Source organism: Stegastes partitus, unplaced genomic scaffold (assembly GCF_000690725.1).
Source record: "Stegastes partitus isolate 25-593 unplaced genomic scaffold, Stegastes_partitus-1.0.2 Scaffold892, whole genome shotgun sequence".
Classification (NCBI taxonomy): domain Eukaryota; kingdom Metazoa; phylum Chordata; class Actinopteri; family Pomacentridae; genus Stegastes; species Stegastes partitus.
This window is the reverse complement of record NW_007578623.1, coordinates 68,304-130,168: the sequence shown is the minus strand read 5'-3', so window position 1 is coordinate 130,168 and position 61,865 is coordinate 68,304. Positions and strand designations below refer to the sequence as shown.

The 61,865-nt window shown below is 41.8% G+C and overlaps 3 protein-coding genes across 4 annotated transcripts; 2 read left to right on the top strand and 1 right to left on the bottom strand.

The window, feature by feature from the left end:
* Positions 1-8,052: 8,052 nt before the first annotated feature.
* bmper (BMP binding endothelial regulator) lies at positions 8,053-42,679 on the top strand. Its single transcript, XM_008293533.1, has 16 exons — positions 8,053-8,768; positions 13,649-13,734; positions 25,617-25,716; positions 29,765-29,847; positions 30,232-30,322; positions 31,693-31,775; positions 32,363-32,462; positions 32,960-33,069; positions 33,205-33,339; positions 33,785-33,889; positions 37,755-37,800; positions 38,564-38,733; positions 39,380-39,581; positions 40,196-40,538; positions 40,639-40,769; positions 41,170-42,679. The coding sequence occupies exons 1-16, from the start codon at positions 8,663-8,665 to the stop codon at positions 41,349-41,351; spliced, it is 2,073 nt and encodes a 690-aa protein (XP_008291755.1). The 5' UTR covers positions 8,053-8,662; the 3' UTR covers positions 41,352-42,679.
* Positions 42,605-50,586, bottom strand: eaf1 (ELL associated factor 1). The gene is made up of 6 exons (XM_008293534.1): positions 50,370-50,586; positions 49,487-49,581; positions 49,091-49,227; positions 48,675-48,847; positions 47,984-48,205; positions 42,605-47,389 (listed from the first exon to the last, which is right to left on the bottom strand). The coding sequence occupies exons 1-6, from the start codon at positions 50,470-50,472 to the stop codon at positions 47,340-47,342; spliced, it is 780 nt and encodes a 259-aa protein (XP_008291756.1). The 5' UTR covers positions 50,473-50,586; the 3' UTR covers positions 42,605-47,339.
* Positions 50,587-50,916: 330 nt separating this feature from the next.
* On the top strand, positions 50,917-54,436 carry mettl6 (methyltransferase 6, methylcytidine). Of its 2 annotated transcripts, XM_008293532.1 has the most exons (6): positions 50,917-50,935; positions 51,099-51,342; positions 51,822-51,956; positions 52,446-52,616; positions 52,945-53,086; positions 53,625-54,436. In XM_008293532.1, exons 2-6 carry the CDS (start codon positions 51,112-51,114, stop codon positions 53,777-53,779), a joined length of 834 nt encoding a protein of 277 aa, XP_008291754.1. In that variant the 5' UTR covers positions 50,917-50,935; positions 51,099-51,111; the 3' UTR covers positions 53,780-54,436. The 2 variants fall into 2 exon arrangements, with proteins under 2 accessions (XP_008291754.1, XP_008291753.1); XM_008293531.1 differs by lacking the exon at positions 50,917-50,935 and having other exon boundaries at positions 50,951-51,342.
* The last annotated feature ends 7,429 nt before the right edge of the window (positions 54,437-61,865 follow it).

Below are 61,865 nucleotides of genomic sequence, written 5' to 3'. Positions count from 1 at the left end.
TACAGTTGCTTTACTTTGCTGGAGCAGAGTCGTAGGTGAGCTGGTGTGCTCGACCTGCAGCAAGCGGCTGGAAAAAGACTCTATAGATCTTTACAGTTTAAAAGAAACAACAGTGTAGAGTTACATGTCAGTCATGTTAAAAGCAGAGGGATGATTTTCTTGGAAAGAAAAACTTTTGAACATGTAGCTTGGACGTATAGTGATGAGTTTTTAGGGCTTTGATCGATGCCTTGTGTTTTAATTGAGTCCTCGTCAGTTTCAAAACAGTTTATTCAGATAAGATGGCAGCATCCTTAACAGTGGGGACAACCAGAGAAAAAAATCAGTGTTGCCTTGTTCAATTCTACCGTGAGCAGAATGTAAGTATGGAGCTTTAGATGTGTAGAAGATGTGGACAGTCACATCTGTCTGCTCAGGAGCGATGTTCAGTTGACAGCTGAGACTGCACAAAATGTAAAATACTTCTCTCGTCATATTAAAACAAGCTCACCACCAGTCCAGCCTGCTTATACGTCCACCTGACTGACCGCCAGATTGTTGATAATTCAGGTGATTCATCAGACCACAAACTGCGTGTCAAACGACAAACAATCCAGCAGAAAGTTATTCCAAACAGTCAGAATCAATTTGCATGGCTTCATTCATACAGTGTCTGTCAAGGTTAATATGTTCAAGAGATACAGCTTCACAGTAGATGTGACAGGAGCTGCATACAGTCATGAAAACTAGGGAAATACAGCCATTAATGTTGCCACGTTAATCATAGAATTATCATCAATCACGTGTATTAGATAACACACATAGGCTGAATTTAAAGTGTTAATTTGAGACGTTTTTTTTGGACGTCTGTATTGTTTCTGGGGCTGTTTATGTGTGTTTACGTCTGTGTGTCTCTCTGTTCTCATTTCTCCTGCTGTACTTTATGTTTTTAAAAGTCAGATTTTACAATATGCTTAGAAAAGACACAAAAAAATCAAATTCAAAACAGCACAGAAAATGACAAAGATGCTCTGCTGCTAAACAGTCACATCCAGCAGACGTCCAGGATCATTTCTCTACCAGTATTTGTGTTTTCTTCTCTTCTAAAACACATTATTTATCGCTGGTTGTCGTCTCTTTTTCTTCTTGTTTTCCTCACTTACCTCTCTCGTTTCTTTTTACTGCTGTTCTCCTTTATTGTCTGCTTTGTATTTATGTCTTTTAAACACTTTCCCAGATTTAATTTTTTCCTCATCAGTGACTTCTTCCCTCTTTCACGTGTGTCCAGTAAACCGGCTCTGATGTGAGGAACCACGAACATGGCTGCACACACCCAACTGTTAAAGACATCAAACAACAAAACTCAAACAATCAAACCGTAACTGAGGCTGCAGCGGCAGTTTGGACTGAATATCATAAAAGCCGGGGTTTGGATTTAGACACCGAGGAGCAGACGTCTCTCTCTGGCTTTTATTTCTGAGCTTATTTCTGTCTCTCTGGGTTTTAGGCGTAAACAAACAGGATTAGATAATTGCCGCATCATTTTACTCTCGCTGCAGATTTGAAGCGTCAGCAGCGCTTCACCTCCGCCACGGGGAACTTAAGTGGCTCGGATTTCTTTTTTGTGTGAACAACACTGATCCTATGTTTTGATTCCAGGGGAAAATTACCTGAAATTATACTTAGCTTCCTCGGTATGGCTTCTATATCATGGTTTTATTTCCCTTAAGTGATGTTGCGACATTTTCTCTCTTTTATGTGGAAAGACGCAGAAAATAGCATTTTAGATCTTTTTTTTTGTCTGACAAAATTCTGAGACCTGGTTTGTAATTTGGATCTTGAAATAGCTGGCATAAAAACTTATCATAAATAGAGTTAATTGACTAATATATTTGATACATTTGCTATTTAAAATGCCACAATGTTCACTACACATCTCGATCATATTTTAATTTTCTGTTCATGAATCTCAGCGGCTAACAAACCCCTAAAGATAAGATAAGATCAGCCTTTATTTATCTCACAGTGGAGAAATTCACATTGTTGTTAGCAGCATTAAACACAGAGATACACACATACGAGACAGAAAAATGTACATATAAATATAAGATGCACAGACAGCAAACCTAAAAGAGGAAACACAAGGCAGCACAGCTGGTAAGAGCAAGGCAAAACCACTGACCTTTAGAGGGGCACACAAAACCCCACGGCTGGGTCCAAATATTGAAATCTTTCCTTCCAAATGTATTTTATCTGACTACCTAGAGGACTGTGGCACAGCAACATGCAGGAGGTTGTCGGTGGCAGTGGTGGTGTGGGGTAACTCCCAAGTTTTTTTTTCCCTGTTAAGAGTTCAACTTTGGTGAGCTTCAGCCAAATTCATCTTGACAGACTGGTGCCCTCAGAGAAAGGCCAGTGTTGTGCTTCACATATCTGTGAGTCCGTACAGAATCCTTCTCACGCATCCTCATGCAGCCCAGAATTTGCGTTCGTGTGGCGATTACACTGAAAGAGCAGCAGTGGAGGTGTGTGGAACCTGTAGATGCAAACTGCAGCACAAATATCATCACGCAGTCATCCTAGCGGAGTCCAGCCAACTAGAAAAGTAGCGTAATAACAAAAACTCTGCATCCGCGATGTACGCAACTGTCCCTGTGGGCATCTGCAAAACAGTATAATCGAGGCTTAAATGTGCTACTGCTAGTATGAACCAACAAACCAACGAAAAGGCCCGAGGTGGATAGCTAGACTCGTCTCCTCTGTGGTTCCGCGGTGGTGGAACGAGTTACTAAACTCTGTTCAATCTGCTGACTCCCTCTCAGTCTTTAAGAAGAGACTAAAGACCAGGTCTTCACTGAACACCTTTGCACTTGACAGACTGGAAAAAACAAACAAAAAACATCCTACCACCTCCCACACAGCCTGCTATTGGCATCAACCTATCATACTTGAATTAGTTCTATGGACTTATCTAGATTGTTTTCTCCTGACTAGATCCTTGCTTGTGTTGTATCTGCTCTCAGACGTACGTTGCTTTGGATAAAAGCGTCTGCTAAATGAAATTGTAGAATTGAAAGTAATCGTGTATCCTGTGGTTCAGAGGCAGTCAGGAGACAGGAGTTGCCGGTACCAATATGTGTTTGTAATGAACTGACAACAGAAAGAAACTCAGAGAGCTGCTGTGTCGCTACATTCGCTCACCAAGCAGCTGTGTGAGTCGCCACCAGATCACCGAGCTTCATCACCACCTGTGTCAAGGACTGTTAGCAATTAGCACCAAGGCTGAGTGGTCGCTGTGCCCAGCTCTCCAGAGAAATTACACGGTGTGGAATTTACCTTGTTCACATACCCCAAAAACGTTTTCCAAGCTTCCTCTGAGATGCACCCAGATCTTCCACATGCTTCTGCTGTTTTGGGCCCGTAAAGCATTCACATGAGCATCTTTCTCAGACGGGTTCTTGCAACCGAGCTTCCCGCCAGCCAAGCCAACAGACTTCCTATTGGCTCCTTGCGCACATGAATGGGGTTTAATCAAATACAGTTCTCGATTTTCCAGATGCTATTTTACCAAATGGACCAAAATCTGATTATAAAAAGAGTCATTTTGCAGAGTTTCTAATGTTAAAAAAGGGTTTCTTCATCGTTTTTTTCCAATGATTACGTGAAGGGAAAGATGTATTTTTTTGGGCCAGCGTCACGTGATATGTGCCAAAGTCGTAGTAATCCTTTTGCCGCTATGCTAACATCACATCACAGCCCAGGGCAGTTCCGAGGTCTTGCTCTCAACATGTGAAGAACAGGATCTCTGGTGTGTCTTTCGTGCGTTCGTGTCCTGATCCCGGGCGGCAGGTAAGGAGGTGAAAACTAAACTGTGCCGCAATCACGGAGGGAAAACCCCTCCTCGCCGCTGCAATTTGACTGTTTTTCTTTTTCTTACTCGAGCTGAAATTTTACAAAGTCAATTATGTGCTGAGTGAGTTTCATTACCTCTGGGCCCTTGAAACCTGTAAGAAAAGCATTCCATGCTTCCTTCCTGCAAAATGTCCTCTCTGCAGATATGTGGCTTCTGTCCGACAGCGGTGATACATGCCAAGAGATTAACTCGTAGCCCGAATTCCCTGTAAGAAGCTTGTAAAAACCAGGAGAGTATGCAGCGTGATAGATCCCAGAGCTCCCACACTAATTCAGGAGCTCTCCAAAAACATACCTCCCTGCCCTCCGACAGATACGTGGAAAACAGTCTTAACGTCCTGAAATATGGACCGCATCAAACCCTCAGCTTTAATCGTTCGCACTTTACGCTCGGTTTCCAGGGTGTTGTTTGTCTGCTGCGAAGAAACACAGAAGATAGTTGCTAAAAAGCTCCATAAACATCCTAATATCTGCAGTTTATGTGCTTACGAGGATGTAAAATGCAAACGGTTACGGGACAATTTGGGCTTTTATTATGTGGCTCCACCCTCTGTGCTGCTCGCTCTGTCTGATTCACACCTCCAGTCTCCAACTCAGCAACGTATGCATTTGTCTTGTTTACTGTCCTCGAATTCGGCCGAGTGATAAGCACATAAAATGATAAACGACACGACTGTCTGCTCACCGTGTGTCCACATGAAGCTGTCAACAAGTTGCAGCAGCCACACCAGCGTCCGACCGGTCAGCTCTGCAAACTTTTACTCCAAGCATTTCTGGGAAATCTCCAGAATATAGATTTTCTTTGGGGCCTGTATCTATAAACTAAATTTAAACGCGGCTTCCTCCGTTGGAACTGCCGCTCCGTAGGGTTCCTGGAAAGGTTCTCGCAGTGGCAGCAGGCTGTTAGTGTTGGTGTGACCCGACTCAGACAGCTGGGTCTAACCTCTCCTCCCCCCTCTTCGTCTCCCCCCCTGCTCAGCCTCTCAGAGCCAGACCTGGCGGCTGCAGGGGGCTTTAACCTCGGGGCTGCCGGGGCCCCAGCGCCCGTCTGCAGCCAGTCTGAGGGCAGCAGGATCCTCGCACTAACTGCGGGTCATTCCTGCATCAGCAAGACCGGCCACCACAATGAGACAAAGTCCTATCTTCTCCCTTCACTTCTTACAAACTGGTGTCTCCCTTATTTTTAGCTCTCTGAGAAAATAGAGCCTGTATTTATAATAATCTAATTCCCCTCCTCAGCTTACTTTTGAAAACTGACTTTCTCACTTGTTCTGATTTTCTCAAGATCGCCCTTTTGATGCTGATTGTTGTGGTTAAAGTTCATGCAAATGTGCAACTGACATTAGCATCTTTGCTTAATTTGTATTTTATCTGCAAATGATTTGGGAATATTTTCAAACAGAGCTTTTTTTCTGACTCCTGGAGGCAGCAGCTGGTTTTATTCTGCAGAAAACGTCTTATTTATTTTTATTAATACGTTCATGTCAGTAAGTGTCTCAGCAGCTCCAGAATCCTCCATGATGTCCCGCCTGTCACCTCCTCAGACGTGTGTGTGTGTGTGTGTGTGTCAGCGCTGGAGAGTGTGTGTTGCAGGTCTGTGGTCAGATCAGGTCAACCCCCCGTCTTCTCTCTGTTGCCATCTAGTGGTTAATATTACTCCAATTCAGCCTCACACACACTCACTCTGAGGCACTTTTCACCTCTAACAGAGACACTCTATTTTCTAATTAATGGTGTCATTTCAACACGCCTCTTTTTCGGCTTTAATCGCTCTTTTATGACGCAAACCGTCCCTCTTTGATGCTCTTCATCTCTTTAGGAAATACTTTTCTCTTTTTGCCAAGCTCCCTCTTCAAAAACACTCTCTCGGCTTCTTCTCCTCTCTGCAGCTCACACTCACACGTTTCTCTTTTGACTCTCGTCTCGTCGTCGCTGTTTTTGTTGACACACACACACACACACACACCTCGTCCATGCCTGTGCTGCTGTGTGTTTCCAGCGTGCAGCGGCACAGATCGAGCGGTGGCTGACGCTCAGTTAAAAGCTGCTGGGTGGGTCCTAATTATTTCTTTGAAGACTCGCTTTTCCTCCCTGTCTGAGCTTCTGACGAGCTTCACTTTAAAGAGGCCAGACACACACACACACACACACACACACACACACACACACAGATGCTGTCATGCAACCCGCCTCATCTGTCACATAAGACTTTAATGTTGACTCCAGACTGCAGATTTATGTGGACGTAATGCTAGAACGTAGAAGAGTTTACAGAGTGAAGAAGCTTGTTGAGTCTGACAGGAAAGGGAAGTTGAACAAAGCTGCAAATATACATATATTTATATATATATGCTTGTTACATTCATAACTAAATGACTATACAGGTGACTTGTTCCTACCTTCTGATTGCACCAGATATGACCAGTTAAATCCAGCTCTTGGATTAGGCAAATCAGCAAAACATCTTGATAAGCTATAACTAAAGAACTTCTGTTGGGTTTAAATGTTTATTACGATTACAGAACTGGCTAAAAAAATACTAAAACAGCAGTTGTTTTGTTACAGATTGTTCACGGTTTAAAGAAATCTTGACCCTCGGTTTAAAATGAAACATCAATCTCCCATCGACCCATCCATCCACCCCAACCTCCTCTCATATTATGCAACTCTATGCCCACATCACCTGACTGCTTCCTTCTTTCTACAGCCAATAGAGGGCGACGATGTTGCTTGACTGTTATGTCATTTGCGAAAAAGGCCGATTGTGTCCCAGACGACTGCCAGTGGCGGCCTAACAATAAAACATAATCCTAGGCTGTAATAAGCTGCTGTCACAAGAAATCTATGGGGTTGTTTATAGGAAGACAGACTCATATAATCAGATAGAAGAGTTTTTTTTGTTTCTGGTTGGTGATTTAACTTTTTATGTTTGACCCTTTTAAAGGCCTAAATGGCAGCACTCTTCATCAATGATTTCTTGATTTGGAAATGAACTAAACTCGTCTCGGAATCAACTGACTAAAGATAAGGCATGAATATTTAATCCAACAAAAGATTCTCTGGGATGAAGTTTGATATTTAAAACCTGCTGCCGGCGCAAACACATTAACAACGGAACAAGTATTAAAAGGCCAAACTTATTTCGATACGCAGGCATATGATTGTGCACATACTGTAAAGGCCTCTGCTCTTCTGGTTTCAGGCTTTCCACCAGATGTTGGCACCTGGCTGCAGGGGTTTGATGCCACGCAGTCACAGGAGCGTTATTTATTGTGCGATAAAGTCGAGTTTGCGGTCAGTGTTCCAGTTTATTAAAATGGGTTTGGATGGGGTTGAGATCAGGGCTCCGTCCAACCCGGTGAAGTTCGACAGCAAACATATTGTTCTTCATATCATGCAAGAACATTAAGACTTCCCTTCAGTGTAATTAATGTGCCAACATACAGCACGCTGAACACAATGAGAAAGAAGTCATAAAAATATGAAACTGTTTCCAGGTAGCAAATAAAAGAAAGAATAGAATCTGAAATAGAAATAGAGGTTATATCTAAAATTATATATAAAGATAAATTTAAAAAAATCGTTGCCAGAGTAAGAGTTTCACCTAGAAAAGATTTATGGATTTGTGTAAAGGTGGGGTATTCCAGATGTGTTCTGCAAAACACACATGTTGCACTTGACTTTATTCCTTCTCTCTCTTCTTTCATCTTTTTTTTTTTCGTCTTCTTTGCTCTTCAGCTCCTTTCAGAAATGCATGAACTTCCAACTTGAAGCTCCCCTGGCTTGTTGCTGATGAAATGTAGGGTTTTATAGAACACAGAACTTCAGCAGCAGGCAAACAGAAGCTGAGATGTTGCCATTATTAAAAAAACTTCAAGTTGCAAAATGAAGTTCGGGGGGGTTTCTGCAGGAGACCTTGAATCACAGGACCTCAGAGGGTCAGGGGAGGCTTTGGAGAGGTCTGGAGGCAGGAGGAGGTCCCGGCTTTCACAGAGGAGGCAGGACTTTCTGGCTCCGTGGTGCGCTCCGACACCACAGGTCCGCTTTAATACCAAAGGAGGAGGAGGAGAAGCAGGTCGACTTTTTTACACTGCTCTGAGAGAGAGAGGCTGCAGTCCAATCCTCCGTCCGGGACAGTCGGCGGCGAGCATCCATGTGTCAAACGGACTTTGGGACTGTGCGCCAGATTGAGACGAATCTACCGCTGGAAAAAAAAAAAAAACTCCACTTGCTGACTTATCGACGGGGGGAGTCTGAGTTTTAAAACACTCCAGCTGTTTTAAAACTGCATGTGCGTCTTTATCTTTGCTCCAGTCACCTCGGGCACTTTGGTTTGGACTCTTCTGACAGCCGGACTGGAGTGAAATCCTTTTTTTTTTCAAACCTCCAAACTGCTCCTCTCAGGATTTCCAAATCTGCTGCAGGATTTGAGGCTGATTCCGTTTACAAATGTTCATGATTCCTTCACGGACTCCTGTTATCTGCGCAGGACATACGCAGCCCTGCTGTCTCCTGCCTGCCGGCGCGTCTTTGTCATTTTAATGTCGCCGTAATCACCGCGCGTCTGGCTGATTGTCGCTTTGGCGTTTCAGCGCAAACTGACAAACTGAGGAGGCTTTCTGTCCCGTCTGCCATAAAGACGTGAAGTTTACGAGATAATCGCTGATTGTGGACCTGCTTCACTCGCCTCTTTGGATTGATTTTTATTTATTTATTCCTCTGTTTTCACTAAACTCTTTGATTTTTTTTTTTTCCTGGAGCGAACCCGAGGATGTTGCTCCGCTGCTTGAACCCTCCCTCGTCGTCCACCTGTAGGTTTTTCTTCTGTTTTTTGTTGCTGCTCCAAACGCCCCGGTCTTCCTCTCCGCTAATTACAGGTAAGATTAAAGGGATCATATGGTTTCATAATAACACATCACAACACCCACCGTGCGTAAAATCTACCCAAACCCCTGGTTATTTAGTCTGCTGCCGCGTCTCCTCGCTCCTTCAGCCTGTTTTTACTCTGCCAGGAAGAGCGCACCAAAAACCAAAGTGACTTCAGCTTCTGATTACCAGTAATGTGGTGGTGAAGTGAAGGCTTTACGAACCATTGGCGACAACCTCCAGTGTGGTGCACGATCACGAGAAACGCAAAAACATCAACAGTATGTGGAAAAAGCGCTTTTATTTCTCAGAAAGGCGCTCGTGTGTTTTCTAAAACTCTCCTATAATTGCAATCACCAGAAATAATTTTTTAATGTTTTTCTTTCTGTCTCTAAGATAGTAAAAAAAAAAATATCCAAAATGATGATATACATTCTCCTGGTTATCCTCTCTGTGCCACCCTGCAGAGAATTGTTCGCTCTTGCTACTACTTGAAGGCAGTGGAGATAGAAATCCACCAAAATCCACACTTGGCACGCGTGTTCTTTGCAGCATAGCTTGTTATTTGCAGAAAGTCTGGCATATATCAAGATGACACGAGTCAATATCAAAGTAATTTATATCAACCTTAAGGAAATTACACGAGGATCTGAATCTTTAAGGATGAAAAAGTCTGCGTAAAATTATAAGTGATCTTTACTCAAATTGTTGTTTGCGTCACTTTGGGTTATAATTAACCCGCTTTTTCAGTTAAAAGCAGGCTGTAAAGTAAATCACTTTCCTTAACCAGCTCTAATTTAACAGCATTTTACTCTGTCCTCCCTCCTGAGCGGCCTCTCTCCGTCTGTCTGTCTCGGTCTGAACGCGCGCTCTCTCTCCCCGGCTCGCTCCCACTTTGACAGCCACATTGCATCATAGGATATCGTTTGTTTGCCCCGCAGCGCCGCTGAGGAATGAGAATAATAGAAACAAGTGAATGGAAGGTGGATGCGTTATTGCGCGCAGGCCAGCAGCAGCAGTCCGGCCTCTGTGCGTCTTATCGCTGCGTAGACAGTAGAGTGAGGGACCGGGCTTCAGTAGACTGACCTGACCTGGCACTGAGAGGACGGGGCTTTAACTTGAATACGTTTGATTACGCTTATTTAATTGGTTTCTGTTTCATTGACTTAAGTAGTTAAAGTCATTCACAAAAAGAGAGGGTCTGATTCAGGACAGACGTTTCACTTTCTGTTCAGCTTTGAACATTAAAATCCACATGACAAGAAAATCCACAAACGACTTTATGCACATCCGCTCTTGCCCTGATAAGAACCATTTCTGATCTGAAAGGTTTCCCCCCTCTTGGCTGTTATCTCCTTTCCTGGATGGATGGGAATCAGATGGAGAGGGAGGGGGATAAAAACCTGTACCAGATGGGTCTCTGTGGTCAAACATGTGTACCTGTTTGACATGAAGCAGTGCAGGAAAGGCTCAGAGCAGCAGCAGCAGCAGCAGCCTCAGTGTATCAGCTGAGGAGGCTGCACCATTATGATCCCCGCAGATCAGATTCCTCCACCTGGCATCCCAAATATGCACTGTATCATCTGTCTATTGTCTGCTGAACCACAGACCTGAGCGTCCTGAGCCATCTGAGGTCTTATGGTGGAACTGTTGAATGTGTCAGTGCAGCAGGTGGAGCAGCGGGCGCAGAGGTCATCCTGCTGGCTTCAGGACTATCTGCAGAGTTTGATCAGTGCCGGTTTGACTCAGCTTCGCCGCACTTGTTGCATGTCATTCCCATCGTCTCCTGCTCCTCTCTCTGCTGGGACTGGGGCAGATTTTTAAAAAAGAAATTGAACTAAATTCTACATGTGTGTGATTATAAATTTCAAATTATCCCAGTTTAGTCAGAGACCTAGTGATGGAACATAAGAACAAATCTGAGGTACTTGTGCTTTACTTTCATGTGTTTTCATAGTTTCCTTAAAATGGGAAATGCTGCACTTTGAGCAGAGTTTGCTTTACAAACTGACATCTGGCATCTAACAAGCTTTCAACACTTGTGAGATTAGTGAAAATAAACTCCATATCCAGGAAATGCATCAGTCAAATTTTACTGTAAAGTGTTAGTACAGTTTTACTCAAGTGTTTTGTTTTTTTCTGCCTGTAAGAAAATGTTTTTATTTCTGCATTTTACACAAATGAAGCATGCTTGGAAGCCGAAAAAGGTGCAGTCCATCCATACTTGAGCTTAAATTAGAGATATGGAGATGGAGTAGATCAACAAAAGTGTGCAATTTTTATTTTTATTTTTGTATGGGACTGAAGAGGTTAATATGTGACAACTATGACTCAAATCTGAGACTTCTCCTGTCGTTTAAATCAAAAGATTGATCGTATCTAAATGAATTACGGTGCCTTTGTGGGACTGGATCTAAAATAGAAGCGACTGTCAGAGCCAGATCAGCGTTTGCGATCAGAGCGAGTGACCTCTGTTATGAGTCTCCTTGAGCTCCGGCGCTTTTAATGACTCTGAACAGCTTCGTCCGATTATTTTATCTGCCCCTATTTTGTCCTTGTCGCCGCTTTTTGCTCGCTGCAGGTTGAGATTATTTGATTTCCTTCAGTGCAGAGGTTTTGCATGTAAATACGTCAGGCCGTGGTTATGATCTCCACATTGACAGATGAGACAAACACAGCAGCTGAAAAACAGAGGAGGGAGCTTTTTTCTTTTTTCTTTTTTTTTTTGTCAGACTAGGAGGCCTCGGAGACCGTGGGCCCCCCACCCTCCTCACCTCCCCACCCCATCCACCGCCTTCCCTCCCGCGCCCCCCCAACACTTACAGCCCTGCCAGTTTAATTACACTCGAAGGTTGTAAATTTTACAGTGGTGGTGGAGTCGGCAGGGTTTGTCTGCTCTGCCCAAATCCACAGGCGAGTTTACTGCTGAACTCGGAGGGACAAAAACAGACGGCACCACTCGCTGCTCTAAAGGAACTATTGTTGTAGAGTGGCTTCTAAGTTTACTCCATCACGGGCCCGATATACACTTTGTTAAGATCTTTAACTAGTAGGACTTTCAGACGCGAGCTGATGTTACCGCCGCTACGCCTTTATAGCCTGTCATTCCTGCTCGGTCTATATTTAATTGACACGGATATCAGGGGCAGATTTACATTTAAAGTTTAGAGTCATGTTGGAAACAATGGGTCCTTGAAGTCAGATAGAGGCAAGCAAAAGCTGCTTCCTCACTTCTAGCTGGTAATCATTAGTTTTGCCCACTGAAATGACGCCTGTAACAAGCTAACTAATTAAACTAAAGGCAACCCCTTGATTTGGGTAAAACATTGTCTCCAGTCACAGATGATGTGTAAGATGCATCCTAGATATTTAGAACACATGCATTTATGCAAGAAGCAGAGACCACACAGTCACAACAATACAAACATGTGCATAGAAAAGGCACAGATTCACTAGAATGCAGGAAGTGAGGTGCTCGATGCTCACAGTTTCATAGAAAAGGACCCCCAAACCTCCCTCGCATGCTCCTGGCTAGAAAAAAAAATACATCCATGTCTCCAGGTGAATTATTCTGAAGTAGAATACTTGTAAAGCAGGTTTTGCATCCCTAATTAACTGCTGTATACGTGGTAAATATTTCTTTTAACCTCATTTGGCTGCTAAAGTGTCTGTTTGATGCTACAAGGTTTGAGAACAAGGCCTAAGTGATGTTTGGCAAATGTAATGCTATGTCAGGAACCAATAAAGAGCTGCTAGGAAGATTAGCCTGAACTGTGATAGCACCAGAGTGGGGAAATACTCCTCAGTAAACTGGGCTTTTTTGTAACTTAACTCAATAAACCAATATCCTGGGCTTGGCTACTACTAGTAGATAGCCTAAAGTATGAACAAGAGTATCTTACGTGTGTGCAGATATAAACTTGCTGTTCATTCTAGTGCTCTACAACACATGCCCTCTTAAACAGACTTAAACAGAAAACTGCCCTCTGAGCTCTTTAAATGCTCAAAAGGACGCTTGGTACAGTCCAACGAACATCGCTCTGGTTCATGGAAGCAGTTGAGGGTCAATTGTTAATTCCTACATAATCAGAGTTGCAATAAATCAAACAGTCCTGGGGTCAAGAGTCAGAGGTCCCACTGTACTGACAGGAGAGCAACCAGCTCGAAAACGCTCTCAGTTTGTTATTTAAAATTCACACGTGTTTGCAAGTATCAGTGTCAAATCTTGGGGTGTGTCGGGCTTCTCACCAGAATGAAGGTTAGGAGATGATGAACCTTAAATGATCCTGATGGAGAAACTGAGTCAACGCAACCACGGAGAGTAAACAGAGCAGTCAGTGGTGAGGAATCGTCTTCACCCGCGGTGACTCCGGTTCAACTCCCAACACATCGCAAAGCAAACCTGACTCACGACTAAACATCCCAGCGTCAGTCTCTCTTTCTGCTGCAGCTCCGTCGGCTCCGAGATGTTGACATCTGCCTCCTTCTGCCCATAAACCCATGTGTTTGGGGTCGTTTCCTGTCGTTGGTTCAGATTACATTTGCACTCGTAACAAACCGACTGACTCACGTTTTTAAGACTTTGGTTCGAATGTCGCTGCTTTTACCTGGACAGACAAATCCGACTACCTTTACTCGTGTCGTAAACGGCAGAAATGCAAGCTTAGGCTGCATCTTTGTGTATGCTCCTTAATTCATGTGAAATATTTAATAGTTCCTCAGTTTTTGCATGTCGAGCCAGATTAAATGTTTTGCTCTGCTGTGCACTGCATGATCTTGAGACGGGGGTGTTTAACACAAGCCTGAGCAGGATCATCTGGTCCTGACAGGCGATTGAGTACATCAGGTGAGACCCATTTTTCACTGTCAACCTTCCTCCTGTCCTCCACAGGCACCGAAGCCAGCTGTGAGAATGAAGGAGAGGTCCTCCACATCCCCAACATCACCGACAACCCCTGCATCACCTGCGTCTGTCTGGTAAGAGCCACTCTGCTGCGGTTCGTGTCGTGACATTGAGTTATCGGCTCCGGTTGAATCACTCCCTGTTTGTTCTCGCCACCTCCATGTGTAATTGCTGCTTCAGGTGTTCCTGTTCAGACTGACGGGATAAAATGACCCCTTAAAGCACTGATAGCAATATTTGCAAAGCTGATTGTCGAGCTTTGCGTGATGTGTCTTATCAGAAGTTTGTGAAAGATTTCTAACGTAGCAACAGGACTTTGTGATGCGAGATTTTAGGCCTGATGCGTCGCTTGAGTCTAAGCACATTTTTAACACATCGACCTTTTTGTCGAATGAGACGTGATGCTGCAGCTTTCTCTTTAGAAAATGTTTCGTAGCACATGAAGCGAGGATTGCAGGTTTTACACAAGCCAAGCGACTTGCGAGTGCAGGAAAGCGCTTTATAATGCGACTTTTTTGTTATTTTCTTAGGATTTACAGCAAACTCGCAGTGAAACACGAAGTGGGGATTGTTTGTTTTAACAGACAAGCCTGTCGTCACGCTGTCTTGGCTCAGTCCGGCTGTTAAAACCAGCCTACAAAACATTAGGGGACAACTCTTTCCTGAAACATGTGCTCTTTGACCCCTGACCCCGCCCCCGTCCAGCCTTTTACTGCTGTAGCGCTCTTTGTTTTAGAGGATGAGAATGGACCGACGAGGCCTTTCTGTGTCACTGCCTCCACAGTGGCTGAAAGAGAAGTTTTGGTTTTTAAAAGGCGTCACGTGACCAAAGTTTATCCTGCAGGAACCACGCGGGTGTGAACTTGAGGGGTGTGTATTGTGTGCTCAGGTCTCCGTTCATAAGTGTGTTTGTCCTCCATACATGCTGTATCCCTTATCTGCTTATATACACCAAAATTCTTATTCCTGATTGGCTGCCACTGCAAATGTGACTGTATCTCCGGTCGACAGTTTATGTTGTCATTTGGAGTTGGATTATATTGTAGGTCGCCATAGCAACAAAGCTGATTCTTAACACTTACAGGAGAAGTGGCTTGCTGCTGGTTAGATAAGACGATTCAAATTGCTCCTATGTTTTTATTGTAAATATGCAGCAGCAGCAGCCAGTGAGCTTAGCTTAGCATCAAGACTGAAAACAACGAGCCTGACTCTGTCCAGCAGCAGCAATGTGTCAAACTGTGAATCAAATTTAAAGCAAACATTTGCAAAATGTTTAAAAACCAAAAAGCAAATGAAGTTTATTTCCATTAACCACTTTGGAGCGAGTGGGTTAGCACCGTTGCCTCATAGCAAGAAGGTCGCCGGTTCACGTCCTGGTGAGGACACCCGGGATCTTTCTGTGTGGAGTCTCCATGTTCTCCCTGTGCAGCGTGGGTTCTCTCCAGGTTCTCCAGCTTCCTCCCACAAGGTCCAAAAACATGTTGAGGTTAATTGGTGATTCTAAATTGTCCGCAGGTGTGAATGTGAGTGTGCTTGGTTGTCTGTCTCTAAGTGTAGCCCTGTGATAGACTGGTTACCTGTCCAGGTGAACCTGCCTTCACCCTGAGTCAGCTGGGATAGACTCCAGCCCCCCATGACCCTAGTGAGGATTAAGTGGAGTATAGATAATGGATGGATGGACTTTGGATTGAATAAATTAAGCATACTGTCATCAGAAGGTGACGGTGTAGGTTATATTGTACATGTCTGTGACAAACAGGGTAGAAGAAGTCCGAAAACTGAAAAACCGCAAAGTAGAAGATAAAAAACACTACTTTTTTCCATCAACAAGAGAATAATGGAGAGCTGTCCTTAAAATTTAATATCAAACAGAAAAGTTGTGATTGTTCTTTCATGTCAGCTGCTATTGACCATGTGTCATGTTGTCAAAAAGAAGTGGAAAAAGCTGATGAATTATATGTCAGAACTTATTCTGAAAAGATGTTTCCATCGTCCAGTATGCGCGTTACCTCTTTTTTGAAAAAGTTAAAAATTAAACCAAAGCAAGCGCTAAAAAAAGTTTCCATTCACTTTTCCTAATGTGATACTTCATTATGAAACCACAGCTAGTGACAACCTCCACCTGTAACCTGATCAGGATAATATACCTTCTGTTTTTGTTGTGTTTTTAAAATTTGTACCAAAACTGACGCGTACAAACCAAACACTGCGGTTTCATGTGATTTATGCTGGACTGTTTTTTAGTGAGGTGCTGTGACTTCATGCAGTGTTGTTCTTACTGCAACAGAAATTCCTGGACACGCATTACATTGATATCAGTCTTCAAGAGAGCTTATGTCTCAAAATGTCAAACTATTTTTTCGAGTATTGACTCTGCTGGGAACAAAGCAAAGGTGATGTGTTGTCCTGTGTTTCCTCACTGATGTCTTTCGCATGTTTAGCAGCTCCAGTGCAGTGAATCATACAGTTGGAAGGCGCTCATTGTGTTGTTCATGCAAAAAGCTGTTTTAGACCTTGAGGGAGAGCTTCGGACCAGACCTACACGTTTGCATACCTGGCGTCTTGCAGTAAAATTTGCGAGACTGCCACATGGTCTCTGTTGGAAAGTTGCTGTTGGACGTAGCTCTTCCAATGTCAAAAAAAAAAGTGGGTTTCAAATACACAAATCCCAGGAATTACATCCATATTGAACAGCTTCTGTTCAGTTGTTTCCATTGGCTCCTGATTGGCTGCTCCAAGGCTCCCCGCCGCCCGAAGAGTGACTGAGCCGTCCTCTGTGTTATCAGGCAGACATCAGCCAAAGCCCTGCTGAATGCTATCAGTCATCAGCAGGCAATGGCCGCCCTTTCATCTCTGCTTTAACCCCCCCTACACACACATCACCCCCACCCTGCATACACACACTCATAACCTTACATACATTCAGCCTTTATTGAATTTGGCCTTTGTTTATCTCCTAAAAACTTTTTTTTTTTTTACTTACCCCACATTTGTGGCTTCTGTTTGCCTTCCAGCACAAATTCATATCAGTCGGATGTCGTATCATTTTACTCGGTGCATTTTACGTTTCAGTGATCTTTTTAGCAAACATGACACAAATAATCACTCTGTTTTTGACAGATTTGACCTGCTTTTTTTCTTATGATCACAAGTTTATTTGCTGAAATGTGAGACGAATGTGAATTTAAAGCAGCTGAGCATCTAAGTGATACTTCAAGCATCCAAATGAAATTTGGTTTTAATATTATTTGGTGAAGAAACGTGTGAAACAATTTGCTGCCATTATTTGCAGCTTCATGTCCAGAGTTTAACTTTTTTTTTCTGTCTGTTCACTGATCTGGACTTTTCGTTTGGCACTTAACTTTGGTGAACAGTTTGCTCTTGCAGCAGGACAGAAAACAATTTTTTGATCCAGTCAAAATGAGAGTTGTCCTCTCAGTCTCCTAAAGCCTTAAGGTTCATTCTGAATTTAATTAGTTTTCTGTCCACTTCTAATTAGGCGTCTGTTTAAGGCATTTACCATTACAAAGTTCAGACTGATGTCAGGTTCGATGCCATAAATAAAGATGATTTTATATTGCGCGTCCTTATACTCTGACATGTAACAATATGGTTGTTTTTCATCAAATGTGCTTCAAACGTTAGTCAAACTGGAACAAAAGCCTAATATTCTTCAGTGACTCAGCCTTACATGATCATGACCCCAACATATCCTTAGTCCTGCACTTCCAGACAGAGTCCAGTGCCACTGTGCCGTCTTTTTGGGGGGGGTTGGGGAGCCATCAGGGCTCCAGTGTCACTCATACAGGGAAGAGTAAAGGAAGGAGGAGGTGGGGGGGTCGGATCCTTCGCTGGTCCAGAGTACCTGCTAATGGCCCTGTGGGTATGGACACACACATGTCTGCACACACAGAAGAGCCATTGTGTGTGTCCGGGTGAGGCCCGGCGCTGTAATGGGGCCAGGAGTGGATGTGGCTGACAGACTGACTGACAGGCAGGTCGCCATGACGATCCGTTATCTGGGAAGGAGTCAGTCCATCTCCGTCACGCTCTTCATCGTCCTCGTCTATCTGTCTGTCCATCGCCGTGTCTTTTTCCACTCTCTCATCGGCTCTTCCTCCCCTCCCTCGCCCTCAGATTGGCTCCTGCTTTTTTTCCACTCCATCACTTGTTGAGTTTTCCCTCTCATCCACCAAAACTTTAAATGTCAGCTGTTTTTTTTTTATTCTTATTATTATTTTTATTCTCTTAGCATCTTGTGGGAGCAACACTTGGAATTGGTTTTCAGCGCAAAGCCAGGCGAAATATTGGACGTATTGTTGTTGGAGGACGTTTGACGGAGTTCTGCTTGTTGTTCTGCTCACACTTTAAGACAACTGATAAAAGATGTTTGGGAACTATCAGGACTTCCTGGATGACCTTCTCACATCAAATAGGATTCTCTACGTTGTGTGAGTTCAAGATTTAGATTCATTTTCCAAAATCTTTGTCTAAAGCAGCAAAACTCGCAGTCTTGCATACATACAGGAGCAAATGCAGGAATTAGTTTGTTTGTTTGTACATTGACAGGTGTCCTTGTGTCAGACTTTCATACAACAGGTTGGAGGTTGCATCCTTATACAGATTTGATCCTAACTACAACTTAATTATTATTTATTTGTAGAAAAAATTGTAGAGAGATTTTTTTTTCCCACCGGATGTGAAACAGGATTTTACAGAATCACCCAAACTTTGCCATTTGCCAACCGGTCGTACAATGTTTTTGCTCTTGTCACCAGTAACTCTGAAAAATGTAAATCCATATGACCCAAATCAAAGCTGAAAAATGAAAATTTGTACTGTACATGCTGATGTTACAAGAAAAATGAATCTCAAATGACAGCTCAGTGTAAATGCAGTTTCATAAAAAGACAAATGTCAATGCAAAGATGATTTTGAGTTTGATTCGCCCGAAAAAAGTGTTCGAAAAGTGGGAGCTTGGACAGGCCGGAACCAAGTCGTTTGTCATATTTAAGTTCGTTCAGATCAACGCTAAGAGAGAAATCCAGCGTTTCCTTGGCTCCTCTCATCCTGTTGGGACGTTTGAGTTTCATAGCAGAAGACGCCTCCGCTCCTTTTCCCCGACATTACAAGCAGCAACGTTCAGGAGGTCACAAGTCAGGAGTCCCAGCAGCCCCTTAATTGATCAAACAAACATTCCAGTTGAGCTACGTGTGGAGATTGTGGGCGAGGACTTTTACACTCGGTAGCTGTGATTGATCTGAGGGGGAAGGTCAAAGGTGATTTTCTGTCAGAGTCTCCACTCAAACAGGAGCTGATCGATACAGGAGGGGCGAGGCTTTACCTGACAAACACCTGATAACACTGGACCTACACCAAGTCTGTTAAGTCAGATTAAAAATAAGCAATGGTCCAGATTTCACTTGTGTTTCAAAGCAAAGGAAGATGATGGGCGGAGTAAGAAACGAGACATGAACGAGGATGCAGGAGAACTTTGGAATATAATTCAATATTTTCAATATTATTGTGGCTCCGATGCCAGGAGAAGTTTTTGTAGGAGAAAAAGCAACCCACTGCTAAAAGACAAAAGTAAGATCAGGTGATCAACGCAAAACGTAACCAAAAAGATAACTGATTCTCCATAATTAATCGAGGACAAATACTAAATATTTACTGTTTCCAGTGTGAAAATTTGTGGCTTCAAAAAACAAGTAACCTGAAGATGTCATCTTGGGCTCTGGAAACACATGTGCACCATTTTTTTATCGACAAAACAAAGATTTTTAATCACTTCAAACACAATTTGATGTTTAAAACTTAGTGAGAGTCGTAGCAATTAATTGATTAATCATCAAAACCACAGGAATAATCAAATCAAAGTACCTGTTAGTTGCAACCTAAGAACTTTCTCCAAGCTTTAATGTGATATTATGTCTAAAGATATATGTGTTAAGATTCTTTTTACATGAGTTCGTTTGTGGCTTGAAGTTCAAATCTGTGAGTCTAAGATGATGCACGAGACACTGATGGAATGGTGCAGCCACAAGAAGTCTCATTTACTTTTAACTTTAGCTACTTAAACAGAAATAAAACTGCAAAGGTCAAGGTGAAAGAGTTAAAGTGTTGTTTTACTGTTCGTCGAATCAACAGGGTGCCATCTTGCTCAAAGAAGTTCAGCAGACCCAACCTACATGACACCACATTACAACCAGGCCGAGCCAGGGTTGCAATTTTGCTTTCAGGAAGCGTCTCTGTCACTTTCTGCTCTCGCTCGTCAGCAAAGACGACTCGTTGGAGCAGTTTTGGAAACCGGTTCCCATCGGCGTCTTTCTCCGTCCGTCTCGTCCCTAAGCTACTGTGGCTCCTGCTCTCCGGTAGGGGGTCACGACCTGTATGTTTTGGAGGAAGGGTGAAAGATGAAAGGTCACCGTGGCAAAGGGCGTTTAGGTCTGAGAGGCCGGGAGGAGCAAGAGTCCACGGGCTTAAGTGGGCCTTTAGGTTCAGAGCACCTCTCCTGCGCTGACACAACCTGATCTCTCTGCTCTGCACAGTACAGGAGGTGTTGGGGATACTTAGGCCAGTTGGAGGCTGGAATGGGGAAAAGAAAGTGAGCAGGAGAAATGATTGGAGAGAGAATGATGGGTGAGTGTTGACAGAAATGCAGGAATTGAGTGATGATGAAGAAGAATGAAGAGGAGAAAAGTGATCAGAAGCAGTGAACATTGTCGCCCCCTAGTGGCAGAACTACTCTACTGGCACAGAGACGAGGAGTTTTTATCTGATCAAGTCAAAGGAAAAAATCATTCAATGGCAATAAAGCCTGAAAAAACTGAGACATACAATGTTTAACTCTCTGCCAGTCTATTCATGATCAGTTCTGACTCACAAGTGATCATTTAAACTGTTGTCCATGAGGTAGTTTTGCACTGTCCAGTGGTGTCGTGAGCCAGTAAATAACACCTGTGCAGAACGTCAGTTAACATCAATAAATGCTTGCAGGTCAGTAAAATGCAAGAAAAAATGCATCCCATCAGTCATAAAGGAGGATTCTGTTTGTTATTCTAGTTCTGAGCACCACAAACCCCAAAAGAACTAAAGTCTGTGTCGCTATTCGACGCCTGTTTTGGAAATTTGTGAAGTTTTTTCTAATGTTTTTTTATTCAAATTTTTAAAAAAAGACATCTGGAAAAATTTTCTGAAGATTATGTAAGAAGACAAAGTGCTGTCGAATTCTATTTTTATTATATATATTTGAACAATTTGAAGTAGATAGTTCTAACATCATTCTAACATTAAACATTTTCTTGGTTTGACTGAATGCATTTCTTACTGTGGACTGACGAATTAAGATTCACATATTTTCCTTTATAGTTGCCCTTAATGCTCTACTGCAGCGTCTTCTGTGCATGTTTGTGCTTGTGCACGCTGTTGCATATAATACGAGGAAAGAGTGCGATATGAGAGTTGTCTAAATGTGCAAATTAACTAAATATCAACAATCTTCCTCCAGAATCACAGACTGTAGCTTTAACAATCCGATTTTACACGACTAACAGAAGGAAGAAGTGTGTTTAGTCATCTCAGGAGACTTTAAATGCTAAGCTAAAGAGCTTACAGTGTTACAGAGACAAATCTAGTGATTCCCATCGGACCAGATTACTGTGACATAAAAGTAAGTCGCTGTCTGAGCAAGTTTTATGGGACAAGTGGTTGAACACAAATATATTCAGTGCAATTTAGTTAATGTGCAAATACAGTAGCATGTGTACTCACAGACACACAAACACAAAGCCATTATCACACTCACTTTCTCTTTGTCCGCCACACACTCTTATGAGCATACCAACGCTTTATCCCTCTCCGTGTGTGTGTGTGTGTGTGTGTGTGTGTGTTGGGGGAGCTCTGCAGCAGACGGTCGTCCAGTCAACCAGCTTTGGTGCCGCGGTGGTATGTCGAGTGTTTATAAGGCGTGGTGACCCGTTGTGACCTCCGACCCCGAGACAACGAGGTTACTGGTGGAGGGGGTCACATGTACGAACACCACTTTGAGCTAATGGAGAACAGGAGAGGGAGGAAGAGAGAGAAGGACGTGACCTTGGAGACTTTTGGGCCAAATTGTGCCGAGAACTTTACCACCGGTTTATTGAAGCTCACGTTTATTTTACACGATGTCGGACCGTTTTGTACACTGTGCTGCTGCTGCTGCGTTTAAAAGGGAAGTTTTGTTGTGTTACTGGGAAAAATCTCTACATGAGATATGATATATTTTAGTTTCCATATTGTTAGTTGTGGACTAGAATGGATTCCAGGGACCTCTTCCCACTACTTAGTTAATGGTTGCAAAATAAAAACCACAGTTGCTAACCCAACAATATTTTAATAGATTGAGTTGACATGAAAACATGTGTAATTGCATCTAAATTTCTGTTCGTTGATTTAAAACTAACTCCAAGCCAGGAAACTTAACTCCATTTTTCTTCACATGATGTTCAGAATTTAAAGTCCCCTCCTCTGTTGTATCATGCCTCCGCTGCTAACTAAAAATACCTCTGAGTGCTAATTCCCCTAGTCTGTTGGTTAATCAAAACCTCATTAGAAGTTGTTATAATTGAAAAGATTAATGCTATCTTTATGTGAGTGTTTCATCTGGAGGACCTTTACAGAATTCAGGCTTCACTTGCTGTGTGAAGAAGATCTGGACTCCAAGCTAACAATCACTCGCTTCAATAAAAACTGTCATATGAGTCGAAAAGCTTTTTGCAGCTTCCAGTTTTGCTCCTACACAACTCGGGTTTCCCCACCACTTTTCTAGGCCATGGAAAGAAAAAAAAATCTAGTTGTTTTCGTTGCAACACTGCAAATAACCACAAGGAGAAACAGCTGGAGGCTGAGTACCAGCAGCATATCCAGCTGTCTTAATACAACCATTCCAGCACTCCAAATAGCTTTTTTTTTTTCTCCTCCTCTTTACTTTCACTACCTACTGCAGCTGCCCGTATAAAGTGTTGCATGCAGTGTGGATACAGTTCGGACGTTCTGCTCTGTCTTGCTGATATATCCGTTGCAGAGGATTGTGGGTCAGAAATGCACGTTGGCTGCTGCTATGAATGTAACAAGACATCCTGGTGTTCACATATTCTATTTTATATACGATATAGTTTGGTAGTATGGATATTAGAATGGACTCCATGTAGTTTTCGATATGCAGATTTAATATACTTTACAGAATTGCTTGGAAGCTGCTGTTGAACAGCACCTACAACCCAAAACCTATTGATGTATGTGTGTGGTTCTGGTGATTTCCCTTCATATTAACATCCGGTCCTGGTGTTCATCCTCTCTTTTCTTCTTCTTTTCTTTCTCTTTTCCTTACTGTCTGTGCAATCTAATAAATGCTCTTTTCTTATCATGCGTTAGTCTCTCAGATTACCTTTTCTGTGCTCAGATGAATGCACATCAACATCATCAGCAAGTGTTGTAACTGCTCCAGCAGCCTGCACCACACTTCAGTCGCATTTTCTTCAAGGGAAGTCAACAATCAGTCATAACACACCAATCAGGCCAATTTCAATTTCTTACATTTAAGCAGCGTATTAATTTGTCTCAAGGTTTAAAACTGAGGCTTTGATTGCACCTGTTGCTCAGAGAGAACATGCAGATAACAGCTCGTACACTATTGCACTCGCTCGTTGCACAACGTTTTGCTGTTTTTGTGTCGTCCGTTTGGCCAGACTGTTACCTCGGTGGTCTGGATTGCAAAATGGGGTTGAGATTGGATGGGCAAACCGATTGTGTGGGTGGCAAAGCCCACAAGCGTAGAAGAGATCCAAGATTCAATGTGGTTGGACAAATCACTTGTTGACTGAGGTTGAGGGTTCGCGTCTCAAGAATGTTTTTCCGCCTGATGCAGTAACATTCATGTCACCACCGTATTGTTCAATCAACTATTTCAGAATATCGGCTCTGACTTGTACTTTTCTTTTGGCCTTTATCTCTTTTCTTTCCCCTCCTCCTTCCTCGAGCTTATTGGACTTCCTCTGTCCCTTCCCTCCATCTTAATTCTTCTCCTCCCTCCTCGGCTGTCATGACATCATCTGTCCTCTGTGTGGTTGGGGTTTAGTTGGAGCACTGCAGCTATATTAAACCACCCTGATTTATTTTCGCCCTCCTTTGATCCGTCCTCGTTAGGGCCGCCTGCCGCAGTGCCACAGGGCCACGGGACCTGCCAGCCTCCACTTTATAAACCCTCACAGTGTGTAAAATAAAAGCATGTGGATAAAATCAGCAATAAAAGCTGGGTGTGAAAGTCGAGTGAATTAAACAAGCGCAGATTCGGTCCAGTCCCACGGTGCAGTTGGCGGTGATGACGGCTACAGTGCGCCGGGTTTCTGAAGGTGACGGGACGATTGTTGAGTTGGTGTGAAAATTCACAGCTAAACTGTGAAGACTGAGTCACTTTTTTTTTTTTTTAATTTTCGAAGCCCAAAAAAAGCTGCAAACTTGCGATGAAGTTGATAGCAGAGCGCAGAGGTGGTATATCAGGTGAAAAGTGGCCATAAAAGAAAACATTTAGAGTCCAGTGTTGGGGACTGTTAGCCACGCTAGCGGCTACAAGGATGGCAATGTTGGCCCGTCTGCACCGACTCCAATATCACAACAGTGTGCACAGACATTTAATCTCTTTTTACTTTTTATCGAGGGTCATCATCAGGTTTAATCTGTCCAATGCTTTGACTGAATTTTGAGCTCACAGCACTGTTGTTGTCCAGCATCACAGAGCTCAGATTCATTATCTTTTACTTTTTAACTATTAAAAAAACGGCATTTTTTGTTGCTATCAAATATTGTCCTGATCATAAACTGTTGCTGTAGCTAAATACAGTGTCTCTACATTTAAAATGCGTTTACATTTGCATTGGGTGACATCGGTTCACTGCAGTAACATGCTAAGTGTTATTAGCCTTTGACCTCTGGCTGTGTCTCTATTGTGTATTTTCTATTGTTTCTGAGATACACTGGAGGTGTATAGCAAAGAGGAATAAGCTGTATCTGGCTTTGAATACACAAAATGCCACGGTTTGGGGTTTTGTTGTGAACTTACTACTTATTTTTGAGCTTGTGTACCATGTGTATCTGTTGGTTTTGTGTGGTTGCCTGCTTCGCCCTCATTAGTTTCACCTGTATCTTGTTATCCAATCAGTCCCTCACATACATTACAGTCCAGCCTTTTGCTTTATCAGTTGCCAGATTGTCTCCCTCGCAGTCAAGCTTTTTGGTCATTAGTTGTACTTTGTGTCAGCCTTGTTCCACTAAAGTCTTGCTTGTGTTCTTGGTTTATTTTTTTTTGCTTTGTGCCCTCGTACCTGCTCCATGTTCCTGCTGTTTGCTTTATTGACCGTCCTTGCGAGTCGACCAGATAGTAAAGATTTGGATGTTTACCTGCCCCCTGTGTCCTGCGTTCAAAGCGTTGCATTAGTGTGAGCAGGATAGGTGTGTTTTTGGTTTAATGTGTTTAACTGGGTTCACATCACAAATCAAGATACTTGTATGATTGCAGAGCTGGTCATGTGAGACGCTGATTGATTCTACATTCAGTAAATCTAGGGTTGATTATCCTGAACAGTGGACTTTGGCTGCTGTGAGGCATCTTCCAGGTGCTTTGAAATATAGCTGTGCAGATATTTTGTGGCTTTTAGGAAAACCTTAGTGTCCCAATGAGATTTGTATTTGGATGAGTATACTATTTACACAGTTTTTTTTAAATGCAAACTTTTGTATTCACCTTCATCTTCAACAGAAATATAAGTTATTAGTGATTTCTCTAATTTGTATTCCCTTTAAGAACCAGATCATGTTACAGTTTCTAAAAGACATGCAGACAAAATGATGACAAAACAAAACAAAAACGTGACACTGACAGATGAACTCTCTCTTCTTCTTCCCGACTCTCCTGCAGGACGGTAAAGCAGACTGCAAACAGGAGAAATGTCCGCTGGTCTCTGAAGACTGTGCTCTGGTGGTGAAGCAGACTGGCGCCTGCTGCGAGAGGTGTAAAGGTAAGACGGGCAGGTGGACAGACCGACAGAGGCGGGATGCAGGGCGCCTGCGTTGCTTTGGTTTTATGGCTCTGCGGCCGTGGTTGGAAGAAATTTATGTTTTTGGGTCTGTCCCGTTTTCATGAATCTCCGGAACAATAAATTGAGGTTGTTGTGGCCTCGCAAAGCTCATTCTTTGCAAGAATTTATACGACAAAATTCCACACAAAAGTCTAATCGTATAAAAAGCTGAAATTATGACGTTTTATTTCCAACAGGGCAAAGGCCAATCAGCTTCACTTGTCGTGCAGTTTTTCAACGCATTAACTCGGGAACAAACGGAGCTATTGTGACCATATTTCCCACTTGGTCGGATACCGAATTGGTGACGCTCATCTTGAAACTGTGCTGATTGGTCTTCCATGTTTTAGAATTTGTAGCTTCGAAGCATTGTTGAGTTCTGTCACAATCTGCTTTAGTGACTGAAAGCACATACGAGGAATTTAAGTCTGTTTTTTGTTTCTCTCAATGACCCTCCACACTTCAAAGTCTTCACTCCATACAAGACATACATAAACTGCAAATTGACTTTTTTCGGTGGAGCTAAACAACAATGAGGAGGTGACTTAGTTTGATCATGGTATTATAATATCCCGACAGTGATAATGATAGGGTTTATTGTGGGACTATACCTGCAGCTGCGCTACGCTAATGGGAGGCTGTAATAACACAGAAACAAAGAGATGCTAACCAGAGTCTCTCAACACACAGACCCTTTGGGGACCACTTTAACTGAGTGTATCTAAACAGCCCGGCCTAAATGTGACCTGTGGGAGTAAAGCTATATTATTTACCTGACGTATGGGCACATACACACACAGCTGCAGTGTGTGGAGACAGCGTGGCTGCTGAAGGGGTTCACCGTTGGGTTTACAGGCCACAGACATACAGCTGCTTTTATGAGCCAGGAACTGTACCTTCATCTCTCAGGTCCTCATCTTCTTCCAGGTTTTAAGCACCGTTAATGCATGTGGGGTTCACCCTAATTCCACATGAGCAGATTTAACATTGCATTGTCCTGTTCACGCTTCAACTAATCTCAGACTGTATGGAAAACACCTATTTGGTGATGTTTAGAACAAACAGAGCAGTAATCCTTTTATTTTGACATCTTTGGGGTGTTTATGGGTGCTTCTGCATCTCCCAAATATACACAAGTCAATAGATGCACGTGTCTGCAGGCTAAATCAGCCTGCAACATGCTGAAACAATCCAAATCCTAATAATAAATGTAAACTTTTATTTAACTCTAAATCAAACTTTAACTATACACTGTGAAAAACATAAATGTATGCAGCTCATACAATTCAGATCCCTAATTTCATTTCTGAAACCTGAAGATTTGAATCAGGCAGCATCCGCTTGGACATGCAGTGAGTGACTACTGAGGACTAAGAACAATTTCAGTAACTTTATGAAATGTTTCAGGTTGTCATTTAGTTCTGTTCACTTCTGTAATACATTCAAATCAGTTTGAAGGCTCTCGAAACTGCAAACATTAAGTTCACATTGCTTTAGCTCAGTGATAATGATAATTAAGGTTAAGTGCTGCTTTTAAAAGTCTCACATTAATACCTAACTTGGTATCCACTGTGGTAGATTACACCACTTAGAGAAGGCAAAGCTTCAAGACTTGCTGTAGCAATATCTGCCAACAATATCCCAAAAACTCTGAGCCTCTTTAGACTCAAGCTTGTTTTAAAGAAAAGGTTTTTCATGAAATAACACATATGTGTTTGTAGATATCTTTTGGATTGTTTCATTGGCTTCGTTATAGTTTGAGTGGTTGTAGATCAGGGGTGTCCAATCCTGGTCCTCGAGGGCTACAGTCCTGCATGTTTTAGATGTGTCCCTCTTCCAACACACCTGATTCAAATGATCAGGATCGTTATCAGGCTTCTGCAGAGCTTGATGATGAGCTGATCGTTTGAATCAGGTGGGTTGGAAGAGGGAAACATCTATAACATGCAGGATTGTGGCCCTCGAGGACCAGGATTGGACACCCCTGTTGTAGAGCATTCAGTGGGCATGAACTGTATCTTTGGTTTCTTTTGTACTGGCTTCAGGCCTCAAACTCGGAAAAAACCAAACAGAGAATCCCCCCAAAAAAGTCCTCACTTTGGAGGATGTTATCGCTGTTTCTGTGCTCATGAAGCCGTGCGTCTCTATGGAATTATAAAAACACACACCTCTCACACGGGGCGCGGTTCTTTTGTTTGCGGTTCGCCGTTTTACGACGCAGCACTTCGTTAAGAGAGGTGGAACACACTCGGCTCGGACACGGAAAGCCCCACGTCGCCACGGCAGCCGGCATTAGTTTTCTATTGTGCGGTTGACTTGTGGCCGAATTTAGGACCCCTTTGTGTCTTTGCTTTGGAGAAGAAAAAAAAAACAGCAACTCCTACATGTCATATCGCTGTTTTCTCACTTTTATGAAATCATACACACAGTTTAAGAAAATCACAGCCAGATTGCATCAGTTTATGGGGGAGCGGTTTATTCTAAAAGTGGCTTAATTAGCCAGTTTATGCATGCAGCAGTGCAGCAGAAGCATGTTTGAAATGACATCATAAACTATATATTATTTGAAAAAAAAGGTAGAATCTGAGATTCCAACACTTTTTTTTTAAAAGAATCAGTATTAAGTGTCTTTTCCCCATTAACAAAGTGCAAGACTTATTTAGAAAGATTTTAAAGTTAAATTCACATTAATGCTGTTGACTGTAGATTCAAGTTAATGTACTAATAGGCAATAGTATGTTTGTATATTATAGACTAAAAATAAGTTAAGTAATAATATTGGCATAAAACTGTTATTTTTCTCCCTCGCTGGAGCTTCAACCCTCCATAAGACAGATGATGTGTTGTCATATTAGTCTGCGTTAGTGAGCAGGATATGAGTCTCTGTAGGATCTCCTGCCATCTAATCTGATCTTCTTCTTCTTTTTTCTTTTTTTTTAATACCATACGTCGTCCTGCAGCAGAGATCCAGCATCAGAGGTTTTGGTTTACACAGAGGATAGCAGATCAATGGCCGTGATCGGGTTTCATTGTATGGAAAGTTAAACATTGATCTGAGACCACTTACTGTAAATGGGATGAAATGAATAGGCTATTCATTTAGCGTTGAGTGGACAGCAGTTGACAGCTCAGTGGGTGTGAGTTACTGAGCAGCTGTTACATCCCAGCGAGTTTTTCTAAACGTGCGTCTGCGTGAGAAAACGAGGTGAAGATTAGTGCTCGTGTGTTGATTTCTCGCACCGACTTTTGTTAAATGTACACAGAAAAAAGGGTTTATGGGTTCACAGCATGATGTACGATTCCTTACAGATCTGTAGACTTTGAGTTTGATTTGACGCTGACTGCTTTGATGTGTGATTTACACGAAGCCATCAGGAAAAATGAAAGCAACGATGACATAATAAACACATCAGTAATATTCTACCCTATTCTTTTCATTTGCAAACTTAATTGTGTTTTGAAGCTAAAACTAGAACACACCTTCCTGGCTGCCATCAACAAAGATGGAAAAATAGAAATGATGTGAAAAGCTAACTAGCGCTGAAGTACCAGATGTTTTAACTCACTTTGCTCTTACGTCACAAATGACAAACGCGTGAAAAGACGTGTCGTGATTTTATGCTTTCTCCGCTGAAGTCAAATATCAGGTTAACAATTTGCATGAAACATTTAAAAAAAATGTACAAGTAATGGTATAAAATGGCAAATATTGAACATTTCCAAAGAGTTTTCCAAATGTAAAAGCTTCTCCAGGACATTGTGATTTGCTTCCAGATGATTCAGCGAACGAGTCCAGATGTATTATAGGCATGCAGGTGTCAAATTCTTTCAGAGTGTTGGCTTTAATAATTGGCAAAGAAGTGTGGTTGCTAAAGCAGTTGCAGGTTTTCAAAAATGCAAACATCCCTTCAGTAGAAACACAGAAAAACAATAAAAAAATATATTTCTCTGCATTATCTAACTATCTTTCTCCCCCTCTGTCTCTCAGGTTGCATGCTAGATGGACGATCCTACAACAGCTCAGTATCCTGGATCAACTCCACCAAACCCTGCGTAACTAGACGCTGTCAGGTGCGTGTGACCCGGCTACACTGATGAGAGCTGAAGCGAGCAGACGCTGTTGTTTCAGCTCAGACGTCATGCTGAAACCTCTGACCTCTGATCTGAAAGACATGGTCACGCTGTTGTTAGAGCAAGGCAGAGGTACGAGGAGGAGTGAGGGATGAAAGCGTGGAGTGGAAGAACAAAGGTGTTGGAGGTGGAGGGATGAAAGGAAGTTTGAATGAAAGGGAAGGAGAAGGGAAGTAAGGAAGGAAAGGAGGGGAATGTGGAAAGGAAGGAAAGTAGAGAAGGAGAGATGGAGAAAAAGGAGCACAAAGCATCAAAATCACATTTGTCTTTTAAAAAAAAAGATGTACAAACTGAATAACTTACCTCCCTGTTGGGTTTTGACAGGAAGGTGTCATCACTGAGGCGGAGATGCAGTGTGTCGTCCACTGCAAGAACCCCAAAATCCACCCAAAGAAGTGCTGCCCCACCTGCCCCAGTGAGTACAAACTTAAACGTCTCTGTGTGCAAGCTTTCTGGAAATTAGGGAAGTAGTATTCAGCTTCAGGGTTCCAGTACTTGATCAAGAAAACTTTTAAAAGCCTTTCAAAGAAGTTAATATACAGCTTTTATTGTTCTCTAATGACTGGCTCGGCTTTAGAATCAGCCAAAGTTATCAGTCTCTGTTAGCTCTCTGTTGTAAAACAGACATTTAGCAGGTTATTTCGATTTTAACTTCATTTTTATTTGACCTTAAAGACGACTGATACCACATTTAATTTCAAATATGTCAACTATTTAACTAGCAATTCCTGATTCTGAAGTATTTTTAGTTTTTATTATTTTACATGTGCAATACATGACATAAAATATGACAAACTCTTATTTTGGCATTGGGTGCAAAGTTACTGGGAAATCAAATAGTCAACTGAAGTCCCGCTCAGACATTTATTTCTTCATGTGATTCTGACAGCATCTGAACGTTTTAGCTTCCTGCCTGAATGAACATCATGGTCATTTTTTAAAATAAAAGTTGGCAGTCCTATTAGGTTTAACCAGTATAACAAAGCACCAGTCTGAACTGACGCATTTGAGATTTGATGAGCAACATGGTTTTGATAGTTACTTCAGCGTTTCGTTGGGTTACGTTCTGTATATAATTATGAAAACTGATTCAAACGTGCACCACAAATATCCTCCTGTCAGAATACGAAACCATAAAATCTTGGAATTCTAATCAGAATAACTTGATATGACAGAAAAAATATTTGACTTTCGTAATGGATCAGACTGTTAGAGTAAAATAATATGGCGACAGCTGTGATGGAGCTCCATGTGAGGTGTATCAAATCGCTGTGGCAGCTCACCTGTTTGAAGTGAAGACAAGCACACAGTGTCAGTTCCTGTTAGATCCCAATCAGATAACAAGCTTGTTAATAATTTAGGTTTAGTCTTATGTTTACTAGGAGCTCCTTGAACCTTTGTGTGCTGTCCAATCTGCCCAAATATCACATAGCTCTGACGTGGAGGTATGAAAAACATCAAAGTGAGCTAAGTCTGAATGACAGAATGCTGCTGTTTTAACAGTTGGATAAAGCCAGCAATGTTATATATCCAATGTCTGAAAAGGGTTATATTAAGAGTAGTATTCTTGAAAGCCAACAAAACACCAGCTGTAAAGCTTTTGCGTAATACCCAGTCTGTAAAACCTAAAGTCTTACTTGCCAACGCTGGATTTTTTTTGCAACAAATTGCTGCACTTTCTCTAAAACTGCCCTCAATAGGAGCTTTATGTGAGAAGAAACATGTGTGCATTCACTAAATGTAAGTGAAGGTGAGCTAAACAGCAATTTGTGTCTCTCTGTGCAGGCTGCATCTTCGAGGGTCGTCTGTATAAAGAGAAGGAGGAGTTCAGTCCAGAAGGCAAACCCTGCATAAAGTGTACCTGCACTGTGAGTCCACTGCTCACACTCTCACCTTTGAGCGGAGACTCTGTCCTACAAAGTAGTTAGTTTTGGAGTCTCCTGGGAGTCACAATTTTTTGGGTTGGAACAACATCCTCATTTCCTCCCGTATTCCTCCCCCTCCATGTCTCCCCCCCCTTGCTACCTCCACCCCACTCCCGTTAGACAAACAAACCCTACAGGTACGTCCATAAACACGTTACAGCATTAATGTGCTGACACCTAGCCGGGGCACCCTGTAGGCTTTTCAACAAATACACACACACATACGGGGCTGTCGTAGTTGGTGCTGCTGATTTACTGAGTTAGCTGATTTAAAACTGCGCGGGGATCCATTTGTTGATCAATTTATATGCAAATTGATGTCAGTGTTGTCGTCTCTTCCATTCTTTTTTCTTTCTGTGATGAGGACAAAACAATTGAATATTAACTGTGTAATCAAACCAAACTTTGATAATGAGGAAAGTGAAGTTACTGTAAAACATGTGAGCCTTGTTTTATCTCTGGAATGTGAGGAGAATTTCAAAAAGTTTAATTCAGTGCATGTTGGTTATGAAGTTGTTTTGTCGTTCCAGGGAGGGCGGACTCTTTGCATGAGGGAGGTGTGTCCTGTCCTCTCCTGCCCCAACCACCTCAGCCACACCCCGCCTGGACAGTGCTGTCCCAGATGTCTCGGTAAAGACCTGCAATCATACCTCTGATCTGTCGGCAAATTCATGTAAAATCTCTGTATGTTGGAAAAGCAGAAGCAAAACTGCTGTTTTCTTTGTCTCATATCCGTATGAGTCACCTTGCAATGTGTGAACATCACTGGAAAGGCAATTTCTCCACATTTCCTGAAAGTAGTCTCCATCTTTACATTGGAATATTTCACACAACAAATTTGCGTGGGGTAATAAAACATATAATGTATAATAAAACACACTGAAACGCATAATACTTTTCAAGAACGGGACTCCTAGTAACACTGCTGGATTCTGAACATCTGTTTCATCTGGAATCTCCATCAGGCTGTTTTCTGCTCAGCCAGTTTGCATCGATCAGCTCCAGTCAGTTCTTTCTGTGTCCACATGAATCTACTGTGGAATAACAAAAGTTTAGTTAAAAACAACTAGATCATGAGTGATTTTTATACCTGTTTCTAATCTGTGCCCGTGTCTCTTCTCCACCAGGTCAGAGGAAGGTGTTCGATCTGTCTTTAGGAAGCTGCCTGTTCCACAGCGAGGTCTATGAGAATGGCACCTGCTTCTTACATGACAACTGTACCACCTGCACCTGCAAGGTACCGGCTTAGATGTCAAAGGCTGTTGTCAGATATTTTGAATCACAATTTATTCCATTATTCGTTTATGGAGATTCTTGAATTTGTTTTGGCTTCTTGGCCCCTGTGTGGTCATCATGTCCTTCCTCTTCACAGGACTCCACGGTAGTTTGCAAGAAACGGTGCTCACGACCGGGAAGTTGCCAGGGCAACCAGTGCTGTGACGAGTGTCTGTCTTATGTGAAAGTGGAAGAGGTTAAATACTGCAGAGTCCGGAATAAGATCTACAGGGTGAGAGGGCAGAGTCGAGGATGGATGGATGGATGGATAAGTGGCATATGGATTAATGGATAGATGAATGATGGACTTGTGAATGAATTAACAGATGGAGGGTGGATGATGATAGGATGAACAAACAGACGAATATACAGTATGAGCACATGAATGAAGAGATAAACAATGGCTGCTTGATGGACAAACACATGAACGAATGAATGAATGAATGAATGAATGAATGAATGAATGAATGAATAATGGATAAAATGACTGTTGGATGGACAGACAGATTCAGCGTATGGTTAGTGAATGACCTGATGGAGGAAGGATGGATAGATGGCCGGATGAATGGACAGACAGGTGAATGAATAGATACTGGAAGAATGGATGGATGATTGGATGGAGAGTGAATGAATGAATGATCTTTTTTTGACCCTGCTGTGTCTTTTCCCTGCTGCAGGAAGGAGACATGTGGTCATCAGTTAACTGCACTCTCTGCGCCTGTGTTAAAGGCAACATCGAGTGTCGGCCCAAACAGTGTGTACCAATCACCAGCTGCCCTTCGGTGAGTAACAAACCCGCCAGCCAATCAGCGGCCTGCATCCATTCGCTCGTTTCACGTCCAGCTATCCTAGGTGTTCTCTATAAAAGCACTGTCTCTGTCACTCCACTTTATCTGCCTGACCTGTCTGACGCTCACACTTTACAGCCTGTGACTAACTCCATCAATTTCACTTCACATGCGTGACGCCTCAGAACGATGATACGGCCGTGATTTATCGACCGAGCTGCCGTAACCAACTCTCAAATTCAACCGTTTAACCTAAAAAAAATAGGTGTAAAGTGTCCATCTGAACCGAAACACTGAATCACTATATCCTCCTCTTTTTATCTAAATCAGTCACTTAGACAGTAGTCAGCCAAAGCTGTTCTTAAAAGTATGTTTGGAATATGCAGACATATTTTTCAATATATATATATTTTCTGAATTTTAAGTTCCCTTTCCTTGTGGTCAGTTTGACACTTGTTATGCGATATTAGAGCGTATACAGCCCACACTACACTGGGCTCTTTTTTTTGCTAATTAGAGATGTTTCGCGCAGCTGAAGCGTGAGCCGCTGAACTCTGGGAACTATTAGGAGGGCGAAGGTTTGCTCCGCGTTCACCTGTCGCAGAGGTCGCCCTGAGGTCATCTGTCGGTCGGTGGGTGATGGAGTGAATTCCTCGCATACCGCTGGCCGGTGGCGGTCACGCAGTCAAAGCCGGTGTCAATGTTAGTCCAAGTTCACACGCTTCCAGCGGTTACAACAAGCCCTCACCTGTTGTTTGTGGTCAGAACAGGCGACTGCAGAGTGATGTAGGTGGTCTGCAGTGGAAAGGCAAAGTTTCACTTATTACATGCTGTTAAAGTTGTAGTTAGAGAGTGTTTTTGCCACAGCCTGGCTGGTTGTTTACTTCAGTTGCAGACCTTAACACATTAGTGTAGTCTAGTGTTTAGTGTTTATGCCTTGATGTCATGCGCTGGAGTTGCGACATCAGTTGTTATGTCGGATTTGTTGCTGCTTCTGTTTGTACCACTTGTTGCTGATGTGCTGGAGAGATCATAGCTCACACAAACCCACATAATGTGTATTTATAGCAAAGAATCTCAATACAGGATTACCTTCCTTTAAGCTTTTAGCATCTTAAAACATAAAAAATAAACAATACAGTTGAAGAGGTTTTCGAGTTTCATGGTTTCTGTGCCGTGGTTTGATCATAGGTAAAGCGGTTAAAGTTTGGGAAAACCTCCGGTAGTGGTTGAAATTTTTAAAAAGCATTAATAGTTGATCTGATAGAATGCAAAATGAATTTCTAAACAGAGTAAATTGGCTTAGGAGCAATTCAGATTGACAACAGCCCTGTGTATAGTTAGTGCAAAGAGTTCTGGTGATGGAGATGTATTGTTAGAGGCATCAGTGAAATTTCAAATACAATCCAGAAATTCCAGTTTAAATAACAGATGATCATGTTTAAAGGTTTATCATTCACCAAAACCCTGCACAAAGAGGTTTGTAAAACTCAAACTGCGTCTTAAAACTCAGGAAAACTATCACATGATGTGATTGGTTGCTTGTGTTTTTCACAACATGTGGCTGATGCGTGAAGTGGAGTTTTTTTTGTTTTGTAGTAAAGACAACATGAAACAAGCGAAATAACAATTAACCTTGATGCAGTTCCAGTGCATGTAGCTCACCTTTGCCTCTATGTCACATAATTAATTAAAGAATATAAAGTCACTTACGGTAAGGAATTTAAAGCATGACACAGCACGATCACAAACAACACAAGCTGCCAGCATTGTGTAAGTGACATCAGTGGATGAAATCTGACACACTATAAATCAAAACCTACGCTGTAGGTTTGGCGGGTCTCCTGTTAAGCCCTCGACTATAAATCCAGGTTAACGCGACGATACACATCCATCCACCTCCCTCAGTGCCACACTTGTACTTTTCATGAGAAACATGGCTTCTTGCATGGACCTGGTTCTAAGTTGAATTTATTGATGTTTGAGCTTAATTCCTGGAACCGGAGCTGCTTTACCTGCTTCAAATCAGGTTTTCAGAATCTATTGTCAAAATGCAAATTCACACGTTTCATTTGTGGACAACATTTACACAAGTTCAAGTAAAAAAACTAATGTTTGCTTAATGTTTATTGATATGTAACGGTAGCTAGCTCATGCAAAGCAAACCTGCACACCTGTCCTCAGTTATCACGAGTGCAACTCATCTCTCTCACAGAGGTCATCATGGTCTGCATCAGCCTTCTAAACACACACTCTCTCTCCCATGCCGTCATCCTGCGGTCAGCAGCAGGTCGACAGAGTGTGTGGGTCCCTTTTGGAGACAGTGTGTCTCCGAAAAGCCTTTTGTCTGTGTGGCGTTTGAGTGACAGCAAAGAAGAGGTTCCCTATATTTAGGCCTCTGAAAACCAATCTCTGTCACTGCGTGTGTGTGTGTGTGTGTGTGTGTGTGTGTGTGTGTGTGTGTCCTCAGTTTGTCAAAAGGCAGCCCTCTTCAAAGAGAGAGAGTGCCCTTTGTGCAGAGGTTAGGACTCTGGAGTGTGTATTGAGCGTACAGAGAACGTCTGTATGTGATGACAGATGAGTGGTGTGTGTGTTTATGTGTGTGTTTGTGTGTGTGTGAGAGAGAGAGCAAGCGGAAGACAGAAAAAAAAAGTGTGTGTGTGTCTACTTGTACATCTATATCTGTGAGGACCGACTTCAGTTTTTGCAAACTTCTGATTGTGGCCCTCTTTGACATTTGGCTCGTACAGATTTTCAAAGAAGGCTACAGGTACGGTTAGGCTGGTATAAGGGTTAAGGTACTTAGCTGTGATGGTCAGAGTAAGGGGGCTTGGAAGACGACATATCGCGAGTGTCCTCGCTAACACGGAAGCGCAAGTCTGTGTGTGTGCTAATGAAGGGCTTCCCTGAGGCAACAAAAACTAGGCGTGTGAAAGAGTCCTCTGATCTGCACTTCTGATGGAAGTTGAAACATACTGTACACACACTCACAGCGGGTCCTGTTACACAGACAGAGTTCAGCGGTTGAAGTCGGCGTATCGGTGTCTCTGAGGCCGTCCTGGTTTGACTGTGAACTTGTTAAAACGTGAACCTTTCCTCCGTGTCGATCTTTCATTTGATTCCTGTTCCGTCTGTCTGAGTGACGGCATGAAAACAGAATTATTATCTTTGTTTTCGCTGCCAATAAAATGTGGAAGAAGATCGGACTTTTATCCCGGTCCAAATTCAACTGTTGGTTGGAGGGATATCTCCAAAATGCAGCTGATGCTTGGTTGACTTCACACCAAATATGTGCAAACTGTTACAACTGAAGCCAGAAATATTACAGATTTAGAGCATTTTTCTACCCGCCTGCTCTGTCCCTGTGCATCTCAGTAGTATCAATATTCTTAGTTTTAAATATTTCACACGAATTGTTTTCTTCTGTGTGTTTCACTCTTACTCTGGTCTCTCTTTCTCTTTAATTGTTTATTTTTTCCACTACATTTATATCAGTTATCTTAAGTGTTTTATTTGCATCACAGACCCGTAAAAAAAGGCAAAGCAAAATCTGATTCAAGTAGCCATGACATTTTAAATTCACATTTACCAATAACAGTATTTACTTTAACACTTCTGAACTGTACTGTCAAAAGTCTACAGATGTATAATGTATTTTACTCTGAAATTCATTTATTTTTTCTAAAGTTTCTCTGATGTGTCTCTTGTCTGCCTGTGATCCTGCTCATGAAGTCTGCATTCTGTCAAAAAGTTTCTGGTTTTCTTTTATCATTCCAAGCATTCATGCCATCTTTTCTCAATCCGTCCAATCCTTCTGAGGGTTATCTAACTCTTTGTGTCTGTGACTCGTCTCTTGCAGAATAAGATCCTAAACAGAACCGGCTGCTGTCCAGTTTGCACTGAAAGTGAGTAAGTCCTTCTCCGCCCCTATCCGTCTCCACATATTGAACTGTGGCACTGGTGTGTGTGGTCTTCCAATCTCTATATGATCTAAAAATAAAAGATTAAAAAAAGCCTTTAATTTGAGGCCTTAGAAATCCTAAAATATCTTAAATAATACATTTTGTGTTAATGCAACGGTGGAATCAGAGTTATTGATTGTATTGAAGGATATTTAGAATGAAGGTAATTACAAGCCAAAAACCTCCAGCATGAATCGACTTTCTTAAAAAGCAACGAAAACAAATCCCGGCCCAGCCTCCGTCGCTTCCACTGAGTATTCCCCAGGAACTTCAGTCCAGACTGTGGTTTGCCCTCGGGTCATTTTACTTTGGCTTCTAATTGCAGCAAAAATCCCCCAAAATGTGCTATTTCAGGACTACAAATACTCCATAAACCTCACTTGGATATAATATACAGTTTAGTTTTAGTTGGTGAGGCAGACGTTTCACCACACCACAGATTCTGGTTCCACTTCTGAGGGAGTCAGATTAGTACCACATATTTCAGCGTTTATCATAAATTAGCTTTTTGCTTCTGGCTGTCAGGTTTCAACATGTATTCTTTATGAAGTCTTGAGTTGTCAGACTCACTGCTGTTCCACTGCTGCCATTTTAGGTCATTTAAGTTAAAATGATTTTTCTGTGATATATTTCTGTTTGTTTTGGTCGATTGTCGCCCCGTATTTCAACATTTACTCTATCTTTTTCTGTCTAAATCCTTCTCCAGAGCCTGGTGTCTGCACGGTCTTTGGCGACCCTCACTACAACACCTTCGACGGCAGGACCTTTAACTTTCAGGGAACGTGTCAGTACGTTCTGACTCGTGATTGTGGCGGCGTCCCCTCTGGAGGGCCGGGGAACAACGTCAACGTCAACAGCCCAGACTCCAGCTTCACGGTAAGATGGGACTTTGAGATTTTGGGAAACCACATACTCTGATGAGGAAGATTGGCGGAACTGGTAGCCTCTGCTAAACGAGGGGAAAATATGTCTTCACATTTTTACACGTTGAAACTTGCCTCCAAAACAGTCGGCTGCCTTTTTCTTTTCTTTTTAGATCTAGCCAATGAGGGCAGGATTTCTCAGACCTAAACATAGCTTGCTTTATCCTTTCTGCGCCCAGCTGTTAGCTGTCAGTTAGATCCAATAGGTGAAATTTGTGCACAGTGATTTAAACAAACGTGTAAATAAATTAGCCATGGAGTTATTTGGAAGGCACCTTTAATCGAGCCAGACTAGCAGTTCTCCTCAAGTTGTAGACTTTGTGCTGATTAGAAGAGCATTAAGAAAGCAAACAAGGGTATTTTACTAAATGTTGTCATATGTTTTTACGGATCATGCATGCAGCAGCAGAGTCGCTCTATAGATGCTACTCTTTAGGTTTAAGATCATTCTTACCAGCTGTAATCTGACACTGCATGCAATTGTAAATATATTTTCATAATAAAATAAGCGTAGACAGTATCAGTACTCTAACCTCTAGCTCAAACTAAACCAATTTAATGCTTGATCAACTTCAAGTCTTCTGTTACCTTCATCCCAGGTGTTGGTGAAGAACGACGCTCGGCGGACTCGCTCCTTCTCCTGGACTCAGTCTGTTGAGGTGAGGTTGGGAGGTTTGATCCTCAGCCTGCACCAGCACCTGACGGTCCGGAGGAACGGTACCCGCATCGCCCTGCCCTTCCACGGCCCCGGCGTGCACATCGACCTGGACGGATACCTGCTCAAGCTCACCACCATCGCAGGTCAGCACACGTCGCTCTGGTGTCACTTTTTAGAAGTCCTGGCTCTGATTATAAAGCTGCAAACATACGCCTCCTTCTTTAGTCTTAGATTTGGAAACACTGTGTTTTGTTAGAACCTTCACACTTTACAGTTTTTTTCTTAAAAACAAAATAAAATAATTAATGGGTACCTGTTTACTGTAGCAGCAACACTTTTCACTAGTAATTCACAGCAAAGTACAGCTAAACAGTTTGTAATGTTTAACAACTTACAAATGCAAGCAATAAGCTGAGTCAATATGATGTAGTTTATCAGTGTGTTCATTCATTTATTTGAACTCTGAAAGGGGCTATAATTATTCCCGTCACACACTCTGTGACAAACCAGAGTTTGTGTTCAGTTTTCATGACACTGGAGCAAACTTTATTCACTAAAAGTTATAGAGAAAAGTAGTAAGTTGACATTATTTTGTCTTGACAGAGGTCAAGAAGGTTTAATGCTCAAATGCTTAAAACAGATTTTTTAAAGCACTCATCTCTGTTTAGTTTATTGGATAGAGAAGCATTGGCCAAAAAAAAAAAAAACTCCAGTCTATAAATTCTAACTAAGCTTTGCTCTCCACCTCCACAAGCAGGTCTGGAGATCACATGGGACGGTGACAGTTTTGTGGAGGTTGTAGCCGCCCCCCATCTTCGGGGACGGCTCTGCGGCCTCTGCGGCAACTACAACGGCCACAAGCGCGACGACACCATGGGAGGTGACGGCCAGTTCAAGTTTGACGTGGACGAGTTTGCCGAGTCGTGGCGAGTCGAAGGAAATGAGGTTTGCTCGCAGCAGCACCCGCCTCGCAGGCCGACATCCTTCCTGTGCCCCGGCAGCGTCAAAGTCAAGTTCCGGGCCCACCGGGAGTGTCAGAAGATAAAGTCGTGGGAGTTTCAAAAGTGTCACCGTGTGGTGGACTTCGGCCCTTTCTACAGGTGAGGACGAGGCCGAGTACGCTCGTATTCGTCTAATAACATAAGCTACTCCCTGCCCCAAAAGCTGAACCTAAACTAAGCCAAAACATTTTCTCTGCAGGTCGTGTGTGACGGACATGTGTGAGTGTCCGGTCCATAAAAACTGTTACTGTGAGTCCTTCATCGCCTACAGCCGAGCCTGCGAGAGGGAAGGAGTGCCTGTCCTTTGGAAGCCTGATACTGTTTGTATGGGTTAGTAAAGACTGATCATTGCTGCCGCTGGTAGTCTAGTTCACATTACCCCCTCTACAAACCAGAAACGCAAAACTATCCACTAAAATCAGCTTTTGAATAGATTTAAAGCAAGAAAGCTGATCTAGAATGATCACCTTTCCATTGTTCCCATCTCTAGTATCAGCAAGGGAACACATGAATACGACTGACTCTATAAGGCATTGGATTTCCCCTTACACTCCATATTTATTGAAATAAAATGTTTGTGATGTAATATTAATGAACTGAATGGCTTTTATAACAGCTTACAAATGTCAAATGTTCAGTACTAAGTGCACCAGGAACTGTTCATTACGAGAAAAGTTGCCTCATTGCTCATTAAGTCCCAATCTCATTTTTTTCCTCTTCCCCCCATCAGCCACCCAGTGCAAACACGACGCTGTATACGACACCTGCGGGCCGGGCTGCACCAAAACCTGCGACAACTGGAACGAGATCGGCCCGTGCCTCAAGCCCTGCGTGGCCGGCTGCCACTGCCCCGCCAACCTGGTGCTGTTCCAGGGACGCTGCATCAAACCCACGGCCTGCCCAGGACGGTGACCCTTGTGACCCGGGAGGGAGGGGGGGCCAGGTTCAGGAGGGCCGTCTGTAGTATTCAAAATTAAGGGGCCAAACTAACCATGAAGAGTTCGGGTGGACGCTAAAGGGCCTCGAGTCGACAGATCAGATGCAACAAGGTACTCAGGGTCCATAACTTCGCCAAGAAGCGCGTTGCAGTGATTTAGACGTCAAGAGATACAGACTACAGTGATGGACTGAAGGGAATCTTAGTGGATCTTAGTGAAACGCTCAGCTTCTGACTTCCTTGTGCCTCTCGCGATACCATGTAGTGTTACTACACCAGTCACCACCAACGGAGGTGCAAACTTTTCATCTTGGAGAGGAAAAACTCAGCTCCCAGGAGAAAACTCAAGGGGCCCGATTTGGAGGTCACCCATCCGAGGAACATTCGGGGAAACGATTTGGGCCGGAGGACTCCTATTAGAGCCAACCAGGCGCCTGAATTTCTCTTGCAAACACACTAAAATGGAAAACTGGGCATCTGCATTTGGAATAGGGAGATTCAAAGTGGAAAAAAAAAACTCTTAATGCATCATATCAAAGTGCCCTGGTGAACTCTCTTCCATCATTTCATACTGTAAGCTAGCCAGATTTATATGAAAGACAGACAGCTTTTATATTATTATTGTTCTAATTATTATTATTATTTGTTGTTGATGTTGTTAATTTATATATCGGTCAATTGACATGTCGTAGCAAGAGCCAGAATCATGAATATAATTGCGTTACAAATGATTTAAAGGGAAACAAAAGCTATTTATGTATTTGTTGTGTACTTCTTGTGTGACTGTTTGAAGAGAAAATGCCCAAATGTGACTCAGTTGTTGCACCATCGCAGGGAAAAAGTACTGTATTGTATTAATGCTCCGTGTACAGGTTGTTGTGGTTAGTATCAAATTGAAGGTGTTCATGTAAGCATATGGTTTCACTTGATGATAATTATTTAAGACCAGCAATATAATCTTTTCTCGAAGTTCACTTTCGCCGCCTTCTTTGCTCTTTGAAGTGTCTGAAATACCTGGAGACCTTTTTCCTTATTTTTTCCCGCAGCCAAAGTTGAAAATTAAAGTTTGATTCACACTTGACACCAGATGAAAATAATGCAGCAGGCAGTGTTTATAGTGGCTTAGTTAGATGTGTGCAGCTGAAGGCAGATCACCAGTCGTTGTTTAACTCCGTTTTTCTGCATCGAGACAAAGAAAAACAATTCTCACAATAAAAAGAGGTAAAACTACATTTGCACACCTTTAATACACTTCAAATTTGTACAAACATAGTTCACTGAAACATAGCCCTAAAATAAAAAAACTAAAGCACCAAATACAACAGAGATCATGAGACAACAAAACTACGTTTCAAGAGTTGTACAGCTTTCAAGGGAAAAACACCAGAGTGGAAAATTAGACCTTTGTGTCCACCTGCTTCGGTGGTTTGACTCATTCTACGGTTTTTATCGTCCGCTTTAACTTCCTGTACGGCTGCTGTTTAAAAGCAGGAGGACAACTGTAAGCTGGGGTGGGTTGAGAAACTGATCATCAGCACCAGAGGGATGCGTCGTTTCTAAATTCCCACACAAAAGAAGAAATACTTAAGTGGTAATCTGAGAAGCAGAACATCTGATGGGTTTTTTAGCACAGTGCATTATGTCAGTGAGTGTTAATGAAAACAGAAATCCATCAGAAGATCTTTTTAAGGAACACCAAAAACACCAGCTGGATGCTGTGTGATGGCAGATGATTGGACATGGATGCCCTGAATGTTAATTGAAGAGTTTCATTTCAAAATTGCGACACGTTCATCGCTGTAAAGTTGGTGCAAAATAGTTCAAAATACAGTTAATAGTATTTGGATCGCAGAAAACCAAGATAAAGCTTAGTAAATTCACTCATTTTAATTTGGTAGAAATGTTGCTGTTTTCCATTTGCAAGCCCCTAAACACACAAACACGTGTTTTGTTTTGTTTTTTTTTTTTAAATGTGGTTGATGATGGAACTCTGTCAGATTAAAGTTAGATGGAGCTACGCTGGGAATTACATGAGGTCACCCGTCTCAGGTAACGTTTGTCCTACCTTAAAGCATTGTTTGTCCTATTTGTTTAAGGTTCCCTCACATCCCAACAGCAATCAATAAATCAACTGCTCTGACAATTAAATAAACCAGTAATCTGAGGCAGTGACAGACCTAATAATAGGTAATCATTGCATCCATCCTGCAAGAAATGATCGGATGTTCAGCCTAACTTCATTCACTCTGCCCATGCAACCATTGTGCATCACCAGAGTCTACGAGGCTAGCTGGACCATGCTGCTGTGTTTCAGTTTTACACCTAAACCTGCAACATCTTCTCATCTTTCTATTTCCACACTGACAGCAGCTGCAGGAGTCCAAGGGCATGAAAAGTGACGTCAGCTGCTCTTCTGTTGGACAGGTAATCATCATTTGTCTTGTCTTGTGATCACGACTAAGTAGTTTCCAGTAGGAACCCACCGTACTCATGTGCTTTCCAAATCTTGCTTTCTCTTGGTGATTTCACGTACTCTAACTTTAAAAGGTGCAAAATGTGAGTGAGGCAGATGCCAAATGGAGTCGAAGTCTAACTAGGTGCAAAGTAAAAACACCTGTGGCTGTGCAAGAAATGTAACCAAGGCTGCATCTGAAATCATTGCCTGTTTACTGCCTGTAATACCTGCTTCAAGGATCTGGGATTTCAATTTACAGTCCACCGTAGAGTGTTACTTATATAGGGAGCAGCTGGTTTGATTGAAAACGCACTTGTTTCTCTTCTGTTATTGTCCCTCTGCAGACAAGCATCTCTAGCGGCATGTCTACAAGTGTCTCATAAAGAAAGCGGCACGTCAGAGCACCAGCAGCAGCCTCAGTCCATTACTACACAGCGGCTACAGGTCACCTGTGATTCAGCAGTACAGGGTTACTGTGGCTGCAAGGACTAAATAGCAGAAAATACTTAATCTAAAAAGATGCTTTGAGTTGTGGTCATACACGCTAAAAGTGTGCTGCTAAGTTAGTTGATATTCCCTAAACCGTGTGTGAAAAAGATGACTTAAGATGATTTAAAACTAATAATTTAAAGTAGTGTACGCTCTTCATGTTAGGAGTACAATCATGACTTTGTGTCTGTTCCGTGTCATGTATTCGGCACAAGGTTTGTGCAGCACGTGTTAAGGACGATGAAGTATTTCTTCTTTTATCTTATTTTGAAAGGCCAGTGAGTACGAGTTAGAGGGATCCTTTAGCAGACGCTGGATATAATATTCATAGTTATTTATTTATTAGCGTGCACCTGTACCTATGAATCGCTGTGGTTTCATTGGCTGAGAAGAAGCCACTCATGTGCACAGAGGGAGCAAGTAAAGGAGCCTCTCTGGCAGCCACCACAGGCCCTCCTACATGCTTCAAAATGGATGGATATTATTTGTTTCCAATCTGCGACCTCACTCCTGGATCCTACTAAACATACACACTTGTTCCTTAAACTAAAAAAAATCTTAGTTTACTAGAAAGCAGATTAGCCGTCTAATAAGAAGAGATCATCTGTCACAGTGAAGAACACAAATGAAAAACCAACATTTGAACGTCAGTGTGAAAGTTGATTCTGCTCATTTTGTAATGAAACTCTTCTGTCTTGTTTTTGACTTCAGGTTGTTGCACTGCTTTAATAATAGTAATAATAATAATATGCCATACAAGCAATACCAACTGATATTTCCTAGCACCAGTGTCTCTGGCAGATAAAGGGAAAAGTCACTCACAAAGCAGTCTGAGATGAAAGTAAAATGAATACAACAACACACTGATGTAACACCATGAACATTCCTGCACATCTTGCACGTGATGAGGGGCAGTTCAACTCTTTGGCATTTTAAGAAAACGACACATTCACCTAAATTTCCCAACTGAAATGCTGTAAGGCATGGGATGGTACTATGATATAGATAGTGTATGAAAAATCTGAACCGAAAATAAAATGTTCTCTGTTTAAAAAAATAGAAGATGTAGCTGATACAATAAATTTGAAACCAAAAATTGGCATTTCTGGAAAAAAAAAAGGAAACTAAATCCCTTTGGGAAACTTACTTCCCTTTGCAAACTAAACCCTGCATATTTTGGTTTTTTCACAACAGATAAGTGAATTTTTGTACTCGCAAACGCCGACGCCCCTTTTAAATCTCAACCCTTTAGATGAACTGCTCAGTTATTGTTTCACTAACTGACAGTGGAGGATTTAAAAAACATAATTCTTTTAAACATTGCTGTCACTGATTCTACTCTGTGTCAGCTTTTATCACCTGACCATCTCACTGAAAGTAACTGAGCTCAGAAAATACATTTGTCTTATCTGTGAGATGCAGGAAAATCAGCATACACTCAAACAGCTGCATCCGGTTTGGTAATACTGCCAACAACAGCCAATTTTACACTTTGACTGAACTTCTTGAGCTTTCTTAGCTCTTTATTTTTGATTCTCCAGCTTCAGAAATACTTTGTTTGAGCTTCTTAGGCTCTGATCTACATCCCTGTATGAAACTGTTGCTGCTGCATGAGGAAAATAACAGCTAAGAGAGAATAATGTCTACTGCTACATGACAGACAGTGGAAGTAAATGAGTAGCTGGTGAGGAAAAAGAAATATCTAGCAGCTGATAGATTTCTAGAGAATGAAACCAGAGCTAAAGTGGGAGTGAATACTACACTTACATTCAATTGCTTGCTAACATATTATCCATACCAGCATAGTCGATACAAGCCTGTTTCTGCGTTTGTTTATGAGTCTTCTCTGCCCCCTTGTGGTGAAAAAGAAATCACAAAACATCAGCAACATGTGTCACCTCTAGTTTCCTACAAGGTAAAACAAAAGAGGAGTCTTGAATCCTAATTGCCAGACCCTAAAAATCCTCAGAGCAGCAACTTGACACATAATTTATGTAAATTCTTCTGTGATTGATGCACGTTTTTAAAAGAAAACCTGGTGAAATTTAGTGTTTTTCTTGTTGTCAACAAATCTGAAAAACAAAGCTTAGCCTGCTCAGATCACCAAATTTGGACAAATCCTCAAAATAGATCCCAACAAATGCAGCATTTCCAGTTGTTTGAAGGCCTTACTGATCCTTTAAAACAAATCAAATGATATATTGGTGAAGCAGTTCTGACGTGTCGCTGAGAAGTATTGAGAGATCGTCTGACACTTTGTTGGTTTTGCTTTTTCATAGGATTTGTTGACTGCAAGGAAAATGTAGAATGACACCATCCGAATTCTTTAATGAAGGTCATCTAACATTAGCTCGACCTTTACTGAGACTACTTTCTAAAATGAACAGCAAACAGCCACCTAAAGTTGAGACTAGGAAGGCACAAAGTAAAGTTGATTCTTTGCGCTCAATACCCATCTCAGATAGCAAAGCGGCTTTTCTTTTTCTCTTTGATGTGTTGCTCATTTGCAGGATATTTGTGCAATTCTGCTTTTTTTTTTTTTTGTTGTATGCTTAGTAAACTGATAAAAACACGACGTTGCAGAGAAGACTCCCACAGCTCTCTCTGACAAATGTCAAGACAAGGGGAGGGAACACGGAGCGACATCTCGAGATCGGCATCTTGCTCGACTTACCATAAAACAAAAATCCAACAAAAACAGATGATACAAGTAGATAAAACTAGCTTCTCTAAGTACAGAAAATATGCATGTGCACTCTAATATATATTCTTCCAAACCTCTCAAGTAAAATTAGTTTTTTTTTTTCTGAAGTTTTGCTATACAAAACAAAATATACATCTAATAAAAAATACACTCTCAAAGTTCCAAGCAGGCCAGCTTTAAGGATATACTAAAATAAAATTTAAAAAAATACAGTCAAACCAAGATATACAGCTGGGATCAGCTATCACAGCAAAGGAACAAGTGAACCAGGCAGAAAGTAGGAGGAGTGTGAAGAGAGAGACTGACCAGGAGAGCTCAGTCATCGTCGCTGTCGCTGCCGGACTCACTGAGCTGAAGGTCATTTCCTGTGAAGACCAGAAGGGACAAAAAAACGGGGGTTAAAATGTCTTGTTTGTGTATATAGGCTTCACTTATCACCACATGTCTTAGCTTGTCGTAGCATATTGTTATATTGCAACAGATTTGGCCAAAACCATAAATGCACACACAGCAATCACCAGGATTCGTTTTAATATTGAACAAAATATATTAATGAGGCGAAATCTGAAATGAAGAGTGGCTTTTGCTTGCAGCAGGCATCAGCGATAACGCCATGACTGGAAACAAGTGTTCTAAGAGGGTGGGTATGATGACAATGCACTTTCATCTACAGGCAGTGGAAAGTCAGCACTGGCAGAAACCCCAGCTAACTGACATAGCAAACCCTGCATGTGATCGTGCAAACAAATAAGGGTGTAGTGGCCAGAAGGGGACTGAGCCAACAGCCCACCCAGAAGCACACTGTGGATTTAACAGTCAACTCCATCTGTTAACAGAAAAGTGCTGCGGTAGCTCAGTTGTGTTGGAAGTGAGGAAGCGGGATTAGCGACACAGAAAACGAACGTGTGCATGAGTCACGTCTCTCCATCTGAGTCAGAGCGCAACCTTTTGATACTCACGGAGTGTGTTCATGAGCTGGTTGTTGCCCTGCTGCCGGTCGGCTCCTCCGTTGGCCATGGGGTGGCGGCTGGGGGAGGTCTGGCTGAGTGGTCGGGGGGCGTCGTGCTCGCCGTCGCTGCTGCTGCTGTCGTCGCCGCTTCCCGAGGCGCTGGCTGAGTCAGAGGAGCTGCTGCTGCCGCTGCTGCTCATCTGCTCTATCACCTCCACCTCCGCTCGCAGCTCTGTCAACAGCAGCAGGGAGTCAGCGGAGTTTGTTTTACATTCATGTCATTGTGGGATACTGAGCGTGTTTGAACAGTGACTAAATGGTTTATAACACACTGTCATAGAGCTGGAAGCAGATGTGTTTAATATTATATTTCTTTAACAGCTGTAAGCCCTCCGGTGGGTAGCCATAAATGGAGGCTGGTATAAACGTGAATAATGAATATTAGTAATAATAATGCAATAAGTACATCTAATTGTTGACTAAATTTCTCACCAAAAAACACTTTAATTTCTTTCATTTCTGCATACAACTAAAATATAGTGTGATAAAAAAAAGAAGTTATGTTCATATAGTGCTTATGAATGATAAATAGAGCATGTTAAAGTAAGGTGTTACCAAAAATAATTTATTACAGTGACTATGTCAAAATGGCACTGGCTCATAAGTCTCTGATTTCACGGGCTGTCGCTGAACCCTCTCACCTCTCTTGATGTCATCAAGTTGCGGCTCTGGGGAGGGATTATCCTTAGATGGGGAGGGAGAGGTTTTGATCCCAGCCCCAGGCTTGGTCGGAGCCCGAAACTGAGAGCTGGGCTGACTGGACCGAACTGACTGCTGCTCAATCCGGGCCTGGATCTTACTGCTGCCCTCCGCCCTGCAAAACACCAACACACAGTCAGCCCATAGTAGTGCTTTCTGACCAGCTACCATCTTATTTCAAAACGCTCTGGAACTGTACAGACAACACAAGACAAGTCTTCAAGCTAAATGTGGTTTAACAGTAACTCAGATCAGCCTGCTACACTTGCACTCTCTCCAGACAGCACTCTGATGTCACAAGTCACAATCACATCTCTTAAAGTGTTTTTCATTGGTCTGAATTTCTCAGATATCTCACCTGGTTTTCTTGACCTGGATGCTGCTGCTCAGCTTCTCCAGTACGAACTCCCCGGTGTCATGGTTAATGATAAGCACACAGTCCTTCTGGTACGGCCGCTTGTTTCCTTTGAATACTGTCATTGGAGGCGTGGAGCCCTGAAAGAACATCAAGAATCTAAATGTGTATCATTTTAGTTTACTCTACAAGAGTAAAAATGTGTAATAATAATAATGATTTATATGCATGCCCATAATTATCAGGGTTGGTTGCAGACTTCCGCTAACCTGCAAGTAGCACACTTTTGCCTTTCATTGAGGAGCGCTGCCAAATGAGCTAAAATGAGGCAAAACAATAGATTTCCTACTTTTTTTGTTGTTGTTGTTACAAAAGGAGAAGAGCAACAGCCGGTCTTACTGGAATGTGAGGTAGCGTTATGGTGACTTCATCTCCTTTTCCAACTTGTAGTTCTCCTTCACAGCTCGTGTCGATAGATGCTGGTTTGAAGTCATCTGAAAAAGCAAGTTGGTTGGTCAGGTAACTCAATCAGACGTCTCTCCTGTTGTGTGTTGAAACTTTTGTCACAACTGTACATACCGACACCAATCTACCGGCTATAAGTCCATATCAGAACTACAGTGCAATGTGATTGTAACGCTGGTTTCCTGCACAATATACTATAATGAACTTGTAATGACATGACTTTATTACAACAATAATTTGTTTGCTAGAACGCACTCAGTATGTAAATAGACAAGTGAACTGTTCATGTGTGCTACTAAAGAATATGCAAATATGCTTGAGCTATTTGGAGTAAATCATTTCTTTTTGTGTATCTCTCAATAGAGAAAGCTCTGTACATCATCACAAGATTCTTGTTAAAATTCTGCAAATGGGATTTATACATATAAAGACAATAATTGCATTAACAAAAATTGTGTCCTTAACATGCAATGATGTCGGCAGTATATATAAATAGGAATAATAAAACAAATACTGTCAGGAGTGTACGAAGCAGCAACACGCCCACTTATGTATAACATGAGCGTTGTCTAAAAATAGCCTCAGTTATCTCACTGGTTGCTGTAACATTATACAAGCGGCTGTAATGATATGTTCTATGCAAACTACTTAACGTGCTTATCCAGATAATTGGCTATGTTGTGTAAGACACAGCCTCCTCGTCCATGTGAGCAAACTAATCCCACACAACAGTTAACTTAACACTGCGCTTCGTTTTGCTGGCAAAGTTTTTTTTTTGTTTTAAACACACACACACGGCGCGGTCTTTCACACTCACATCTGATAGTGTGAAAAGAAGATTTTGGCCTCTTCTCAAAGCTTTCTCCGAGCTTCAAAACATGCTCCTCTTTGTCCAGCAGCGGATTCGTGCTCCCGTTCATGGCTCCGTTCGTTTAAAATGGTCGAAACTCACATTTATGTGAAAGTACCGCGAAGAGCCGAGTCGGATCTCTCAACTCCCGGAGGGTCGGATTAAGAAGCCAACTACAAGACAAAGTTAGCTTGCTGTGGCTAACCTTTAGCAAAACATCACTTGCGTCACTCGGCCACGCCTCTTCCGGATTGTGGTCCGGCTGTCAAATATCACCGGAAGTAAACTATGTTAGCAGCAACTTTAGCTTTCATTAAAATATAATATACGTCAGTAAAAAAAACACACACACACACACACAGAATTATATGATTACTTATGATACTATATATCGGGTGTTATTTATTAAGTGACCAGCAATGACAACAATGGCGTCAAACGGATTTAAATTGTAAAGCTACACGGAAGAATTTATTTGACGGACAAGATGGACGCAAAATGTGTAGCCTGGCGTAAGTCTTTCTGAAACACAAGTAAGTTTAGAATCATTTATCGTCTAATTAAATTACATCCTAGTAAATCGCATCTAAATGGTTCCTAAATAAGAACAATAAACGGAGAGGAGAGAAAATGATGTGTTTTTTAATGTCACCATAGCACAAATGTAAACTAGTTATAATATTACACATCCTGAAGAAGTGGAGTTAAAATGTCTTCGTGTGACGGACAAACCAAAACGTCAGCTGCCAGAGTTTTGACCCAGGAGGAGCTGGACAGACTCGGCAGTGAGCGGACTCTGGTGTCCGACTTCAAGCAGATGAAGTTGGAGAAAGAAGCTCAGAAAAACTGGGACTTGTTTTACAAAAGGAACACGACGAACTTCTTCAAGGACAGACACTGGACCACCAGAGAATTTGAAGAGCTCAAAGCTTGTCGAGAGGTGAGCAAAGGAGCAGGAAGTTATTCCCAAAGTGTGCATGAAAAGGAAAGGACATTTTACATCAGAAGAGACGAGTTTTCACTGGGGTTTGTTCCATGAATCCTCACTTCTGTCGATTTTTCTTTTAGATCCCTGAGTTGGATCACTGTCATTAAAGTATTTGGGTGTAAAAGAGTCCCTAAAGTATTCTGGGTTTCATGTGTAAGGCTTCCTTCTGGCGTTATGAGACTTTACAGGACATAACTTGAGACATTTTTCAATCTGTTGTAGTCCTCAGACCATCGGCCAACTGTGTGTTGCCCTGTCTTTCAAACTTTTATTAGATTTTGTTTCGGAAGAAGCTGCAGAAATAAGTAGATAATCAGGCACAGAATATGCTTAACTTACTCCATCCAAAGCTCTGGTTGCAAAACAAATTTGCCATAAAGGATAGAGGTTCTTGTATATTTAGTTCTGTCTTTGTCTTGCCTGATTCGCAGTTTGAGTCCCAGAAGCTGGTGCTGCTCGAGGCTGGATGCGGTGTAGGAAACTGCATCTTCCCTCTGCTGGAGGACGACCTCAACATCTTCGTTTACGCGTGCGACTTCTCGCCGCGGGCTGTTGAATTTGTCAAAGTAAGACGTCTATCCATCAATGTACTTTTAGTGTAATTCACATGACAGACTTGTAGGTCAACGGAACTCCAGACTCTTTTCTAGTAACACATTGCTTTACAATCTCACAGAACCACACGTTTACATCTGACCAATACGAACTGAGTCTTCTCTTGCTGCCTGCTGAAGAACCCCAAGAATTTACAAGAGGGCTTCCCAGATTTACAAACAATTTGTTGCCCAGATGCCTATTTCACCATTAAGCCATCGCTAACATGTGTTGCCCTAAAAATGCAGTTGAGAATTTGTGACTTTTAAAATTTATGAAAGTCACCTGCTACAGTCTGGTTGCTCTTAACAGTAGAAGACTGCAGTTGTCCACCACATCTTCCTAGTAAATGAAAAAATATGAGGCACTTCAGGAAATCTTTTCTCTGGAATGAAAAAAAAGGCAAAAAGCACTTAATCATGTTAATAAAATGACTTTATACTCTTTTTAACTTTTCACAGCAAAACCCTCTATACTGCCCTGAGCGCTGTTGTGCCTTCCAGTGTGATTTAACTAAAGATGATCTGATGGAAAATGTGCCAGAGGGAAGCGTGGATGTTGTTACTCTCATCTTCGTCCTGTCAGCCGTCCATCCTGACAAGATGAAGCTGGTTTTGGAGAACATCAACAAGGTGAGAGCAGAGACAACCAGCCGGACAAATCAGTGTAGAGCTCCTGAACTCCCAGCAGATTGGAAAATATGTGTTTTTTTTTTTAAAGGTTTAAGACCAGATTGTCCCAATTCACTTACACGCATGTCATAGATCACACAACATATGTATAATCAGTGTGCATACAAACAAATGTTACAAAGATGAATTCAAAAAGGTTCCTTTATGTGGCCGCTTGAGTTCAAAACCGCAATGTACAAGCAGATATTTGATGGTATCTGACTATTGTGCGTTTGGTAGCCCTCATAAAAACTAAAAAAGTGTCCTGTGAATTGCATGTGGCTTCAAGGTGCTAAAGCCTGGAGGCATCGTCCTGTTCAGGGACTACGGCTTGCACGACCACGCCATGCTTCGATTTAAATCTGGAAACAAGTTGGGGGAGAACTTCTATGTCCGCCAAGATGGCACGAGGTCCTACTTCTTCTCTAAAGGTCAGTAAATCACTTTCTTGCCTTCTCATGTTTGTCACTTAGAAAAGTCCCAAGTACATACAGGTTGATACAATAAGCAGAAACACATGCTTTGTATGAGTAGATAGTATAGATGTATGCTGTAAATAGAATACACAACTGTTTTGCTGAGCAGTTATGTTAACGGATTTCTCAACAGCAGTAACAATTTTTGTTTTGTTATTTGTCGATCAGCTTCATATACAAAAGTGTGACACTTGCAGAAAGCAGTAAACAAGGTTTAAGAGCTAATAGAAGTTTTTATTGTTCTAAAACTTCTTTTCTCTGTATATTCTTGATTTTAGTAATTAAATAACCTATACAGCTGTTCAACCAAAAACTACAGCATAGCCAGGACACTGTAGTTCTATAACCAGAGTCAGTGGTCAGATCTTGTTTATGTGATGGATCTTTTCACATTTCTCAAACTTTCATGACGCTTTAGCAAACACCTTGAGCTTCATTCTGTGCTGTTCTCTCCCTCTAAAGTGTCCTCTGCTCTTTTTTTTACTGCTTTCAGAGTTCCTGGCCGAGTTGTTTGAGGAGACGGGCTTCCAGTCTGTCGCTAACGACTACGTTCTGAGAGAAACAGTCAACAAGAAGGAGGGTCTTTGTGTTCCCAGGGTTTTCCTGCAGAGCAAATTCACTAAGCCTGGCCAGTCACAGAGCTCTTGATGTCACTTTGTCGGTCATTTCACAAATCACTAAAGACATGGAAAAACACAAGACCGAAATGTCTGGTTGAAACAGGATAGCTGAAAAGTGATTCTATACTTTGGGGGAACTGCTATCCTAAACATTCCCAGGAGGGGACTTGTGGCTCATAGGCTCCTGGTTCTGAATCTTTCAGACCAGGAGGGAGCTACAGGTGGGTTAGTTAAGAATACCTCCTTCCACTGATTGACAAACGTGTTTTGCCTTGAGGTAAGGCTCAGAGACACTTATGGGCTGCTCCTCTGACAGAAATGAAAGCGACGTGCTTGTGCCTGGTATTTTACAGGTGGAAACTGGTGGAACTGGAAGAGTAGAAATCTCAAAAGGTGAAAGATTGTTCGGTAAATCCCTGAGCTACATATATATTGAGCAGTTCGAATTCACATTTCATAGCCTTGGTCAAAGTTAAATCAGCTGCTTGTATCATGCTGAGGAACTTTTTGCCTTCTCTCTGAGCCTTTGGCTTTTTTATTCTAACAGGTATTTTAATAATTATAGCATCAAGAGTTTCTTGATGTTAAGTGATCATTCAATTTTGTGTACATTCACTGTAATGTTTTTCGTCATGCTAATCTGTTTATATTGAGGACAAACACAAATACATTTTGTCATTTCACACTTTCGTCTGTGTCATTTCACACAATTGTTCAGATAATAATGCTCAGAGTGTCACATCCTGTTTATGGTTCAGTATTTCTGTTGTGCTGTAAGGCTGGTAATAATCAAGGTCAGTTTTATTTCTATGGCACATTTAAAAACAACCAGGGTTGACCAAAGTGCTTTACAGACTTATAGTCAACACAAAAAAGAACATATATGAACAGCCAATGAAAACCACACATATATATAAATGCATCCAGGATGTCAGCGCCTGATTGAGGTGAAAGCCATGACTTAAAAGATTCAGCAGTCTGAGCGGTCCAAAAGTCCAGGTGTAGGCTGTTCCATAGTTTGGGAGCTGCCACTGAAAAGGCTCTGTCACCTTCGGTTCGGAGTCTGGATCTAGGGACCTCCAGGACCACTCAACTGGACGACCTCAGTCCTTCGACAGGTTAGTGGACCTGAATAAGCTCTGATAAATAAAGTGGGGCCAACCCACGTAAAACTTTAAAAACAGGAAGTAAAACCTTTAAAGCAATCCTTAAATGGACAGGAAGCCAGTGGCAGTGTTAATCGATAAACATCCTGACTGTTGATTAAACCTATTGAACCTTTGGCTGGATTACAAGCGTCTGGAGTCAAACCAGTGACGTGGTTATATGATCTGAACAAGGAAGCACCCACGCTGTGCTGTTTCAAAATTCCAGACATTCATCATCCAAAACAATAATATGACAGTAATATAAAGCCATGTTTTGATTGGTGAGTGATTGAAAGACTGATGTATTCCGCATAGATGACAGTGAAACAATCTCTGAATAATTCTCTGACATTGCACAAGTCATCCAGATGAGTGTGCTGGTGTTTGAACGACAGTGTAGAGGAAAATGAAAAGTCAGTCTTGTAGTAATTCAGTGGTAGCTGTCACTGGTTTCAAGGTACATACAAGACAGTTCGTCTTAACACCCAAATATCCTGTCGTTATTCTGTCACTATTTGTGATTTATGATGGTTAATAAACTTCCTGCACAGTCCTTTGAAAAATTAAGAGGGTCACAGCAATAGCAGAGCCTTGGTAGAAAACAAATATTAAAAAATGGGTTGTCTTTGGGTTTTTGGAGGGCAGAACACAGTTTCTTCATCTTAATTTTTTGATTTAGTCATAATTTACCTTTAATATTAAACCAAGCTATTTCACCTCCTACCTACCTCACTGTGTGTTACACTTGCAGAACTTTCTTCTTTAAAAATGTAGTTAGTTTTTTTATGTTCCTCATCTCCATTGTGCTTTTCCACTAAAATTATCTACTTTATATGTAGGTGTGCAGCACTCATGGAACCAAATATTCCTTTTAATTTGTTGCGTTTCCTCCTCTTTATTCGAATAAGTATGAATTCAATGGATAAAATCAAAACTGAGTTTGAGAAAGCTTCAACAGGTGCTTTGAATGTTGAGCCTAATGTTTTGTTTTTTTCCACTGAGGTGTGTTTGATGTGCTGCATCAGTATCAGATGAACTGCGCAGCCCAGTGTATAATTCAGTGGCCAACACACATAGAGTACAGATGAATGCGACAACTGCGGTGAATCGGTATAGTTTAGCGTCAGGTATCTTGCAGCATGCTCCGAATGTGGCTTCCTGTTCAGCAACTGTTTCACCCTCTGATTTCCTCCTTCAGGGCACGAGTAAAGTTCACACTATTTGTTTTGTAGTAGAAGGACCACCTAAGTAAGTACTGCAATGGATGGATTTCTGAACCAAACTTCACAGCCATCAATTTAATAGTTGCTGTCGGGAAAAAGTCAGAAACTCTCCATAGTAAGCATGGTATAATATGTAAGGAGCATAAAGAAGCAAATATTGGTCTTAAGGTCATCCTACAGGAAAAAATCAGGGAATGGAATATCATATCGGTCCTCTGAAGACCATGAATATCAGTCTGTCCCATGGTTGTTGAGATATGTCAGTCTGCTCCTAAGTTCCAGAAGTCAACTGATTTTTCTAATCACTGTTTTCATGTTCTCCACTGACATCCTTTCTGAGAAGTTGCAAATTACCAAATAAAGTTTTGTCATTTTTCTGTGCATCTGTTGGAGAACCCCCAGCAATGACACAGAAACACATTAGCCCTGGTCTTCCCCTTTAATCCGACTGTGGCTGCTGCTTTAAACATGATTTCAGAACAAGACGCTGCGACATTGATGCAGTTTCCTGTTCTGTGGTTTGGCTTGTGCAGCCGTCCACTGGATGGAAAAACCAATTTGGTGAGAATGCTGAAGTGGAATCATGTCTGCACGTTTGTTCATTGTGGCTTTACTGTAATGGAAAACAGTGCATGTGTGCTGAATGAAAGCCAGTTTGACACAGCAGCTGTCCAATATATCTTTATTTGCACTGTGCATTGTGGAGATTATCAGCTTTGTTGAACATGATTTGAAAAATTCTGTGGCTTCATTTACTTTCACTGAGGTTTATTAGTGATGCTGTAACTTTAGCAGATGTGGCTTTGTGCTCACTGGTGGGAGTGAAAATGAGAATTGCCTGAGGGCAGAGTGCTCAGAGTGCTGCAAACACGTTACAATCTCAATACTAATTTTAGCTGCTGACGTTCGTGTGGTTTTTTACACCTTTACACATTCTGCGTATTTGATCAGTGCCAACGGAGGTGAACTTGCACATACTTAACGGTTTTGTTTGTTCTGCTGAATTCTTGTCGTGCAAGTTTTCTCCTCACTGACTGACACGAGTTTTTGTTGTTGTTCTGCTTTCTCTTTAGAAATGTGTACAGGTGTGCACTTGGTTTCCAAAATCAACCTTGGCAGTTCAGTGGCATGAAAATTGTATTTCTAAATTGAATGTTATTATTTTGACTCTACTTCCTGGCTTACATTTAGGTAGTATGGATTAAATCCTGTATGTATTATCTAAAAGTAAAAATAAAAAAATCTCAGAAAAATTTTAAATTAGCTACCGAGACATATAAATGTCTATTTTTTTGGCTAATCCAGCAAATTGTTTCTGATCAAGCAACATATTTCTTTACTTTCATCATGCAAAAAACCCACATGCAACTCAATAAATACCACTGATAAAAATGAAGCTAACAGCAGGGACAGTGTTATATTATTATTAATAAACCTTTAATCAGCTGTGCAACTAGTGCAGTTACACTAAATGATAAAACATGCCAATACAAATAGAACGTGATCTTTGTTTGATTAAAAAAAAATATATATAGTCAGGTGCACCCAACTTCTCTCCTCCTGTGTGAATAGAGTCAACTCAAATTGAAGGATCTACCTGCAAGAGAATATAGAAAACAACAGAGAAAAGGGCATTAGTGGGCATCTACTGTTAAAAACGGTCTCTTCAAATATATCTGCACCAATGAACCGAGGGCCATAGCCTACTTAAAGTTCAAAGAATACCAAAAAAAAAATCTACTCAGGTACAATCTAAAGCCTGTTTGATCACAACCATACCTCTTCTGACAGTGACCTGGACGAAATGTCCCTGTGCTGTCTCTCCGGTCTCACATTCAGCCTTGCACTGATACCGACCGTTGTCCTCTGGCGTCAGATTGAGAATCTCTGTGACGACCTGCCTGTGTCTTATGTTGCCTTCAGTGACTGTCTCGTTCACCGTGGTGAAATACTTCCTGGGGTCTGTCAGCTCAGTACTTTTTCCAGTTCCATTATGCCAGACAACATGCACCAGACCACACAGCTCGAAGTCGTAACGTGCCTTACAAGACAGTGTGACTGAAGAGCCTCGAGCAGCAGTGAAGGTCTTCTGGCCGTAAAGGACCTGTAAGATGTCGTCTAAGAAAACAGAGAAAATGATTGTTGTTAGTCGTCTCTTTGCTTTAAATAGCTTCAAGACATTTTGGGAAGTACACTTGTTCTTTCTGAGAGTTAGAAGCTCAGTACTGCTCTCGTATCCGCTGGTAAATGTACACCTCCAGCCAATGTTTGCAGTTTTTCTAGTCTGCTCTGTCCAAAGGTAACAAAATGTATCTGCTGCCAACACTAAATGTCGCCAACAACAACTTGCTAAAGCCCATCTGCTTAATATGCACAAAATCCAACGAGGATAAACTGCAAACTGAGGCTTTCCTGTGAAATTTATGACAGATTTTTTTTTCTGTTCCAGGGGCAAAAACATCTTTAAGTCTTGTTGTCAGTGTCAGGTTGCTGATTTTCCGCATCCCACACCGAGCGCTAAGCTTATACAATATATGCAGTTGAAACCAGAAGTCTACATCCGCTGTATAAAAAGACACACAACCTTTTTCTTTTCTCATTTTCTGACATTAAATTGGACTAAACTTTTGCTGTTTTAGTTCAGCTAGGATTCACGAAATTATTTCTATTTACAAGAATAATGAGAGAGAGAATTTTAGTATGTTTAGTCTGATTTAATGTCAGACAGTAAGAAAAAAAAAAGGTTATACGTCTTTTTATAGTGTTTGTGAACTTCTGGTTTCAATTGTAGATATCGAGCATTGAAATTAAAGCAAAAGCAAAATCTGTCATTATCATGCAATCTGTAATAACTCTTCCTTTGTTTTGTTCCATCAGCTAAAATTCTAAATATTCTAAATATACACAGAATAGCTGCAAAATGAAAACAGTGAAAAAATGTTCAAGATGCGTAGAAATTAATGGAACTATGTTTCTGCTGCACTCCACTGGAGAGTCTTATTTGTCAATTGAAAACTGATATGCATCGTGTTTTCCGAAAGTAATCTGTTTTCAATTAAGAAACTGTGACGTGCTATTTGTCTGAATCTACCGAAGAATCCAGCGACTATTTTTCATGGACGCAGTTACTGCATGGGCTGTATCAAAAGCTGCTGGGATGAAAAGGATCATGACAGAACAGCCGCCCTTAATGCAAACAGATCTTTACATCGAGGCCTGTTCTGGTGAAATGCACCATGTTTGCTGATTTTGTAGAAGCGCTGAAGAAAGCACGTCTTGAAGTGGTGATCCAGCTGATCACTGCTGTGCCAAACGTAGAGACTTGATTTTTTAACTGGAAGAAAAATGAAAACCCTCAAGCCTTGTCTGGTGTGTTGGGTTTCCTACTGCGAGCTCTACCTCCAGCCTCACTGAGAATCCACCCCAGCATTTGAGAAGCTGGTTGAACCCCTTGAAAAATCTGCAGGAGAAATTTTGTTCAGTTCATGACGAGGAGATGAAGGTTTTCTGTCGCAGTGATCAGCAGACCATCTGCCTTTTGTGCTCCGTGGATGAACACAAAGACCACGACTTAGTCTCGGCTTCGGCAGAAAGGAGCAAGAAGCAGATGGAGCTCGGGGTGAGATGGGAAAAAAAATCCAGCTGAGAGAGAGAAAGATTTGACGGTGCTTCGGGAGGATGTGGGAATAGAGTGGATTTGGAAACAACGACCAGTCTTGGGCTTTGGGATTGTAACAGCCATTTATTTATGTGGGGTTAGGGTTAGTTTGTTTGTTCATTTCTTTTCGTTGTGATGCATGTTTGTACTGCCGGTAGACGTGTATTTTACTGCCAGGTTGCTCAGGCCAGGTGGGCGCGATTGAGGCAAATAAAATAAATTTGACCGCAATGTAGACGCAAAGTAGAGGCGCCATGCAGATGCGATGACTGCAAATGGGAGCAGTAGGTATTAACAGAGTACCTAATTGTCATATCTTCCTTAATTTGTGGAAACAATGAAGAATCAAACCAGCTGGAAATATCTGGACATCGTTTTGTGTGAGACAAAAATTGCAACATCATGTACCTATAGTAAGCGACAGAGTACAGCCGTTTACAGGACGTTTTGACGTTTACAGCTGTTATCTCAGACGTAATAATATGAGAACGGTACCTTCAGGCCCTCAGTTCTCCAAACTAGGAGTGTTCCTGCATCACAAGGCAGGAGCTCTGTCTTTCTACAGTATGTCTGACACCATGACTAGTCCACACCACTTTGACTCAGCTGCTGTACGCTACATTCTTGATTCTTGTAACACTGCTGAGTTATGTGACCTCAAGTAGGCAACATCTGATAAAAACTGGGTCAGATTCTGATTTTGCACTGCATCCTTTACAATGACCTTTAGAGTCACCTGTCAGCCGAACAAGAAGGGCTGGACGTCCTCTTCCTTTAAGATTTTCGATGCAGGTTAAGTTGTGGCAAGTTTGTTTTCTTTCTTTCTTTTTTTTCTTTCTGTAGAAGCATGACACCTCTGCCACCGTTTGCGGTTTAAACGATTTTCCCCAGAAAACAGCAACTTCTGATCGTTGCCTTTTTACCATTTTGTTCTGTTTCTCCGCGTTTGTTTCCTGTTACTACTTAAATCCATTAAAAATCTAACAGGTAACTGTGTGAATGCCAACATTTTGATGGAAATAGTAAAAGTATGCGCTGAGGCTTTTGTCAGAAAATGTTCAATGGAGTTTGTGAAAATGTGCTGAACTCAAAAGACTGCCTTCATTTTATGTTATTTGGTAGAAACTGTGCCTTACAGAAATATAACAGAGTAAATGAGTTACTGGTGTCATCACTTCAAGTCTAAACATGTCTCTGATTTGAGTTTTTCTTCAGAAACAATATCATATATTTAGGTCTACTATGTAACTATGACCGAGGTGTCATTTATATTTTCGAATAGACCTTTTTTTTCCCTGTAAAATAACATTATCTTGTGTTAAGAAAATAAAGTCCCAAATTGTTTCCTCACCTTTGTCCTCAGCAGACAACAGAGACAAAGTCATCAGGAGCAGCACCGTAGATCCAGTCAGACGAGGCATTCTGCAGCACTGGGAGGACACGCTTCAGATGAACACGAGGACCACCGCACCAGTGAAGAAACGGAGGACTCAGCTACAGATTTCAGGTTTACTCAGATGTCTACATTGTGTGTCTGCTGAATGTGTGGGCGGAGCATCTGCATCTCTGCTTAGTTACACAGCCGTGTCCCTCTGGCCACCACACACTTTGTTCTGATCTTAACTGTTTCCATTGTGAGTGTTGTGTTGCAGCACCAGGTATCGCAGATGCACAACGTAAAAACACCTTTATGTTGCCTTGAGTGAAGTTTATGTTTCAATCGTCTTAGTGAGTCAAGCTGTACTTTTTACTGCATTTACTGTATGTCCGTAGTTGGTATTTAGATTTTAAAAATGAAGAAATGACAATACTTTATAGCTTGTTTATCTCCTCCCTGCTTCAAGATCACTGTGTTTTATACAGAGTTAAATTGCCAAGCTCAAAATGTCGCTTCTTTTATTTATAGTACCGACACCGCAGCCTCACTCACTGCTTCCTTTCTCTATAAAAAAAGGTCAGTTTCAGAAGACAGAGTTGTGACTACGATGATATCACACTTAAGACAAGTTAAAAGATTAAAGCATGCAGGCCATGTCAGGAAGAGAGGGCCTTCAGTGAAATCATTATTCCCTTTGATAAACAACA

Bases quoted from the DNA above. Each gene is read 5' to 3' on its own strand.
- bmper (XM_008293533.1), top strand. From the start codon at position 8,663: ATGTTGCTCCGCTGCTTGAACCCTCCCTCGTCGTCCACCTGTAGGTTT. The intron at 33,340-33,784 runs GTGAGAGGGCAG...TCCCTGCTGCAG, and splicing joins TCCGGAATAAGATCTACAGG to GAAGGAGACATGTGGTCATC. The intron at 33,890-37,754 runs GTGAGTAACAAA...CGTCTCTTGCAG, and splicing joins CAATCACCAGCTGCCCTTCG to AATAAGATCCTAAACAGAAC.
- eaf1 (XM_008293534.1), bottom strand. From the start codon at position 50,472: ATGAACGGGAGCACGAATCCGCTGCTGGACAAAGAGGAGCATGTTTTG. The intron at 49,228-49,486 runs GTAAGACCGGCT...ATGTTCTTTCAG, and splicing joins TAACGCTACCTCACATTCCA to GGCTCCACGCCTCCAATGAC. The intron at 47,390-47,983 runs GTGAGTATCAAA...TGGTCTTCACAG, and splicing joins CCAGCTCATGAACACACTCC to GAAATGACCTTCAGCTCAGT.
- mettl6 (XM_008293532.1), top strand. From the start codon at position 51,112: ATGTCTTCGTGTGACGGACAAACCAAAACGTCAGCTGCCAGAGTTTTG. The intron at 51,343-51,821 runs GTGAGCAAAGGA...CCTGATTCGCAG, and splicing joins AGCTCAAAGCTTGTCGAGAG to TTTGAGTCCCAGAAGCTGGT. The intron at 53,087-53,624 runs GTCAGTAAATCA...TACTGCTTTCAG, and splicing joins GTCCTACTTCTTCTCTAAAG to AGTTCCTGGCCGAGTTGTTT.